Consider the following 70609-nt stretch of genomic DNA (forward strand, 5'->3'; position numbering starts at 1 on the left):
TCTTAAAATAGGGTGCTGTGCCTCCTGGGGGTGGCTGAGGGCTGAGTCCTGGGGAGGTGCTGCTCCTAAAAATACATTCTTTGCTCCCTCTGACCTTCCCACAGCAAAACCCCACGGTGGCATCGCCCTCCGTGTGCTCAGGTTGGTTCTGTCACCGATTGCAGAGCTCAGGTCCCTCCTCTCCGGCTCTAATTAATGGTAGGTGATAATTTGTCTCCGGTTGAGTTGGAATTGAACGCTAAATGGATGCTTGCCCCCATGAAGAGGCTGGGCTTCACGCTGATTATGACAGAACAGAGTATTACTTATATAAGTGCGATGATTTACGCTGCCTGGAGCTCTGGATTTTCTCAATATATGACAAATCTGAGGCATTTAAAAAAAAAACGAGACGCTTACTATATTTTACATTATTTTCTAGAACGCGGATCCCTGTGGGCTGCCTAGAAATCCATTAGCATGGAATGTAAAGATGCTTAGAGGCATTTACCCGGATTAGCTGCCTTTATGTAGTCAAGGATCTTTTATATGATTACCTTAAAAGCTAAAGAGCTGCTGCAAAACATTTATAACCCGGAGATTCTGAAGCGAGGAGGGCGCATCTGACAGAAAAATTAAGCTGTTCAAAAACAAACGCTTCGACTTCCAGACAAACAACATGGAAGGTGAAGGCAGCGAGCACGCTGAGTAGCAACCCCTTTGCAATCCATGGTCCCTGCTTGGGGACAGCCCCCGAGGAGCAGGACAGCAAGACCTGTGCTGGAGCAGATTCCTGTGGCAATGCCTCACACGGCACAAAATCGCACATATCTCTTGTTTTCAGCTGTAGGGAAATCTTTTCAAGTGTGGAAGGGGAAGGGAAGGCGCAGAAAAGCATCGGTGAGCTTTTTTGCTGCTCCTTCTTCCTTCAAGGGCAGCTTTGGCAGCCGCGCATGGAGGCCGGCATCCTCCTGCTCCTTTGTCCTTTAGAATAAAAAGTCATTTGTCAGCAAAAGAAGCAAAGTTTTGTTTTTCAGTCTGGATCTGGCTGTCCTCCCACTGAGACTTTCAACTCTTTATCTCAGGAATTGATGGTCTCGGGTTCTGATCCTCTTTCCTTGGTGTTTGTATTGATTTTTTTTTTTTCCGGGAGTGTTATTTTCACCGTGGTTTCAGAGCCATCCTTCTGTCTCCACTTACAGTCAGTAATAGCTCAGCTCGCAGAATTACCCATTTTCTGGGCCGTGTTGGTCCCAGCTCTTTGCAGGAGCGCCTGGGGTGGCCTGAAGCCCGGTCTGCTGTCCCCATGTTGTCAGTGGGGCTTATCCCTGTGCCTGGTAGGGCTGTGTCCCCTCAGTGCAGCCCATGAGGGCTCAGGGGACTCTCCCTGTTCCATGCCTGCGCCCAGTAATGAATAAATCCCAGTCTTGATTCAAAAAAGCTGCTCCGTTTCCTCACCCCCGCAACGGTTTTCAGTCATCTCGTCTTGCCAAAGAAAAATTCATGAGATCATTCCCCCACAACAACACGATGCTTCAAACCCGTAATTAAAATACCTCTGGCTGTTCTAATATTGAGCTTTTATAAGTGCTTGGAATAATATCTCAGAGAAATGGGAGAGCTTTGTACTCTATCAGCATTGACATACCCTTCTCCCAGTGAAATATCTCGAGCATCAAATCCTCCTTGTATGCGGAGGACACGCTTCCCTGTTGGCTTCCTCTATGGAGGGAGAGCCTATACCTCCGCAGGGCTCTCAGTGGTGAATGAAGCTGTCCCAAGGGTCCATATTGATTCGGTGGATGACATTAATACCTTCCAATGTACCAGCAGCAAAATCCGGGCCATGAATGCTAAGCGGGCGGCTGCTGCTCCCCAGAGATGGGTAAGCAAGATCCCATACATTACACCACGTGAGTCGTGTGTCATATTAGAGCAATCTAGTTTTTAAAGGGCATCTTTCAGGCACAAACTAGCTTTTTCTCACACTTGACTGATCACACAAATAACTGTGATTAAAGGTCAAGTGCCTGGGTTTTTCTATTTTACTCCTTAAAAATTTATATGCGAAAGAAAACCTAGAAGTTAACATAGCATGAAATTGTTATGCAGTTATGAGTCTTTAACGACAACTAAATATCACTTTCCTTCCTGGGTGGCTGGCAAAACCTCCAGTAATAATGGGACGTTTCTTCTGGTTTCCACTCGAGGAAGATTATAAATAAACTCTGTCCTTTGCTTCCCTGCCCTGTAAAGTGATGGAGGGGAGATTTATTTTAATCAGGTTGTTACTTGATTCCAGGGCTGAGAAAAGGCAGTCGATGTGTGCCTGGTGTGGGTGAGAGATGGGGCACCCAGTGGGGATGTCTGTACCAGTACAATTCTGCACCCCAGAGTCTGGGTTTCAGGGCTGACTGTGGGGTCGGTGCTTTGGAGTGAGAGGGGATTGCTGGCAGGCAATCAGAAACACATGTCTGTATTGCTGAACCTGAGTGTGAATATGGGCAGGAAAAACGTTCCCTCCATTTGTGCAGAATGGCCACAGCAGCACCTCCCAACAACCCCTGGTTTCCAGCAGGTTGGTTCTCTATTGCAATGCTTCCCAAACCTCTCAAAAAGCAAATGTGCCTTAGGTGTTTAAAATAAAACGCTCGAAAAGATGAGATTAAAGCAACGTTGCCCTCAGGGTCTTGAGCTGGTCCTCAGGTCGCTGAGGATTCCCAATCTTGCAGGGATTGCTTGAAGTTACTCACATAGGTGGTCTCATTGACTTCAGGAAGGGCATACTTGGAAGCCAGAGCACAAGGCAAATGAACTGCAATCACCATATCTAATTAATCTAATTATGCAGTGTGCAAATCTGAGTCTGATTGGCAGCAGGCTTCAATGGGATACAGTAAACTTATGCATGTATGAAGGAGGCACTGCAGAACTGAGATGTTTCAGTGCATTTGTTGTGGTTACAAACCGCTGCTCTTCCTGCAGCACTGTGCCCCCTTTCCTACGGGCATCATCGCTGTGTTCCTGCTCCAACAGACATCCCCACACCTCTCCCTTCATGCCCAACCCAGCCCCCAGTGCTGGCTGCCGTAGCTGCAGACTCAATGTTTTTATTCCAGGCTTACAATGTTTTACATTTGACAGCACATAATTACGGCGTGGGGAACAACCCACAGGAATAAGTGTTGCTACATAAGCAGACTTCAGCATTGGGTTGTACAGCCATCAGATGGGAGGCTGACGGGTGTTCAGCCTGTTGAGATTTTGCAGGGACCTGTAACACCTACAGTTAGCAGGAACTGAAGCACGCTGCCTTCCTCCTGGGCACAGGCAGCTGCACACCCATGGCTGTGCTTTCCTGGTGCTTCCTTTCGGCCAATGGAAATTTATGGCATCTACAGCACCTTGAAATGCAGCTGAGAATCCAATTCCAGCCTGGAGAGGCAGAGCCTGAGGCTCGAGGTGAACTTGGCACACCCAGGCATGGCTCTCAGGTGGTACATGAACGAGGTCTGCAGGTTTGTGCAGAGCACAGACTTTGCACACTCAGGAGCAACATGGGACTGTGGTGCTGGTGCAGGAGGTCAGAACAGAGGGATCTGGATCGCCTTGAACAGGTTGCCCAAAGAGGCTGTGGATGCCCCATCCCTGCAGGCATTCAAGGCCAGGCTGGATGTGGCTCTGGGCAGCCTGGTCTGGTGGTTGGCAACCCTGCACACATCAGGGGGTTGGAACTGGATGAGCTTTATGGTCCTTTTCAACCCAGGCCATTCTATGATTCTGTGATCTGCTGGACACCTCTCATTTCTCCAGCAGTTTGCAGGGGGCCAAGGCTGTGCAGCCACCCCAGCGTGACAGGACAGTGGCAGTGCTGGGACAGGGACGCCATTCTTTCCCAGTCTGTCCATCTAGGCTGCAGGAGGGTGCGTTGCTGCCTGCTGAGGCCCTCTGCTTTCACCTGCCCCCATGGCTGTATAGCTTTGGGGCCGCCCATTGTGTGGTGCAGAGTGAAGCCAACCCCTCAGCCCTCCTGCACTGCTGAGCAATGGGAACACAACAGCAGGAGGCAAACATCACTTAACGGGAAAGCCTGCTGCATTAGGGCTGCGACCAGAGGCACCTCAGCTTCCCCAATGGCCAAGCAGTCCGTCAGCTAACATCAGACAACGATCCCTGCCCTTCACTCTGAGGCCGGGAATCCCACTGCCCGCTCCAACCCCGCGAGCCTCTCGACGCACAGCCGTGCCATCAGTCGGCTTCAGAGTGAACGCGGCTCGCCCCGCCCCCTGACCCCCATTGGCTGTTGGGCGCTCTAAGCCCCGCCCCCTCGGCGGGGGTTGGCTGGAGGTGGGGGGAGCGGGGCGGAGCGCGGCGGTCGGAGCGCGGCGGCGGCGGCGCGGGGCGAGCGGAGTCGGCGGCGTCATGGAGACGGCGAGCGACGGCGGCGGTTTCCCCCGGGCGCTGCCGCTGCTGCTGCTGGTGCTGCCGGTGCTGCCGGTTTTGCCCCGCGCCGCCGCCGAGCAGGGTGAGCGCGTCCCCGGCACCGCCCGTCGGGTTGAGCGCTTCGCCTCCGGTGCGGTGCCGCTCTGTGGGTTTCCCTTCCCGGTGCAGCCCTCGGGGATCCGCCGTGAGCTCGTTAAAAGGAACGGGATGGGGAAGGAGGGAAGGCGTGGGGTACCGCTGTATCCGCAGGGAGGGAGGGAGGAGCGGGCTGGGATGGAAGGCACGGGCGGTGCGGGGCGCAGTGCGGGCACGGCACGGCTCGCCGGGTTGCTGTTTGCTGCCAGCGAGCGACTCTTGAAACTGAGAACGTGGGCAAATGCCCCGTCCTGCCGAAAGAAACGGGCTGTTCTGTGCGAAAAGAGTGACTTAGAAGCTGGGATGTATTATTTAAAGGAAATTCGGGCTGAGATCTTCGCGGGGTCCATCGGGCGCCAGCGGGTTCGTTAACCTGTGTTCCTCTCCGCAGTCGTCCTGATGGACTCGAAAGAATCCCAAGCGGAGCTGGGCTGGACCTCACACCCGGCCAACGGGGTAAGGGCAGCCCTGGGTGCTGCGTGGGGCTTTGCATGGGAATCCTTGGTTGTGTGGGGCTGAGAGAGCCGGCGTGGCCACGGGGATGGAGTGATAAAGGCGAACACCTCCCCAAAATGCACCCTGTGCTCCTATAGAGCAAATTGTCAGCAATCTGAGTGGCACAGGGGTGAGCTCCGGTCCGTTCCCTGCAGCAGGAGCTGCTGTTGGCAGAGTATGGCAGCGAAGTCAAAGTTTGTGTTCCTCACTGCTTCAGGTTTGTTTTCCAGAAGGCAAACAGAGTGTTTAGAGGTGAAAGTGAAGCATCCTGGAGTCGTCTACCTTCCCTGGCTGTCAATCTGCAGAAGAAACAGTGTTTTGGTGCATTTAGCAAGCTGGCATAAATATACCCTCAAAAAGAATTGCTTTGGGAAGTGTCAGGGCATCCTTAAAGCTTGAATCACCAGCTTGCTCAGAATCTGTGCTGGTGATTTTGGGGAAAACCATTGCACTTGCAGGCAAAGGACTCATCCTGTCCCAGCTCTAATTTCTCCGAGCAGAGGAGCTGCTGCTGGTTGTGATATTGTCACTGCACGATGGCTCTGTGTGTCCTGAACCATCTGTGCCTTCTGTGGGTGGCTCTAGGAGCTCCGGTGTGGGGTGGTTCCACGGCCCTGTGACCACAGAATGTGGTTTGGGTGGCTGAGGGATGCTCAGTGCCTGTGCTGTGCTGTTTGTAGGTGGAGAGGCAGCTGGGGAGGCACTTATAGTGGTGGCTGTGTTCTGCTCAGGCTTTGGCTCCAGCTGCCAAAGCCTCTCGGCCTCTATATTCTTTTCACAGTGGGAGGAAATCAGTGGTGTGGATGAGGAGTACAAACCCATCCGTACCTACCAGGTGTGCAACGTCATGGAGCCCAACCAGAACAACTGGCTGCAGACGGGTTGGATCGCCCGGCGCGACGGCCAGCGGATCTTCATCGAGCTGAAGTTCACCCTGAGGGACTGCAACAGCATCCCAGGTGTGACAGGCACCTGCAAGGAGACCTTCAACCTCTACTATGCCGAATCCGACGCCGATCTGGGCCACAGCATCCGCGAGAGCAAACACACCAAGATTGACACCATTGCTGCCGACGAAAGCTTCACGCAGGGGGACCTGGGCGAGAGGAAGATGAAGCTGAACACAGAACTGCGGGAGATCGGGCATCTGAGCAAGAGAGGCTTCCACCTGGGCTTCCAGGACGTGGGTGCTTGCGTGGCCCTGGTCTCCGTGCGGGTTTATTACAAGAAGTGCCTCAGCACCGTGCAGAACCTGGCGGTTTTTCCAGATACGGTGGCAGAGACGGCTTTTGCCACGTTGGTGGAGGTGAAGGGCACGTGTGTCGAGCACGCCTGGGTGGATGTGGATAATCCCCCCCGGATGCACTGCAGTGCTGAGGGAGAGTGGTTGGTGCCCGTCGGGAAGTGCCTCTGCAGCCCAGGCTTCGAGGAGAGGGACGGGAGGTGCAGAGGTAATGGGGCTGTTTGCATCTTTTTGGCTGTGGGAGCGCTGGGTGAACGTGCCAGAGCTCTGAATACCACCAGCATTTCCCCCCAGCTTTATTTGGAGCCCTAAAATTCCCCTCTGTCGTTAATATCCCCATCGCCGTGCTTTAGACGCAAGTTAATAATTTGGTGACTTTACAGCTCTCAAGGTTGCTTTTAATGACAGCTGTAAAAATGAATATAACCCTGACCTTCCCTGGGGTCTTCTTAATGAACCCAGTGCTGGGACCATTTTGGAGCAGGAGAGGTGGTGGCTGTGGGTATGGGGGATGCCTGGGAGCCTGCGGGAGGCGAATGTGGGCATCCATCTGCACATCTCTGATGTGTCCCTGGGGAGTGCCCTGGGCTCGTGTGAGTGGAGCAGCTTGAGCTGTCCTGGTGTGAATGGGTTTTGGTGTGAGAAAAGCTCTTGTTTTCACATGTTGGGTAGCATCGGTGCTCGTTCTGCAGCATGGAGCCTGCTGCCTTCAGAGCAGCACAGCCTGGGGTTGCTGGAAAGCGGGCAAAGAAGCACCGAGGCCAGGGGTTGCCAGGGCCCAAGTGCTTCAGCTCTGCAGTAGGAGAGTGAGGTTTTCCAGAGGGAGAAGATGTGCTTCGATGGCGCTGCTTGAGGCTTTATGGATGTGAACGGTTCAGACATTCCCCTGAACCCGGAGGGGTTTTTATGGTGCCCCAGCAGTGACTCTTCATGCACTGCCCTCCTCCAAAAGACCTTATTAAAACTATGGGGTTGAAATCTCATCATTGCTGACTGCTTCAGTGGCTGCGTGGCAGCTCGCCACGCTTTCCCCATCTGTTTGGAGTGGGAATTTACATAGCGAGTCCCAGAAGGCTTTTGCTAATGTTTCAGGTTTCTCTGTGTTGAGTTTAAATAATTCATATTCTCTAAGGAAAAATATCTGAAGTAATTTAATGGACGTAATTAAGTTTTTCCCCCCTCGCACAGAAAGCAGGTCATTAGTCACTCTCAGCGGAGCAGCATCTTATGTCTGGTCAAATATCAGAAAACAGTTTTAAGAGTTGAAAGTTTTCGTGTGTGTCTTATTTCCTTCTTCTTTTTTCTTTTTTTTTTTTTTTTTAAAGCTTTGAATAACTTTAGAAGATTTCTGATGAAAGCCTTTCCGGGCTGCAGAAATTGCTGTGCAAGGACAGGAGCCCTTGAATTGGAAGTGGATAAAGGGAAGGGCTGCCTGGGGATGCTGCGTGCCCAGCAGCGCAGCCAGGATGCTGGGCACCAGCCTGGTGCTGCCCCTCATAACCTGTCCCATGCTTGGCAGTGGGATGGCAGAAGTGATGCAGGGCAGAGCTTAGAGGTGAAGGAAAGGCAGGGAAATTAGCTTTATTTCCTGCTGAATGCGGCTTCGAGTTGAATCACAAAACCTCCTTGCTCTGGTGATTTAGGTGCTGAAATCACCCTGCTGCTGCGAGAGCATTTGTATCTTCACACTGAAATTAGGAGAGATGAGAAAAGACTAATAGGATTTACGGCGCTGCTAATTAGTGCTGTGATAAAGCCAAGCCTTTTTGCTGTCCGTCTTCCCACATAGCACCGTTCCTCTGAAGAAATCCCAGAGCACCCGACAGCTTTCCTGGGTTTGCACATTTCTGATGAATCATTTTGGTGATCATTGAAACGCAGCCATCTCTGGGGTGGAAGTGAGCAGCTTTAGCATCTGCTTAACATCTTCCTGCGAATGAGAGGAGAGCTTCTGTCACTGTAAATACATTTAAACTGCTTTTCTTGTCTAATATACACCTCCAGCCAGCTGCTGGCCTGTGCTTACCCTGATCTTAAAACCTATTTCCAGCAGATGCACGGTGGGCGGGTGGAAGGTGCTGCAGCACTGTGGGCCATCTCCTGTCCATCCCTATCTTGTTTTCAGTTGGCTTCTCAGCACTGATGTCTTTTTGCCCTTCGTTTTGCCAGGTGTGAGCTGCAGCCCCTCCACGCCATTCACTTTGCAACAGCTTCTGTGTAAATGAAGCTGCGATGTGAGGGATCTGCCTGACGTCTGCTGTGAAGTTGTCTTTTGTGCTTCATCTTTCCCATCCAATCCCTTGCAACGCCCGCAAGGAGAATTTCGACAAAGCCCAAGGTTAATATTTACCAGCCAGTTTTGTTGCAAATGAGACAACTTCAAGCAGACGTTGAATTAATATGACGGAGATCCGCTTCCAGAAATAGCTGTCAGCCACTCTTCTTTGACAGAACCGTAAATTTGTGCTGTGGTTCAGTCTCATCCATTTGTTTCCCTCTGCTTTTGACAGGAGTGGTGGGAGCTGGCGTGGAGCTGCTGGGACAGCAGTGCTGCTGTCACCTACATGGGGCTCGGTGGCAGTGACAATCAGGTCAGGCGGCTGTGTCCCTTCTGTGCGAGGATCATACATTGCTGATGCTAATTTTAGGGAGAGAACAGTTTCTAGTGCTTTGTCTGGGTTTTTAGAGTCTGTTCTCAAGTGAGTTTGATGGGGGTGGAAGGGATGGCTTTGCCCTCTGTGGTGCAGCAGGCAGGGTTGTCCTGGAGTGTCCATCCCTGGTGGTGTGCAGGGGGATGTGGGGGCTTTACAAGGTGAGAAGCTGTCTCTGTGGTCTTGAAATGCAGAGATGAGGCGAGGGGTCAGCAGCTGCTAGAAGAACACGGTCTTTGCTAATGGCAGCTACTGGTGGTGCAAAACCTAACTCACACTGGATGCTTTGCAGTTAGCAGCAAGTGAGCTCTGCTTGGATCCATCAGGATCTGCCCTTTGGGGTGTCCTGATGGATCCACCAGCAGAGCAGTGCCTCTGCCCCAATGCCAGGTCCTGTTTGAGCCAGTTTTGATGAGAATGGATCTTATTTTGCAAAAAAGCAAGGCTGCAGTAGTAGTCCTTGAATTTGATTTTCCAAAGGGGAGCACTGCAATAGAGGAAATATTCACTGTTCCATAAAAGCAGCCTTCCCCCTCTCATCCCACCAGACCTCCCCTCTGCTCCTTGTGCTGCTGAGTGCCGTGGGCTGAGGGTGGAGGAATGCCAGCTCTGCCTTCAGCCCCTTTTTGCTGTGCACACATCTCCTGGGACTGCCACAAAGAGCTTTTGTTGGCCAGCTGCTCGTGCTGGATGGCAGCACTCATGCTTCCTCTTCTTTGGGAGAAGGGAACGAAACCATCCAGTCCCCTTGCCCAATGCAGGATGGAGATGCTGAGAGAGGGGCTGCGTCGAAGGCAAAAATCAAAATTAGTGATCCTGAGAACCGGTGCAGCATCTTGTGATGGCAGTGCGCTGGAATATTGCCACTGCTCAGCTGTTTGCTGCCCTTCTCTGCAAGCTGTGGTGTCAGTGCATCCTTTTCCTGGCTGATTTATGTGTTCTGCCCCCCCCCAGATGTGATACAGCAGTCGTGTCTGACTGGGGGTGGTGGGAAGATCCTTTCCTCCGTGGCTCATGTCCCCATCAGAACGTCGTGTCTCTACAGTAGTTGAGAAATAAAAAAGTTTGAGTGGGAATTAAAGAAATTTAGAGTAAACAGTTGCAATGTTCTGTGGGTCGTTGCAAAGGTACCTCCTGAAGCCTAAGGTCTCCTTTTCCATTTAAGTACAAAGGAGATGGATCCAAATGCTCAGCGCTTGGGGCTCCTGATTTGTTTCATCTTTTATACATTAGCTTACAAACCTGTGTGCACTCCTGGAGTTTATTTTATCTCCTGAATGATGCCAGGGTATTATGCATAATAAATTTATTTGCTCTCCTGGGACTCTGCACTGAGCACCAGGCTTTCCTTTCATCCTCAGAGCATCCTGTGCTGCCTGTGGGATGCTCAGCTCTGGGCCTGGAGCTGGGCATGCCATAGTGGTGTGAAATGAGGACGACACATTGAGAGGGGCTGAGGGAGTAAATCCGTGCTGCAGTTGAAGGACTGATTGGTGAGGAAATTTAGATTTGGGCTTCCTCTCTGAATTATTGGCTTTCTCCTCCTGGGGGTTGCGCTCTTGCAGAGTGTGGCTGGAGCCCCTTTCTGACCTGAGCAAAGTGACTGTTTTTAAGGTGTGGGGAGCGTGGCACTGAATGAATTCTGAGTATCTGCCCATCAGCAGCCCCTGGGGAACCCGCAGTGCCTTTGGTAGATGCTGCTCTCCTTAAGTTCTGCAGACGGACCACCCATATGAAATATGCTTTCTCTTTGGTCTCTTTTTGGAGTAATGATCAAGCTCGGAGATATTTATTATTCTGGATTGCATGTTATATTGCTGTATTATAGTGTGTCTGAAATAATTATGGCTGTGGAAATTGTGGCAGAGCCAGACACAAATTACTCTATGACACTTAATTTTAGACCAAACTACTCAGAAAATTGCAAGCATCACAGTTGGCTTGCAGCATTCTTGTCAGGCCTAAGGTTATACAGACCTGGCTGCTGGATGGACACGGTGGTTGTTCTGCTGAAATACAAAGGGAAACCCACCTTGCCCCCAGCTCAGGGGGCATTGCAGGGACTCACGCACTCAACACAAGCAGGGTGAGCTGGAGGTGTGGGTTGGCCAGCCCTCAGCATGGGAGGAATTGGCTGGCTGTACTGGGGAACTGTAAGGGACAGCAGTAAACAGCAGTTGGCTCCATGGATGTGCCTGCATTAATGTGTCCTTGAGGAAAATTCCTGCGTGAACAGCAATGAGTTTCTGCTTGGTTCTGTGGCACTGAATTCAAGTGAATGCCTTCTTGGTGCTGAATGGATTTTGATATTTCAGGACTGCCTTACTAAATATACTTGGGTATTTAATTTTCCTCTAGACTAAATCACAGAATTTAATTTCGGCTATTAAGAGCTCATTGTTGGAGATGCACAAAGATCTACCCTCTGGACACAGGTTTTCATTTCAGTACTTCTCCAATTATTTAGCGAGGACTGAAATCATAGAGTAGCGTTGTCTTAAAGCTTTCAAGGATGCTGGAAACGACTGTGGGCTGTTTGAAAGTGTTACTGAAAAAATGGCTGTGAAAAAAGAAGTTTTCAGGAGAAAAACTGCCTTTGAGTTCTCCTCGAGCTGACACAGCCTGAGATGCCCATCCTGGTGGGCAGCACTGAGCCCAGAGGAGCAGAGACCCGATGCGGTGCCGCATTGATCTCTCCCTCCTGCTGACTTTGTCCCTCCTGCACGGGCACAGAGATTGCAGAAGGTCTCTTTCCCTTCATCACGGCAGGGCTCAGTAACGGTATCGCTCGCTGCCTGCAAAGTATTGATTACAGCTTTTGCAATAAGACAAGGCAAGATTGCAAACCCAGCGTGCACGGGAAGGCAGGAGCCTCTCTATTACCCGAGGACATTTGTTGACAAGGCTCTTTCACCAGCTCAATATACTCCTGGAACTTGACTCTGATGCTACGTTTTGCACAAGGTGCCCTGTCTGGTTTGGGGCTACCTGTCCTCATCTGTGTGTGCTCAGTGGCAGCTGTCCTTCCAGGGCACCAGCACGATTCTGATGGGAAGAAAAAGCAATTGCAGAGCTCTGGGGGATGATGCAGTGCTTGGAGAAGCTGGGTCTGAGCTAGGAGAAGCTCTGAAGTCTGTGTCTGGGGTTTAATTTAATTACATGCTATATGAAGAGAATATTTTTGTTTGTTTGCTTTAAGCCTGCTGCTTGATAATTTCATTAGCTGCACCCGCAGCCTTGTGTGTTGTGAAATGACAAGTGACAATGCTCTCTTCTCCACGCTTTTAGTGATGGGATGGAGTTCAGCACTGTGTCTTTTTGGGAATCTCTTCCAAGCTGAGCAGCCCTGCTCTGCTGGGGCCCCATTTCCTTCTTCTGGCAAAACATGAGGGTTTTAGGGTTCCCTTTTTGGAGATCTGCTGCCAGATGTCACAGCAGCCAGAGGCTCCCTGGGGCAGGCAGGGTGCAGGCAGGCATCATCCCACGTCTTGCACCCACCCTGCCCACACAGATAGATCATCTGATAAAGAAAACAGGAGAAATGATGTGCTTACATGAGCAGAAAACTCAGCTCTGTGGAGGCTGAGCTCAGGCTGCTGCCTGCTGTCCCTTCGCCCTCCTGAAGAAGGTTCTCTGCGCTCCTTCTTTAGAACTGGGAGGCTGGTGTGAGACCCTGAGGTCAGCCGTGGGTATGGGAACTGCTGACACCAAGTGCATTTCCACCAGCGTTTCATTGAAATGTTTAGGATGTAATAACCATTGGCTTGATAATGGCATTAGGATGGATGGAAGCTGGATGTGCACACCTGGTCCGAGGGGTCAGCATCACTGTAGCTGCTGTGAGAGACAGCAGTGTGGGCAGTTCTGTGTTTTATCCCACTGCTGATAACAGAAAGTGAGGCAGCAGGGACTGATGTGCAGGCAGGGCCGATGACCTGTGCTGGGAGCAGGGGGCTCGCGGTGCTCAGAAGGGCTCCTTCACACCTTGATATGCTTTAGGCACAGGGACGGATGTGCTTCTTCCTGGTGCTCCTGGAAACGATGTCTGCTTGGATCCTGGTGAAGGTCTGCAGGGAACAGGGGACGCAGAGGAGCCCAATGCTGTGATCCACACACAGCCCCTCCGGTTGGCAGTTGCAGCAGAGAAAATTAACGCGCATTAAAAGAGAGTGGACTTTGTCAAATACAATTTCATGACCAAAAAATAAAAAAAAAGAAGGGAAAAAAAAAAAAAAAAGGAAAGGAATTGATTTTGGAAGACAACCGAGTTGTAGTGTTAATTACAAATGACTGTATAGGCGTTTTGGGTGAATCTGCAGGCGTTATTGATTCCTGCTGGCAAGCGCACGGCTCTTCCGCTGTCTGCAGGAATTCAGCAGCATGAATAAGTTCAGCAGTGCTCGTGCATGCAACGTCCCCCCTGTTTTCCCTTTGTTCTCAGAGATCTGTGAGGTGTGTGAATCAGCAAGCTGGCGTGAGACAGTTGGGTAGGAAAACCAAAAGGTAGAACTCATCAAAAGCTTTCAGGTGGGGGGCAGAAACATGCTGCTGGACTGCAAAGGAACTTTCCTTGTGGTCTGGCACAGCTCAGTGTGATTGGAGAGGCGAAGCCACGGGCACACGTGTGCACATGTGTTTCCCAGTGGTGGAGGCAGGCAGGAGGTGTTTGATGGGCTCTGTCTGATTTCTGTATTGATGCTACCTGGAAGCTGTGTGGGTTAAGTAGCTTTAGTCCTAAATCCGCGATACAGTGCAATTTCCACCTCGTATTTAATCTTCCATCTGTGCTCATCCTCTCAATATTTTATGCTAAGCTTCGGTATTTGCTAAGGTCTCAGCCCCATCCTCTCTGCAAAATGATGAGCGCTGTTTAATTAGGCACCGATAAGCTGCAGGAAATGGATTTTTGGATTCCTCAGGCCCTGCTGAGTGGCCGGGGCAGTGTCAGCGAACATCTCCTAACCTGGATTTGTCTGTTCAAACCCACCTGTCCCATCTTCCCTGCTTGAGTGTGGACAACATTCCCATGCTTCAAAAAGAAAACAAAGGTTAAGTGAATTGTTTGAGGTAATCAGCTGTTGCAGCGATGGATGTCAACATCACCCAGGCTACCAGCCAGCTGGTAAATAGAGCTGGGGTGATTAATAACTTCATTTTACTGCTGCATGCAAAACCCTGGCCATGCTTCACTTGAAAAGAAATGCAATCAGCTGCAGAGCTGCAGTCAGTTGTCCTGCTTGGTGCACTTAGCGAGTCGCCTTTAATCACTGCTCATCAGTTAACAAGATAAAGCTGCTCGGATGCTGATGCCCCACAGCTGATAAATCAGGGTTTCAGCCAGGGATCCCTTGCTATTTTTTAAGGTGAAACATCTATGCCCAGCTTGCTGCTGCCTGTGGAATGCTGAGATCCGTGCTGGTGACAGAGAGGCTTCTGCAGTCCCTGGGGGTGTGGGGCAGAGCCTGGGCTGCAGCAGGAGGAGCAGTGGCAGCAGTGAGGTGCTGCAAGCTGGATCCTGCTGGGGAGGGGGAATTAAAGCTGTCCTGTGATGGCTTAATCAGAAACCAGGCCTTTTTTGTGCCTCTCTGCATCCTTAATTGCTCCAATCTACCTAGGGCTAAGACTGTGTGTGGGAGAGGATGCTGCTTTTTGCTCTCTGAAGTCACCTGTTCACGTCCAACAGTGGCAGCAGATGTGTCTGAGTGAGAAACCCATGGGGTTCTGCTGCTGGCAATGCAGTGTGGTGACAAGGAGGGAGTGTGCCCTCTTGGAGGAGCGAATGGGGGGCACGGGGAGCATCTCACGTGGGCACCAGTGATGGAAACACAGAGAGGCGATGAATTTGTCTGGCCCACCCAGCTGCTCCTCCTCCAGGATGAGGGATTATTGGATTCCATTATTTAATAATTCAGTTGTGGTACCGGAGAGGCAATTGTGTACCAAACAGAGAATTTCATTCTGTAAGTGGATGGCCTGATTGCTGGAGAGCTGCCACGTACCCTCTGCAAAAATGAGCACTGCAAAGTAACAGAATTGCCTGTAAACTAACTGGGGACCAAGGAAAATGCTTGTGGGATGAGGTGGAGAGAGGGGGAGTTTGTCTCAGAAACTGAGATGCATCTGTGATGCATCAGATGTTGTGGGGTGCTTCTGCACTCCTTCTGGAGCATCAGAATAGGACAACCAGGGGACAGAGTTAAAAACAACAACGTGTAGAAAGCCAGGAGGCTGCAGCACTCCTATTATTGGCTGTGATTTCAGTGAAGGATTAGGCCATGTCTAAATGTTGTTTTGTCAACTTCCTTCTCCTAGCTATTAGAGACGGGGAGGAACTGCCTGAAAGATGCTTCTAATTGAAAACGCTCAATTTCCTACCATGAGATGTCAAATTTATGTGACTGCTGGGCTTGCCTTTAGCTCCGGGGGATGACAGCAGTATATTCCTTGGTTTTACTGCTCGAGTCCCATCAAGTTTGTAAACAAGATTGATTTTTCTGTTCTGCCTGACAGAGGCTACGAGCAGGAACCCGGTGCCAGGGTTGGAGCTTTGATGCTGTAATGAGAAGCTGCTCCCTGCAGAGCAGGACATGCCGTGCTCTGGGCTGGGATGGCTGAGCAGGAGAGGAGCCCCTGGGAGCTTAGGATGTGCCTGCAAGCACTGCGTGCGAATGGCAGTCCTGCTGCCCTGTACTGTGGGCAGTACAAAAGGAAATGCGAGCTGAATGCATTGCCACACGTATTGGTGTAACAGTAGGCTTGCTTTGGCTTCTCAAATACAAAGGGGAGGCTGGAAGTTTTGGAGGTAGTTTGAACACCCACTGTTTTTGTGTGTGTGTTTGTGTGTGTGTTATCCAGTGCCTGAAGTAGGGGAAGGCATTTACTGTGTGTTGCACACTGCCTCTCTGCTGCTTCTCTGTTTGTGTGCCAAGCCTGTGCTTTGAAAGGTCAGCGTTATCTGGTCCTGGAGGTGTGCTGGGAACTGGGAGAGAAAAAGGCAAAGCTGCAGACTGTCCAGTCCCACTGGTTTTAAGGGCTTTTCTTTTCTGATTCTCCATTTTTACCGGTTTTCATCTTTAGTATAGAAAAGCAACATTGAGTCCTGCCCAGAGAGACTGTGGGTTCTCCACCCCAGGAGGTGTTCAGGATGGATGGGGCCATGGGCAGCCTGGTCCAGTATCAGATCTGGAGGTTGGTGGCTCCGCCTATGGCAGGGGGCTGGAACTTAATGATCCTTGGGGTCCCTTCCAACCCAAGCCATTCTATGATTGGCAAATGCTGATTTTCATTCCAGATACCAGGAGACCCCTTGCTTGGGAACAACTGGAATAGGCTTGGGGTGGCCAAACCTTCTGCTTTCTATCTGCTTGCACTGTGTGACAGAGACCTTGTGTGGAAAGGAGCAAAGCTTTCAGGTGACTCTTGAAAGGCTGCTTTTGTGACATAAGAGAAAGCAGAAATCTCCCTGTGCTGCTGCTCTGCCCGCAGCTGGCTGTCTGTGTGCTGGGACAAAGCAATCCCACCTACAGCAAGATGCAATCACAGCAAGATGGATTTATTTAACAGCAGTGAAATAATGTCCCCTGTAAACATTCACCCGTTTTCAGCATCCCATGCAAGTCTTCTCTGCCCCGGTGCTGTGCCTGGTGCTTTGTCCTCAGATCACAGCCAGAGCTGCCAGTTTTGTGTCATGAGAAAAAGTAATGAACCGAAGTGCACTGGAATAATCTTCATTAAAAGGAACAGTCTCAGCAGCCAGCTCCTTAAAAGTGATGAGAGAGGGGACTGTGCTTGGGGAGCTGTTTGTGTGGGGACTTCACAAGGCTGCATGCTCAGGGAGCTGATGGAGGGGCAGCAGGCAGCAGCCCCACATCAAGAAGATGAAGCCAAGCAGAATGTATTTGTTTGCAGGCTGCTGCTTTTTCAGATGTTGTTTTAGGGCTAAAGTGAAGCTATTGTGAACTGCTCTGTGGGGTTTTACAGCCTGTTTTTTTTGTTGTTGTTTCTTGTGAAGTAATGTGTCTTTCATGCAGAAGTAGCTCCTAGGTGTCCTGCTGGGGTTGGTAGGTTGTGCACTGTGCAGACTGTGGTCAGGATCAAGCAATTCCTCGACCAGCAGATGAACCACTTTCTTGTTTGAATATCAAAGACGCTTTCCAAAGGGTAAAGGCAGCGTGTGTGTATGGCCTGTAAAAGTAAATTGCTGCTGCTGCTGTTTGACTTCAGTACATACCCCAGTGGCTGCAGTGACTGCTGTCAATCTGCAGTGATGGCACCACGGCTGCCAGCACGTGGCCTCGTGCACAGCTTTGTAGCTCTGGTAGCCAATGAGTTCTCCAGCTTCTTGATCTGCCCTTTTTGGGTTGGTGCTAAGTCTTGCTGTGACTCCCACTTCCTTTTGCTCTGCTCACCTGGCACTGACCACTAAACTGTGTGTTTTCTGTATCCCATATTTTTCTGCAGCCACCTCCTCCTCCAAATCCCTCTATAGCTTCCAGCATCACTCTGGCTGATGTCCTGCCAATAGCCATCATTCTTTCAGTGCCTCCATAGCCCACAGTAAGGGTCCCACAGCCCTGGGGGGACCAGCACCAAGTGACAGCATCAAAATGTCCATTCTGGGTCAAACCAAATGGACATCTCCCTTGGTGCCAGGATCCCAGCAAGGAGCTTGGAGGGTGATGTCCTCTGGCCAGCAACAGGCAGAAGAAGCCCAGGGAGCAGGATGGTGCAGTCACCAGCTGTGGCCCTGTTCTGTTTGTGCTGTTCTTTCAATAACTCCCTTTTTCTCTTTCCAGCATGCCTTCCAGGATTTTACAAGCTCTCCCTCCGCCTCCCTCTCTGCTCTCCTTGCCCTGAGCACAGCTTCACACATGAGGAAGCCTCCACCTTCTGCTCCTGCCAGAAGAACTACTCCAGGTCCCCATCAGACCCTCTGTCTGCCTCCTGCACACGTATGTCTCACTGAAACTGCAGCTTTGTAGCACCAAGGAGGGCTGGGCCTGGGGAGGGCGATGGGCTCTCCTTGTTCCATGGGGGTGTGGGGTTCAATACATCCCACATGTGGTCAGGCATGCAGGCATTCACTGGTAAAAAAAAAAACGAGGGCGGTTAGTTGTTCAATGTAGTTTGCAGATTTTAATTAGTTGGCCTCTAGTTAATTGGATTGGACCTCAGCTCCTTCAGTGATGGATGGGGTAGAAGTGCCTGCTTGGCACTGAGAAGCTCAGGCATGGGTTGGATGGCAGGGAGAGGTGCTGTGGGTGCTCCTCACACCTTGTGTGAGCTGTGGCTGGATGCGAGTGGGAGGCTTCTCCAAAGAGAAGCCCACTGTGCAGTCCTATGTCCTGCATTCCCATCCTGTGAGCTGCCGTGGGGCAGCTGCCTGAACCCAGGCCTTGTTCCGTCACCACCTGCGTCCCCAAGCCCTACCAATGGGAGCCCTGAGCAACCTCAGGCACATGGCTACCCTTCTCCTCCTAGGCCCCCCATCTGCCCCAAGGGACCTGGTGTACAGCCTGCGGCGTTCCTCGCTGGTGCTGCGTTGGAGCGCTCCTGCCGACGCGGGCGGCCGCAGCGACCTGACCTACAGCCTGTGGTGCAGCCATTGCCCGGCGCCGAGGGGTGGCTGTGAGCAGTGTGGCAATGGTGTGGGCTTCGTGCCGCAGCAGACGGGACTGGTGGAGCGCACCGTTACGCTGGTCAACCTGCTGCCCCATGCCAACTACACCATCCGCGTGGTGGCCCTCAATGGCGTCTCGGCTGGCAGCCCGCTGGCAGGACAGCCCTACGCTGAGGTCAACGTCTCCACTGGGCTTGCAGGTACTGGTGGGGTGGGGATGTGACGTGTGCTGCGGGTTCCTGGCTTGTTTGTGGCACCTGCTGCTCTCCTTGATCCCAAAGGCACTCTGGGGAGTGGCTGGGGACAACCTGGGCTGGGAGTCACAACTCCTTCGAGCAGCTGTAGGTTGGGTTTGCAGCTCATGGGAAGCATATTCAAAGAGATGTGCCACTTATAAAAGGACTCTTTGAATATTGGTTATCCTTTGGAAGCCAAAATTATTTTATCTCTTCTCTGTGCTGGTCCACAGCAAGATTTTTGACTGTAATTATCTACTTTATTGTATAATAGAATCATAGAATACATTCACAGTATGGCTTGTGTTGGAAGGGACCTTAAAGCCTGTCTAGTTCCAAGCACTGCCCTGGGCTGGCTGACCCCTCAGGGTCCCATCTGTGGCCTTGGGCACTGTAGTGGAAATGCTAAGTCACAACCTGAAACAGTGATGGAGCACCTGGTGAGAAGGCAGGGCCAGCCCAGGGGAGCTCAGGTGCATGCAGTGCAGCTGAATGATTGAAGGGGTGGAGCCAGGATCTGCCCCTTCCCAGAACTCACTTAGGGATTGGCAGTGGAGGTGAGGGTATCTATTGCTGGAGATCCTTGCCTACCTGAGGCCTTCCAAAGATAAGCAGCTCTTTTCTTTCATTTCTGCACCCATGGCTGCTGCATTTGGCCTCATTCTTGTTTACCGTAGTCAAAGACTTTGCCACCCTGCTATTACCATCCCATTATAGCATTAGAGGCACCTGCAGGGATGGGGCACGACAGCTCTCAACCCTCTGAGCATCCTCACGGTCCCCTCTGGACCCATTCTAACATCTCTGCTCTAGGTTTGAGTTCCCTTAGCACGAGGGGAAGCTGCTGTTGTGGTCCTGGGGCTGTGCAGCACTGCCTTGTTGTGTCCTTGTCTGCTCCTCTGTGGCTACGTTATTAATTTGCATGAAAGCCCTTTGCCAAGCCACGGTTAATGGAGACAGATGATCCTCACATACCTCTTGGCAGGAATTGGCCAACAATTTCATCAGAAAGGATTAAACTTTGATCTTGTTATAAATAATTTTCCCACCACTTGATCAAATGGTTTTGCCTGTGTTGTTGCTCTCTCTCCTATCCCAATTTCTGTGAATCCGCTCAGTGGATGCTGTGCCACAGACCACCCTTAGCAGAGGTGTCACTCCACATTAGGGCCATGGCTGTTCAGGGAAGAATTTAGGGCTGGGAAGAGCCGTCCCAAAGCTCAGGTTAGTCCTGAGCCAGCAGTGCATATGCTGGGGACGATGGGAGCTTAATTATAGCTGATAATGAGAGGTCACTGCAGAGGTTCCCATGTGGGTGGTGGGGCAGAGCCTGAGGCAAAAGGTCCCTGTGCTCCAAAGGGAACACGGCAACAAGTCCATGGTGCCAGCCTGTGCCAAATCTGTAAGTCTGTTCGATGCAAGTTTTTATCTGGGTAAGTGGGAATCTCACCCCCTTACTCCACGCTGTGTATTCCTGAAGGAATTGAAGTATGCATAAAGAATACGGCATAATTAATCTTGTAATCTGCTCAAAATCAATGTCTCTTGTCGAGCTGTCAAGCCTCCGGATGCAGATGGTGGCACAGATTTAGCTCAGCAGCTGAGGTTTAGGAAACTGCTTGAAACCCTCGAGTGTTTTGCTTCTGAAGGTGTCCCTGCCCAGGCTGGAGCTGCTCCCCGTGTGCTGGGGACCCTTTGTTCAAATCCATCACTAAAGTGCTGAGCGGGGCCAGAGATAAGCAGAGAGCAAGGCCTCAGGGATGCCTGGAGCAGAGGCAGCTCCTTTCATGGCTGCGATATGATGGTCTTGGGGATGTCTTTGGCAGCATCAGGAAAGCTCTGGCTGGAGATATGCAGATTCAGAGGAAAAATTAAACAAAGAAACAAGACCCTATTTAGCTGTCAGATCCCAGCTCCTCTAAATATAGCTCTAAGTGCATCTTTCACGCTACCCTTCCCCTTCAGCATTCACAAGAGGGAATTAGCAGTTGCTCATTGTATTTGTGAGGAAAAAGAGAAGATGCTGTTTAGTCTGCAGGAGGCAAAATTAATACCGTGTTTTTTCTAATCTGGCCCCAGCATGGGACTAAACAAAAGTGTTTGAGGAGAGAACGGAGCTGTTTACCTGCAGGAGCAGATCAACATCAGCTATGTAAATGTACAGCGTGGGACAATGTCATTTGTATTCCTGGCAGGGATCAGCTCCTGTCTTAAAGGGCTTTTAAATCTGTTGCAGATTAATAATGCAGCCAGTGCCGGAATGCATTCTGCTCTCTGAGACTGGGAAGTGCTTTTTGCTGAATGAGGTGCTTTGAAGCAGCTGCTCTGTGTGCACATTGCTGCTGCTCCTTTGGCTTCCCCCCACTTTGCTGCCTGCAATGGTGGCATTGGAGCCTTGCAGCAGCTTGAGTATGGGCTGCTTTGGAAGCTCCCTGCTCCGTGAGACTCTCAGTGCTTTGCCCTGTGCTTAGGCTGTTCCAACTACCCAGGCACCTCAGATGCTGGATCTACAGCTTGTGCTGCCAGTTCACAGGAATTAACAGGTGCAAATTGCTGCTTCTGCTCTGCTGAGTGACCCTGCAGTCGGTTGGGCTTTGTCTTGGCTCTATCACAGCAGCTGATTGCACTAATCAGGGCCCTGGGGTGACTGATTGCATCGTGGGGTGGAGAAGAAAAGTGATTTGCAGCAGAGCAGAGCTGCTCTCTGTCAGCTGTAGCATCTCCCTGCGTCTCTGTGCACCTCGAGCTCTGCCCAGGTGGAGATCTCCCACTCCTGTGCTCTGACTCCATCTCTCCTCACTGTCTCTGACTCTGGGCATCACCTTCACCCGTGCTGCAGCTGTAGGTTTGGCAGCACTCATCTCCTGAGCCCGATCTGCCTGCTGTCTGCTGCTCGCAGGGAGCGATACTGAATTACTGTGTAATTAATGGGTACAGAATGGACACTTAAATTGAAGAATTCAAGCTCATTTCTTAATACTAATATCAGTCAATGGGCTGCAAACCCATCGTCCATCTGTCCTCAGAGCATCCACATCCCCTCTGGATGCCTGCTTAGAAACCTGGGGTGCTCAGGGCACAGCACCTTTGTGCCATCACTGCTGCCCCACCAGTTACTGGAGAGGAGCACACCCACATGCAATGGAGTGGAGTTTATAAAACCAGGCAGAGCGCTGAATAATTTAAAGTTTGCTTTTTCAGAATAGAGACAACATTAGGGAAGCTTAAAATATTGATGGGAAACATAGTTGTGTTATTTATTTATTGTTTTTCTTTTCCCACAGTGTGAAATGCTTTATAGTCTGTGTGATTTTCTTTAATCCCTTTTAAGCATGGTGAAGGCTGGTGCTCACTTTGCTGGCATGTTCCACGTGTGCTGCTCTCCAGTGAGGCTCTCGGTGGGCATGATTTCTCCTGATGGCTCTGTTAACAGTCAGGAGAAGCTTGTTCATGTTTTCTCAGTCTGTTTGCTGGGTTCAGAGATACAGGCAGACATCTGTGTGATATCTTATTGATGGGGATCATATAGCACAGCAAGGGGCACTTAGCTCCCTTTACAGGAGCAAAGCCCAGGCTGGCTTTGGGAGCGTGCACCGGCAGGGCTGCTGCCAAACTTCTTGTCTTGCTTTGTGCTCCTCCTTCTTTATGCATGAACAATTTGATATGCCCTTAAAGGTCGGCTCTGGGGCCAGTGTGTGTGGACACAGAGGGTTATTCCTTAAAATATCAACCCATGTTTAGGCAGTGGGGGGTAAGCAGTGTGCAAGGGCTGAGCCTGATGCCCTCGGAGCGCCCAGCTGTATTCTGCATCCTCGTGCTCTCAGAAGAAGCTGAGAGGACTTGGAATCAAGGAACAAATCATCATGAATAAAACATCAGCAGGACGTTCTTCTGCAGTGGAGATTAATGAGCTAAGTCATAAATACAAAATTTCACAGATACTTAAGTTTACTTTCCAGGGACTTGTTCCTCTCTGCAGGAGTCCTGGTGGAGCAGTCAGGGCTCAGCGCGTGTCCTGGTTTGATGGAGAAGCAGCATGGGCTGAGAGCAGCCAATTCCCTGCACAGCTTTCCCTGTGCTGCCGTGTGCAGGTGTTGGATTAATTGCTGCAGACCCTTTGCTGTGGTGTGATCCTTGGCCTGGGGAGGTTGGGCTTTCTGATCAATCCAGAATGAGGAGATCCAACAGAAGCATTTTTCACATTATGTTTTCCCTACTAGAACATTTCTTGTCTGTCTTAAAGAGCATCAGAGCCACTGCTGTCACAGCATCTCCCACCTCCTCCCTGCTGCTGCCCAGTGAGTGGTGGGCGCTGCCTTGGGCTGAGCATCATAGCAGTGCTGCTCCTGACTCAGGGGGAGCATTGCTTCCTTGGTGAGCTCCTGTGATGCAGCTGGAGCTGCTGGAGAACCTGCAGTATGTTTGCTAGTCTGGGCATTGGGATGAGCTGCAGCTATTCTGGGCAGGATATGGCATGGTGAAAGCAGGAGCTGCCTGCACAGGGAGGTGAGCTAACCAGGAGCAGAAATGCCAAGGAGGACGATGCAGCATGCAGTGTGTGCTGAGCAGAAATAACCAGGCAGCTTCTGGAGCACAGCTCAAGTGCTGGCAGCAGGCAGGGAGGGCAGCTCTGCCCGATTCCCAGTGTTGGGATGGGATGGGATTGTGAGTGGGGCAGTGCTGGGGGTCTCAAAGTGTCCTGCAGCTCCCACACACCGTTAGCAGCAGGCACAGAGCACCTGACACCCGCAGCACTGTGGCAGAGGGTGCAATCAGGGCTTTTTGCTTCTTTTAGGACAGAGCCTTGCTAGCTGACCAGATCACAAAGCAGTTGTATTTTGGATGATCACCAGCTTGGAGTTTGCCCTGTTTCAGTCCTGATTCAGAGAGAGGAAACCACAAACTGCACAAGATGAATGCTCTTCAGCCATTCAGATTATTAAAAGCTTTTACTTTGGCATCAGAGGACAAAAGCAGAAACAAAGTGACCACGAATGTGAGGACAGTGGTAAAACCCCCTCTAACTCATGCTCTCCTAGCTATTAATGTGGCTGTTGGTAACTGCAGTGCCCCAGACTTGCTGGCAGGGTCCCCAGGCGGGCAGGCTCTGCTGTGGGGTGGCTGCTGGGGGCTTAGAGGGATGCTCTGCATCAGCCATCACCCCCTGCTTTCCCCTCTGCCCTTCCAGTGCCAACTCCTGTCACTGACATCCGCACCGATAAAGTCGAGCAGAAGAGCATCTCCTTGTCGTGGCAGGAGCCAGGCTTCCCAACCAACAGCACCGAGTACGAGGTCAAGTACTACGAGAAGGTATGGCTCTGGGGATGGAACCAGCACCCGTGAGGCTCTGTTCCTCAGCACCCCGTGGCTCAGTGGTGGACAGTAAGGGATGTGAATGCATGCTGAGGGTTTTACTGGCACCTGGGACTGGCAGAAGCGCTTCCAGTGGGTGCTTGTAAAGGCTTTTCCTCTCCACCAGCCTTATGAAATCTGCTTATGTAAGTTTTTGGAAATTTGGGTTGTTTGGAGGGTTTATTTTAATTAGGGTGGTTTTTTGGTGTTTTTTTTTTTTTGTTCCCATCTGTTCAGCTAGATTTCTTCCAGTCCTAATGTTGACATCTCCCTGGGAAGAAGAGTAAAGCCAATAACTTGCATTCATTCATTCTTTGGATGGATTTTTTATCAAGAATAGAAATCTGAGCTTTGGGTGCTTGCCATCACCCAGCTAGACAGGAACTATAAACCATGTAGTGCTTCCTGAGCTGTGGAGAGGTGACACCTACGTTCATTGCCTGCTCTTTTGGGAAGTTTTGGACCAGTGGTCTTTGGTTTAGGATCAAGTGCCACACGCCCCAGACTTCAGTAAGCCGTGAGTGGCCTTGCACGCTGGAAGGCCCACCAGCAAACATTTCTATGACAGCCTCTTAATTCAAAAAATAGCTGTTACTTGACAGACACAGCGGGATGAGAATTTTAGAAGAGATACCAGTGGGCAGAGAGCAGAGACAAAGCTCTAAATCAAAATAAATGCATTTTATGACACAGTTCCGCAAATTACCTTATCTGCGTGTGCTCAGGCTCGTTACGAAACTGATTGCGTGTCAAGCAAACTGTGCAGGTGACACGTTGGCATTCTGTATTTAGAAACAAGCTACCTTGAAGCTGATTCATATTAATGTGATTTTCAGCATCTGATAGATTTGAAAGGAGGAATCTGTGGGGGAGGGCGGATGCTGAGAGTAATACGGTAATTCCTTTGCAAATGGGCTGCAGCAACAAGATACTCAGGGTACGTGCAACGAGGAGACATCCTGCTTGGGTGGAGAATTTAAACTGTATTTTAGCAATTACTCGCTGGAATGAGGCTCTTGATGCTGACAGGAAAATCAACTTGGTTCCTAATCTGCACTTTTAAAGCCATACTTTAGTGATGGAGATGCAAGGCGAGGAGTGCATCCAGCAGAAAATCCTTTTGGTGGTGCCATCCCCAGCCCTGAATGCACGCTGAGTCGTGGGTGCTGTGCCTGATGCCACCTCCCTTTGTCACACAGAGGAATCTGCATGTTGTTGGGCAGGTGGATAGAATCCCCAGGAGCCATGCTGGGGTCCTCCCCACCCCTCTGCCCTCTGCCTGTCCCCATAGCGCCTTGTCTGATTCTAGCTGCCATTTCATGTGACCTATCCGTGTAATTTCAATGGCCAGAAGATCAGGTAAGAGTTGCCTTTTTGGTGAAGGCTGCCTGTTTGCTGGGTTGTGCTGGTGAGAGCTGATGGGAGGGTGGGAGCACGGCTGTGACAGTGGGACTCTGTGGTGCAGCCGTTGGTCCCTTTTGACCCCAAGCAACTCTTTAATTCACAGGATCAAAGAGATCGAAGTTACTCAACTGTGAAAACCACCTCAACAGCCGTGACAGTCAATAACCTGAAGCCTGGCACCCTCTATATTTTCCAAATCCGGACATCTTCCTCGCAGGACTACGGCAACTACAGCCCCAGCATTGAAGTGGAGACATTGGCTGAGTGTGAGTCTTGCATGTGAAGGCTGAATCTCAGAGCAGGTTCTTCCCAGGACTTAGAACCATAGAATGGCTTGAGTTGGAAGGGACTTTTGAGGACCATGAAGCTCCGACCCCCTGCTGCATGCAGGGCCTCCAACATCCACATTTAATACCAGACCAGGCTGCCCAGGATCTCATCCAACCTGGCCTTGAACACCTCCAGGGACGGAGCAGCCACAGCTTCTCTGGGCAGCCTGTTCCAGGCTTATTTTTAATTGCATTGTCCTGTTTGCAAGACAATTGCAAACAAACACTAGAAGGGAGCATGGTGTCGTGGCAGTGGGGGCAATGATCTGTAGGGGCAGCTGCCTCAGGGGACAGGAGCAGTTCAGAGACAGCTCTGGCCCTGGGTGCCTGCCCAACACGTGGGGCATCTGCCTCCACGTGCTGCCCCCTGGCTCTCAGGCACTTCTCCATCCTGTGGCTGGATTGAGTCAGCCAGCATCGGTGTTATTTGCTGGGTTTTACTTTTCACAGTTTCCATTCATAACTATAGTCCAGAAGCATCTTATTTCACTGACTAAAAGTGGGCTTGGAGAGATGGTAGGGTTTCAGTTTAATAACCCACCCTGGCTGGAAATGAAAGCCCTGAGATGGCTGGCTCAGTACGACTCGCACAGATTGTGTTTAACAGGGCTTTAAATTGCATCCATTTACCACACAGAAGACATTTTTGGAATGAATTGAAGCCAATGAAAATTTCATATAGAATGTAGCTTTCTAATACCCCTGTTTGCAAAAGCAGGAAGGGGGAAGGATGAATGGAAAACAGTGGGATAGCCATCAATTTTAAACTGTTGTTCTCCCCCTCCCCCTTACTAAGCTGGATCCTTTGCTCAGTATTAAGTGGTGTCCTGACCCAGGGTGTGAATTGTTGGGACGATGGGGAGAAGCAGCCTGGCACTGCAGACGTGTCATCCCCAGCCTTACTGGAGGACACAGGCTGGCACAGAGAGGTGTGGGACATGGGACGTGCCCTAGGCGTGATGCTGATGGCTCTGCTTCCCTCCTGGCAGTGACAGTGGCCTCAAATGAGCAGAATCCTGTCCTTATCATCATAGTGGTGGCCATCGCAGGGCTGACGGTGCTGGTGTCCATGGTGGTCGGCATGATGGTCTGGAGGAGGTGAGTGGGTTCCTGTCCAAAGCTGTTCCTTGAGCAACAGGCTCATAGAATGGCTTAGGTTGGAAGCAACCTTAAAGTCATCCAGTTCCAACCCTCTTGCCTTGGGCTGGCTGCCCCCACCAGCTTAGGCTGCTCAGGGCTCCATCCATGGCCTTGGGCACCTCTAGGGATGGGGCACCTACAGCTCTCCGGGCAGCACTGGCTCTAAGCATGGGCACTGGGCTCTGTTGACTTTTGTGCCCCATGGGAGGCTGCCCCAGGCAATGACACGTATCCTAATTCTCATTGCAGGCAGTGTGGGTACAGCAAAGCCAGCCAGGATGGAGACGAGGAGCTTTACTTCCACTGTAAGTGCAGTCTGGTCAGCATGGTTGGTATGGCCAGTGGGGTCCCCATATTTACTGCAATTAATTGCTATTAATAACCTAACTCTCCACCACGCAGCCCTGACCCCTTTGATGTTAAGTGTTCCCACTCACATTACCCAGCGCAGGGCTGAGCACAGCGATGCTCTCTGTGGGCAGTGGGCTCAGCAGCTCCCACCCTCTAGCAGGGCAGTGGTGTGCCCAGGGGGCGGGGATGCTCTTGGCAATCCCTGGGTCACATGAATTATTCCATCAGCTTTTTTCATAAATGGCTGCTGGAGAACGCAGCGCTGTTTTCTGGGGCTCTTCCTGGTGACTGAGCAGCAGTCATTTTACAGATGAGGAAATTCCAACGTTGGAATGGATTTCTTCGATGCCTGCTCAGCACACACGGGCTCTTCTGCTCCCTGGAGCATTTCAGGTGCCCACGTGCTGTTGGGATGCACTGGGACTTCTCTCTCCTGATCTTTATGCTGCCCATGGGGGGTTTCTGTGCAGGGCAGAGCCAGGGGAGCACGGCGTCGCTCTTGTTAGCTCTGTGTATTTCCCTCCTTTGCTGCAGTTAAAATACCGACCAGGAGGACTTACATTGACCCGGACACTTGCGAAGATCCCATGCAGGCTGTGCACCTCTTTGCCAAAGAGCTGGATAATGCCAGTATTAAAATCGAGAGGATCATCGGGACAGGCAGGTTTCCCCCATGGCCTCTAACACTGTGTCGCTATGCATCATCCCCTGCTTGGCCACTGCCTGCCAATGCTGTCCTGGGCAGCTCCTCACCCTCCATCACCATCATCCCTTCCCACAGCTCTGGGCATGGGGTTGCTGTGTTGTCCTGCAGCTGGATTTCCCCTTCTGCTTTGTTTTGCTGTGGCACTACGTACAGCCAGCAGAGTGAGGCGTGCACCAGAGGCATCAGCAGTGATCTGCATCCGGGCAGGATGACAGCAGCACAGGAGCTATTTATAAATATGTGAACTTAATGATTTATTGATTTTCATCACCGTCGGTGCCTAAAACTTAAAAGCAAATTAAAATCCCCACGCTGGGCCCTAGAGCTTTAACTGCTAACGTGCACCAGAACACGGGAAACACGATTATTCTTTGTCATTTTTTTTTTCTTTTTTTCCCCTAAAGATAAATTCAGCTGCAGAGTAAGAAGACTTGGGGGTGGGGGTTGCCCTCCAGCTCTGAGGGCAGTGATGGAAGGAGCAGCAGAAGTCATCTGGGTGCTGCTGGGCCCGCAGTCCCACATCGCTTCCAGAAACAGATCGGTGTTTGAGAAGATCAAGAAAGAAATTAGTCGGGGAGATGTTTAAATAGAAAGAATTTAAGAGTGCATTAGTCTCGCTGCTGACCTAACAAGCACCTGGCTTTCAGATCGATAAAGCTTTTCGGATCTACTCTTTTTTTTTTGCTGTAAAGCCAATATTGGCCTTTTGCTATGAGTTGGGTAGCTCCTGTTTCTGAGCACGTGGCCGTGAGGAGCGGGGTGCTCAACCCCAGGTGCTGCTTGGATGCTCCAGGTCCTGCTGTGCTTTTTTGGCTGCACAAAGCAGAGCTATGCTTGGATGCAGAAGGGGCTGGAGCCAGAGAGTGTGAGCGTGGTGGCTGGGGTTGATCTTCTCATGGAGAAGTGTCCAATATGCCCTTGAGCAGAGCGTTGTGAGCATGGAGCTTGGAGACTGAGAAAGAAGAGGCATTGTGTTTGTGTTTTTTAGTCTCACATGCTGATGCAGAACTTGTGTGGGGTCAGGGAAGGCAGCACAGAGGATGGCAGGGGGAAAGCTGCATCCAGGCAGGGCTCTGTGCATGGCTAAGGTCTGGCAAATCCTCTGGTTAATGATGGGAAGGTCTGTCTTGTGGGCAAGGCTCTGTGCATGGCTGGGGTCTGGCAAATCCTCTGGTTAATGATGGGAAGGTCTGTCTTGTGGGCGCAGTGAGGCTCCTGGCTTGTGCTGGAGAGCTGCACTGTGTGTTCCCAAAACAAAGGAAGTAACTCCTACAGGGAAATCCTTCAGGACTGCTGCTCTCTGCTTTGCAGTGGGTGCTGTAAATTGTCCTTGGAGCACACTGTGACAGCATCACCCTTGCACAGCACTCCTTCCTTCACAGCCTGCAAATAGCAAAGGTTTGGTGCAAGCGATGTGCGAGCTACGGCAAGGGGCCCTCTGAGAACGTGGGGATGTCCCAGTGGGGATCCTGCTTACCCTCTTTGTGCCATACAGGAGAGTTTGGAGAGATCTGCCGGGGCTGCCTGAAGCTGCCCAGCAAGCGGGAGCTGCCGGTGGCCATCCAGACACTGCGGGCTGGCTGTTCTGCCAAGCAGCAGCGCTGCTTCCTGGCCAAGGCGTGCACCATGGGTCAGTTCGACCACACCAACGTCATCCGGCTGGAGGGAGTCATCACTAGAGGTAAAAGGGGCTGCGTGGGGCAGTGGCAGGCTTTGTGCTTCACGGAGGGACTGAGCAAAACCCACCTCTGTGCTGCGTTATCACCCTGTTTGTATCTGCTGGCGAGTGCTGGCTGTTGCAATGCGTTTGCAAGGGATTTCTGTGTAGGATGGCGTTTTCTTTTCAGTTGTTACGCATGTGTGTGTGTGTGTATATGTAAACTTTTTTTCAATATGTTCAACCTAAGGTGGCTTTACCATCTGTCCTCTCGTTTTCAGCCCCCAAATCCCAGTTTGCTCCTTCCTCACTTTGGAGAGTGAGGTTGCAGAGTGTGGATGCCCTGCCCTGCCTGCATGCTGTGCCTGTGGCTCCTCCAGCAGCCTGCAGGGTTCAGGGGCCATGCAGTCACCCTGCGTGCAGAGCCCTTCATGCAGGGCTGATCCAACATCTTTGCAGGAGGCACAATGTCAGCACTGCCTGATGAAGGCACAGTGTGCAAACCAGTCTGTAGTTTTACCATGCAAGGCATTTCTGCACCTTTCTTTCCTTTTTCCTGACAATGTTCCCATGTAGGAGTGTCTATGCATGGTGGCAGCCGTGCTGCTGACCCACAGTGCCCTGCACAGCATAATGCCAGTGGTCTCTGGAATTCCATCAGCATGGAAATGATGGAGCCAGGTACTTTGTACTCAAGAAATGCCTTGTGCTGCTGGAGAAGCACAGAAAGGAGTGCTGGAACCTTTCACAGCAGCACTGTGGTGTCAGGGGGCGACGGCAGCCTGATTGCCCTCTGACAAAGTGCAAGGATGCTGATGTTGGTGATGCACTGCAGATTTTGGGCAGTGTGCTCAAGCTGATGCTTTGGAGATGCCGTGGTGCTGTGAGCGCAATGCTGTTGTTCTCTGAAAATCAATTGTTAGCTATTTTAGCATTCTGATGATTAATAAAGTGCTTACAGCTAGATTAATAAATCCGAGGAGTAGGACTGGCTTAGCAGTACAACAGTGTGCTTTCAATAAAAGCAAATTAGAGGGAGGTGGTGTCGGTGAAACAGATGAGGCCAACTGCTCCCAGCCCTCATGGGAGTGTGCACTGAGCTGCTCTGTGTTAAGTGGGTATTGGTGTAAATCCAAAGGCATGTGAGCACGTGTGGTGACTTGAAGCAGTCCTTCAGGACACGAGGAAGTATCTCTGCCCTGAGTCTGGCTGCTTTTGTGTAATTCTGTAAGTAATGTGTTTATTTGAAATGATTTCTTTGTGTCCAGAGACACAGACTCCCCAGGAGCATCTTGTCCTGCTCTTGGATAAGTCCGTGTTATGTGAGTCTGTGCCCATATCACGACCTCTGAAGAAAGTGCTTGACTTTGTAACAGGCTTTCCAGTACAGCTGGAGAAATGAGGACAAGCTCTTTACTTGATTTCCTCTTGCCAATTGTATTTCCATCCCTTTTAGCCAGATCTTCCCTTTGTTGAGCTTCATTAATGCTGGCAGAACTCATTCTGTGGCCACACTGTTGGGGTGCAGGAAGCCCAGCACTGTGCTGGGGTTCTGTGCATCTCTTGGTTTTGATCATTCAGAACAAGAAAATCACATCTTTGCTGGGAAGCACCTTCCAACATGAGCTCCTCCCTCAGCACTGCTTCACGAGTCTTAGTGCATGTACTCAGCAGTGCCAAAGTGCTGCTGCTTTCCATCAGCAAGCCTCCCTCACCCATCCCTCTTGGTCACATATGTCGCCTCACTGGTGGAGTTTGTGACCAAAAATCCCACGTGGAAAATCTGTCAAACAACCTGTATTTGCAGGTGGGGAGGTTTGAGGGCAGGGAGTTGGGCTCTGTGCTTCCATTCCCCCTTCAGTAGCATTCATGCAGTGCTCCTTGTCTGTCCATGCAGGGAGCACCATGATGATAGTGATGGAGTACATGGGGAACGGAGTGCTGGATTCTTTCCTCAGGGTGAGTGCTGTGTGCTGGCTGCTGGGCTCCATCACCTGCTCAGGCTTCAGCAGGCATCGCTCAGCTCCAGCTTTTCCTCCTCCTCTTTTCTTTCTTTCCTTCTTTTTGGTTTTATTTGCAGAAACACGAGGGCCAGCTCACGGCCAGCCAGCTCCTCAGCATGTTGCTGGGGATCGCTGCTGGCATGAAATACCTGGCAGAGATGGGTTACATCCACAAAAGCCTGGCTGCCCACAAAGTCCTGGTGAACAGCAGCCTGGCTTGCAAAATCACCGGATTCAGACGGCCGCAGGAAGATAAGATGGAGACCATCTTCTCCACCATGGTAAGGTGCCTTTTGGAATGGGATTTGGACATGGAATGTGTTGGGCTGGAGATCTGCCCGTCTGCATGGCGAGCAGCCTTGGGCTTCATTAGCTCTAGTTTGTCATTCATAATGAGGTTCATAGTTTTCAGTTAAGAACGTAAGTCCTGCTTGTTTTGTGCTCGCACCTCATCAGCTCACCCTGTCGCAGCTGAACCTGTTAGTGCATTGCATTAACTGGGCACAGAGGTTTTAAAAAGCCCTGATTGTGTGCACTTAGCTGAGCCCTTATTGTTTACAGGGAGCGTGCAGGCAGTGCCAAGGAGGTGTGCTGGCTGCAGGTACCTGGAGCTGTGCCCTGGTGCTGGGCACTGCTGTGCCAGGGAGAGAAAGGTCTGGGTGTGGGGTTCAGCCCATGATCTGTCAGGAGCTGCACTTTGCTGCCATCTCTAAGCTGGCAGATAGCAGCAAAAATCTCTGAGAATATTTTTTCAGCCTTTATCATAGGCTCCAAGGAGACCCTGGGGAAAGCATCCCCATCCTAGAGAGAGTGTGGTGAAATGGGACCGAGCTCTGAGCAACCCACAGTTTGGGAGAAACCTTTCCATGGCACGAGGAGCCCAGCTGGTAGCTTAGGGGTTGAGGTCTCTCTGCTGTTAATTACAATTAGCTGCAGTGTCTGTCACCTGCTTCCCCTGGTGCATCCAGAGGGTTCTGCAGAGGTGGAGGACAGGGCTGCTAATTACAGGAGAGCAGCCAGGGTGGAGGAGCTGTGTGTTTGTGCAGCTCTGAGATGGCTTTCGTTAAATATTAATGTATAAAATGCCATCAGCTTTTCCCAGAGCCATTCTCCCTGCCATTAATATTTCAGGACTCGCCTTCCCATGCAGCATACCATTGCATGACCATTTTAAAATAAATGGAGGCACGAGTTGTCAGAGCTGCACGTGGTATGCAGGGGGAGAGGATGCATGAGATGGCCACGGGCATCACTGTGTCACTCTCTGTCCTATGTGACAACCCCCATTTCTGCCCTTTTTCTGCCTGGCAGCGTGGGAAGAGCCTGGTGCTGTGGTCAGCCCCTGAAGCCATCCAGTACCACCACTTCAGCCCAGCCAGTGATGTGTGGAGTTTCGGCATCGTCATGTGGGAGGTGATGTCCTATGGAGAGAGACCCTACTGGGACATGTCCCACCACGATGTGAGTGCCCCAGCTGCGTGCCTGATATCGTTGTATGGCTCACCATATTTGGTGCAATCTGTATTCACCATCCCCCTCACCTCTCTGCCTTTCCATGCAGGTGATGAAGGCAGTGGAGGATGGCTTCCGCCTGCCTGCTCCAGCACACTGCCAGCCACCGTTGCACCAGCTGATGCTGGACTGCTGGCAGAAGGAGCGCAGCCAGCGCCCCAAATTCTCCCACATCCACGACGTCCTCAGCAAGATGCTGCAGAGCCCAGAGCTGCCTCCATGCACCAGGTGCCTGCCTGTCCCCGTGGGGCTGGGATCCTGCCATAAGTCCCCACTTTGCCCCTCACCTCCCTTCTGCCCTCAGGTCCCGCAGCACCGTGCCCCTCACCGAGCGCTCCTTCGTGGCTTTCCCAACGTTCAGCTCTGTGGGAGAGTGGCTGGAAGCCATAGGGATGGGCAGGTACCGGGATAACTTCACTGCTGCAGGCTGCTGCTACCTGGAGTCCGTGGCCAGGATGACAGCGCAGTAAGTGAGAGCGTTAGGCTGCAGCCTGGTGTTGCTGGGTTCAGTTTAAGCAGAAATTTGTAAGGTTTCTAAATTACAGCCTCTTGTGGCGAATGGAGGAGGCAGATCTTCCCAAATGTGTCTGCTGAAAGCTCGCTGGCCTGGCTTTGGTTGCTTGTGCTGTGCAGTTCAGCTGCTGCATTTTGGAGCTGTGGTTTGGAATTTTAACCCATAATTTCTAGCAGCAGTAGCGTGTTACCTGGCTCACACACAGAATGGGGTCAGAGATTTGCTGACAGACGGTACTGTGGGCAGCATGGGGCCTCCATGTCCAGGAGCTGTGTTGGGAACTGTTGTGTGCTGTGGGCTTGTGTCAACCCCAAGCTCCTTGCCAAGGTCGGTGTTGTTCAGCTGGGACAGTGCACTGGGGACTTTCTTACTGCCCAATGGCCTGAAATTCATACTGCTAATTGATGGAGAGCAGCCAGCATGGGAGGCTGAGATTAGGATTGTTCCCCTGATCATGGGGTGTATTTTGCAGAGACGTCCTGAGCCTGGGGATCACTCAGGCAGAGCACCAGAAGACCATCCTGAGTGGCATCCAGACCCTGCGGGCCCAGGTGATCCAGATGCATGGCAGGGGCGTGCAGGTGTGACGTGGAGCACAGACCAATGGAGCAGAAGGAGGTGCTGGCCCATGTTGGACCAAATTCGGAAGCCTTGCAGTTTTGGGTGGGATGTGGGATCTGGTGGGCTGCTGCCAGATGTGTCGTTCCAAGTGGTAAGAGGGCAGGGCATGCCATCCCCTGTGCTGGGGAAGCTGTGTTCCCAGGCACCAGGTACAGTGTACTTGGGTGGCTATGGTTCTCCCCACTGCTGCTCTGTAAGATGAGTCAAACTGTAATGACACCATTTCACATGGTAACTAGATTAACAGGGTGGATGAACATTTCTGTGCTGTCTTCATCCAGAGCTGACAGCATTTTCCTATCTAGCATCCTACTGGTGAAATCCATGGGTATTTTTATACAGGCTGACATCTTCTACCAACCCCACCAGGAGCTTTTATTGCTTTTATTTTTAGAGGCTCACACCCAGCTTCAGGAAGGTGACTTTGCCCATCTGGCACGCTGGAAGGAAGCTCTGTCCCAGCCATGTCCCTTCCGCTCAGAGTCACCTTGCTGAATTCTGACACCACTGTCAGTGAACAAGAGACAAATGTTCGCTGCCAAAGTGCAGTGCTGAATGTTTTCATTCAGAGGAGGGAATGGAAGGCTTTGATGAAGATAGCCACAGCCAAGAGAGGGCAAGTAGAGAAGCCTTGGGTTGCCCCACTGATGCTTTCAGCCTTTTGTGCAGGTCCTGGTCCATCATTTCCCTGCGTGAGCCCACCAAGTGGGATGGAGTTACAGAGCAGCAGCAGTGAGCAGGAGCCTGCTGCCCTTGGAGGGCTGATGCTAAAGCAGCCGCTGCTCCTTTAGCCCCTTTTCCCTGCTTCTTGCCCTGCGAAGTCTTGCAGGCATCCTGTATCCTCGCTGGCAGTGGGGGAGCGTGATGGCACCAGGAGATCCAGGAAGGCAATGGGAGCGAGGTGTGGCAAGCTGCTCCTTGCAGGTAGGAGACATCTTTAGGAGTCTGAAAAAGTGGAGGGGTCTGGTTACCCCCAGCACTAACACAGACCCCGTGAGGTCTGCCAGCAGCTGCATTTGCTCTGCAATCCCAACACTGCACCATAGCTTAAGGGACTGGTATAGAAATAACCACTGGGAAAGAGGGGGGGGGGTACAGCTGGATGTGGTACAGCTGGATGTGGTACCCATCCTGCAGGTAGAAACAGAGCATTGCTGCGTGGCTGAGGGATGGAGCCAGGGGTGCTGCTGGGCGCCAGGTGGGCACACAGCACTTTGTTTTCTAGCAGCCCTGCACAGCGTGCCTCGAGCGCTGGCGTTTCTGCTACAGGCCCAATCTGTGACAGAAGGCATAAATAGCATCTGCTTAACAATTCTTTGAAGTTAGTTAATTAAATGGGTCTTTGTCGCCTCGTACAGAGCTTTGTAGGCCTTTTATTATCATCTGTATGTATTGCGAGTGAATTATTAATGATGAAAGACAAAGATTTACAAAAGGAATGAGTGCTGTGGAAGGTGTTCAGTGCAGTTGAAAATCTGTATGCGTAGGATTCAGATCTTCTGCAGCTAACCTGTGCCGAGGGGATGCATCTAAAAGGCAGTGAGCTGCAGGGCACTGACACAGCTTGCTTGCAGGGCTGGCATGGCACCCACCTGCCCAGAATGAGGTCACATCTGTCCTGGCCCCACAGCCTTCACAGTTGCTTTAAGGATCCAGCAAAGCCCCGTTCCTGATGGGTTCCTTCAAACCAGCACAGTGCTGTGCCCTCAGAGCCCTCTGGCTTGGCTTCTTAGACCAGGGCTGTGAGTGCTCAGGACTACATTTAACTTTGTTCAGCTATTTCAATGTGATTGCATTGGAGATCAGAGCTCTTTGGCTGAACTCCAACAAGCGGAGTCAAGAAGGTGCTGGCTAAGTATATTTTTTTCTGCCTCATCTTGCCATTTGAAGGCAGAGCTGCAGTGAGCTGCCACCAGCTCTCGGTGCTCTCCTCCTGCAGTTTGGACATCATTCCCTAATGCCATGAGGTCATTTTTTGTTTGTTTACAGAATTAATTTGCCTTTAGGTTTTGCAGTTATTGGGTCCGTTGCCAGCATCCAGACATATCACACCCAAAAGAGTAATAATTATGAACTGAAACCTTCATTTGGTAGAAATGCCAGATCCCAAGGATCAAGTGCAATTTGTATGCTCGTTATGTTTACATTTTATCTATAGAGAAAGTATATTAAGAGTTCTCTGGGCAGGGAGCTGAACCAACGTGATTTCTGATCCCACTCCTGTCCCTCCTGCATGGAGGCGGCTGTAGGATGGGCTGGGTGCAGGGTGATGTGGTGCTATGGTGGGCACCCTGGTCTGGAAAACTGCTGGCCTTGAGCATGCAGAAGGCCTTCTCTGGGTCTGCAGTGTGCAGGAAGGTTGGGATCATCCTAGTGGTCTTTTTGACCCTGGATGATTGCATGATTCTATGAAGGTGCTGAGGGCTCTGAGCATCACAAGTGCAATAGTGAGGAAGTGAAGCTAGCAAAAAGGAATGGAACCATGGCAATAAGAACAGCAATCAGCAACTGGGGAAATCACTGGGGAGGTGCCCCAATCTCTCTAACACCCATCTGACCCACTGGGGGAGGCTGAGGAGCTGCTGAAGAGGCTGAGGAGGCTGAAGCCTTTGCCCACAGCTGTGCATGGAGTCCAGTCCATGAGTGCTCATCTCTGATGGCAGCACCTTGGAGCAGCTGGGAGGTGCTGGGTGCTCCTGCACAAGTGTTCCCATGACTGTGAGGGGACAGTGCAGATCCCTGTGTGCCTGGTGAGTGAGGTCAGGTGTAGGGATGTGTGCAGAGCTGCACAGAAGTGCCTGAGAGCAATGAATTCTTGGCAAAAAGTGGATGAGAGAGTGGAGTTTCCTTTCTGACAGATTAAATGTTATTCCTTGGGAATGCTCCCGGGTTTTATTTGTCATTTAAGAACCTACAACCAAAGGCAATGCTGACAAAAGCAACAGACCTGGCAAGCTCCAGTGCAGGGAATGATTGCATTCCCTACAGAGGCAGAGGGGGATGTTGGGGTGAGGAAGGGGCAGTCCTTGTCCTCATCCTTCCCCATCAGTGAGTTCACAAAGCCTCTTGATCCACATGGCTGAGCACTTGCATGCTGGCTTTGTGCTGGAGTACTTCAATTAAAAATGAGACCATTTTTCAGTCACTTCTTGAGCGTTTCCCCTGCAGAATGAGGCTCCTGTACTGCATTCTCTATCTGTTCCCAAAAGAAATTCCGTGATTAATTACTTTCCTGACTTCCTGTGGTTGAGGGATGTGGTGTTTCACAGCTGTTTCTCCTTGACAGCATCATTCTGTGACCAGGGCAGGAGCAAGGAGTGCTTGCCATCCTGGTCCATGCTTCATGGCTCACAAGTGGCATCAGCACACACCTGTAGCTGAGCTCTCTCGGCCCTGAAGATAATCAGTTGAGCAGATTAAGTTATAAATTCTTGCTACGATTTCAAAATTAACTCATGCCCTCTAAACCTCCTCTTTGGGGAAGTATTCAATGCCTTATAATTAAATTAATTAGCAATGCTGTTGTGCAGCTGCTCAACCAAGGGAAACACCTCAAGAGGAGATGCTCTCAGCCCATCCATGCAATGTGGGCAGAGCTCCCCAAACGCATCGTGCTGGTGCTCAGGAGGGCACAGGGCAGAGCTCAGCCCACCTGCACCATTGGCACCAGGTGACTGGGTTGGAGAAGGGTGAGGAAGCAGCACTAGGTGACCTGGCTGAGCTGATGGGCGTTTTGGGTTGGTATCTTTAGGGTTCTGCTGAAGTCATGCAGGAGTTCACCAAGGTCGGTGTCTCCAGACCCCCATCCCACCCTGAGCAGCATCAGCACCACATGCCTCTGGGATCTTGTTCCCTTCCTTGTTCCCAGCACGCTCTGTTCTCACGCTGCCTCCTCTTGCTGTGCTGTTCCCTGTGTTCCTAAGGAGGATGTCTCCACTAGATGTTCCTCTTGGCCAGGGAGAAGAGGCACAGCACAGCCTCTCCTTGGGAGTTCTCTGCACATCGTGGAGAAATTCCTCTCTGCAAATCCTCCCCTCCTGCAATGAGCCCTGCATTCCCCCTGGGCAGAAGGGCAGCTCCCAGCAGTGCTCCTCTCTGGGGCGGTTTCCTGCAGCCAGGAGTCGAGGCAGAGTCAGTCCAGATCACGTTGGTTCACCTCCAGCTGCTTTTTGATAGTCATTAACCACGTGTTATATACTGTAAATACATACTTGAGAAGTCAATATATATTTTTATAAGCTTGAAACAAATGTAATATAAGATCATAAGGGAACACTGTGTACATTCAATGTTTGAGCTATAGTCAGACATCTCCAGGGAATCACTGTTGGTTTGGAATAATAATAAAAATAATAGAAGGTAATAAAGATCTATTGACATTTTTGTTAATTTTGTATTTATTGAACTACGTTTGAAGATTGCAATAATGAGATGCCTCAATACCGAAGTAAAAACAACACTAATTCTGTCCTGGCTTGTCTGTGTGGGTTATTTCAGGTATCTTGATGGAAAATACAGTGCCAGCAGGGGTGCCAGGTGCCAGGTCATACAGAGCTTAAGCAGTAGCCAGGTGTAAAATGATGCCCTGTTTTATTAAACAGCAAGTGAGCTCCTGCTCCTATTGCTGAGGGTGCAGTGGTGCTTTCTTGCTTTTGATATTTCCATAAAGGGAAAAATAATGTTTAATGAGTGCAGCTGGTGCATTTTGAGGAGGGAGAGGCTATAGGGCTGGCAGGGATCCCCACAGCCCAGGGAGCTCACATGGAGCAAAGGGAAGCGCCGCCAAGTTCCTGCACTTAAGGCATGAAATAAATTGTTTAATTGGGAAAAGGCAAGCAGTGTAAGGCCAGCACGTTAAATGCAAACACTGCACAAATAGTAATATTAAGAAATAATTCAGTGTGTCTAATTCAGCAGTTCCCATTCCTTCTCTTTTTCTTAGGCTGTTTAATGCCAAGGAGTGCATACAAAGCCTCGTTGCAGCGCGCTGACAGCAGTGACAGCTGCTCCAAAAAGGGAACTGAATGGGTGCTTAAACTGGGTGAAGTCTATTTGCCTTCTGTCGATCAATTAATTCAGCCAATCTTCACTAGGAGCCCGGCCAGGGCTATATTGGCACTATAAAGAACTAATTAGAGCTCTGAAGCGGGCCTGTGAATAGCGGATCACAGCGCAACCATCAGAGGTGCTTTTTGCTCAGGCTTTACCTGCTGTGCTGCCTCCTGGGGCTGTGTGTGTGATGTTTTCCCCTTTTTTGGGTGACTTTCCTTGTAGGGATGGGGTTTGGATACCATCATGCTGCTGGGGTGGGGATGGGATGCTTCCAGCGTGGGGTGGGGGTGTGCAGCAGGGCCAGGGGACTCCATCACCCCCTGGGTCGCTCCCAATGCCAGGTCCATGTGTTATCTATGAGAGAGGCAGATTTTTGGTCTTATTGGGTCACACATTTGCACTGCGTGGTGTCAGCATGTCATGCTCTGAGCTGGAAGCTCTGTCTGCATGACTTATTGCTCCCTGCTTTACGCCTGCCCTGCTGCAGTGATGGATTGCATGGGCTGACATTGAAGCTTCTGCTCCTTTCTTCCCCCCCATCCTCTGCTGGTGGAGCTGAGTGGGCTGAATATTTTCCACACAACAGACACAAGCAAACGTCTCATGATCTAATCCCAGTCCTCGGAGGTTTGAGGGGGAGTTTCCAGCCTGGGCTGCAGCTGTGTGTGTGTCTGTGTATCCAGCAGTGCGTGTATCAGCCTCTGACACACGCAGTGCCTTTGAGGAAGCTCTGGAAAACATCTGGAAAATCATGTCCCCGCTCTCCAAGGACAGCAGCATCTGTCACCTTGCTGTTCGCCTTGTGTCCTGCCTCCCTTTGGACCACCGTTGCCTTCTGCTCCCCTCTGAGGTCTGTTTGTTGGGCGGATGGCAAAGCAGCCTTAGAAAGGGGCTGGGGCGTGCAGGGGAGAGCCATGCCTAGGGAACATTTGAAAAAACCTGGCTCTGGGGGGAGAGTTTCATTTAAATAAGAACGACTGCTAATTATCAGGAAGAACCGGTGCCATCTATCATCATAATCAGTGATCTGCCACTTGAAGTGTCTCAGGAACGGATGCACCATCCCTCCTTGCATTAATCTCCCTCTGTTCCTCCGCCTTTTCCCTCTCTGGTGCCGTGGCACATCTGGGTCTGCTGTGTGCCTGGGCCCTGCAAACAGAGGAGCAGCTCTGGGCATTGTCTGCATGTGGGGTGCACATCCCCCAGCTCTGGGGTTTGCCTTTAGCAGGAGCTCACCTCTTCCCTGCAGCACATCCAGCTCCTGTGCTCTATTCTGCTAATTGCAAGCGTAGAAAATGCATTGTTAATGTATTAACCTCACAGTCGGTGGAGTCGTGTTAAGCAAGTCAAAGAGAGAGCTGTTAGGGTTCTGTTCCGCTGTTCAGCACTTTGTGTAGCATCAGCCCCGGCCTTTTCTTCCCTATTTCCCAGCAGAACCTGCTTACACTACACTGACTGAAGCCAGGGGATGCAGGCGCAGTGCTTGAGCCACCCAGCACAGAGCAGAGCCTGCAAGGACCCGCAGCTCCTCTCCCTCATGCTGGGGTTGGGACAGGGACACAGCAAAGGGACAGAGAGACAGAGAAGGGATGTGACCCATGGGGACAGTGCCACCCGGCTGAGCCACAGCAGGAGCTGGCCATGCATCCCAGTGCTGTGCCATCAGCCTGTCAGTGCTGGCGCTGAACCATCTGCCCAGCTGCGCGAGACGTCTGGAAGGCACAGGAGCCATTTAATTACACAATTATAAATGTGTTTGGCCTTTTTATCTCGCTGAGGTTGACAAGCACCTTCAGCATCAGACAAAGCGAAGCCGTTATCGCTCGGCGCAGGGCCTGCGGTCCCACGGCTGATGGGCACAAACAAAAGCAGCAGAACAGGGTCAGGGGGTGCAGCTGCATCTCTGGGCTCTGCTGCATGGCTGCACCCTGGGGATCAGCGCTGGCCCTTTGCCTGCCTTGCTCTTTGCTGCATTCCAGCTATCTGCCAGGCAATGAGCCCTGACAACAGGAGCCCATGGGGTGCCAGTCGTGCCCCCAGCGTGGCCTTTCAGCTCAGTGCAGTGTTTGGAAGCACAACACGTGTGAGGTGGGGGCTGCACGGGGACACGCATCCTCCTCCAACTGCTTGCTGCAAGCTGGGGACACACATCAGGTGGCAAAGGGAGAAAGAAGAGGCACAAAATGTGGGTGCCATCACTGCCATCACTGTGGGTGATGCATCCCCTGGGACTGCAGTATCTTTCAGCAGCTCCCTATGCCAGCAGCAGGGCCACAGCACCGCTGGCTCTCAGCACCTCACACACTGTGAAGAGGCCGTTGTGCTGCTGCAGCGGGCAGCCCTGGCACTGCTCAGACACAGATGTCCTCTGGGGGCGAGGGACCAACTGAGACCATGAGGGTCACCAGTGCTGGCACCTCCTGGGACAGCCCAGGGAGTTCCTGTTTCAAACTGATCTGCAAAAGCACTGAGCCATCCTGGAGGGCCCCCGTGGGTGCATGCATGTGTGTATGACACCAAATCAAATGTTCATTAGATGAGGGGAACTGCACAAAGAAGTGCAGGGAATTGGCGACAGCTGAGCAAAGGCATTCATTAGCAATGCTTCCACCTGAGGCTTGCCGGTGCTGCTAAGCACGGATGGTCATTAAGTGACACTTTGCAAATGATCAGTTTTACATTTTCCCCCAGACACAGAGCTCTGCAAGGAGAGGCCCCCCCTGTGCTTCGGGCTGCGTGGCTCTGCTCCCCCCAGCCCTGGCAGCAGGGAGTGAGCTGCTGTCAATGCACAGCAGGATGGAGCACAGCTCACTGCTTTATGTGCAGGCATAAACATCTCCATTAACTTGCACAGTATTTAAATTCCATAATGGAGCTGAAATAAAGCAGCAGCATCTTATCCCCTCTAGAGCCCTAGATCATCTGTTACAAAGACCTGCTTCGGAGAAGCCTTGCGCATTTGGGTAAGGATTTAGAACTGCGCAATTCAGGTTATTTTGTGAGCATGTTCTCTGTAATGAGGTCTGTTCTGGTTGATGCTCTCCCTAGGGGAATGCTGTGTCTGTGGGCTGGGTGCTCGGGGCAGTGCTGGGGCATCGCTGGGGCTTTTGCATTTGGTGATGCAAGAAGCAAAGCTCAGCACAGTCTTATAAGGGCCAGATGAGCAACAGAGGAAGGGCACCATGAAACCAACCCAATGCTGTGATGCATGAGCATCTCCCCAGGGTACTGCTGGCCTGCAACAAAGCAAAAGTGTGCAGCCAGGAGCTGGGGCAGAGCCCTGGGAACACACACTGAGACACAGCAGCCACAGGAATGGCATTCAGCTGTGGGGGTTTATGCTGTTACATATTTTTAAGTGAATTCTATTAACCAACAGGAGAGGAAGAGATGAACAGGGCAATGAAAATGCTTTTTGTGAGTTGTAGGTGCTCTGGGGTGATGGCAGTTGGCGTGCTGGATAAATAGCAGTTTGTGACTGTAAATATGAGCTCCCTGGGTGAGTGGTATGGAAATGGGCAATGCTGCGTGTCTGTGGGGAGGAGCAGACCCAGGGACTCGCACTGCTTCTGCTGTGGCTGCTTCTGGGCAAAGTCGAATGAAGTGAAGATGTAACGCAGCTTTGCAGGAGAACCAGAATTATTACAGCGGTTCTTGTGAGAAACGGCGTCAGGGTTATTTCCTCTCCATCATTTCATAACCAGGGATCCTGACGCAATCATTCTGGCTTTGCTCTCTTTGGGCACGCACATCTCCTTGCACGTTGCTCCCCAGTGCTGTGCAGGGAGGTTCTTTATGGTCCTCCCGTTGGTGCATCAGTTCATCCCTGCAGGGAACGTGTGTGTCAGGGAGCACGGCACCGCAGCCAGAGGTGGTGTGGCACAGTGAATCAAGCTCCCAAAAATACGACTTGGGCCTCGAAATAAACTCGTGGCTGTCAATTAAAACTCTTGCCAAGGGATCGTGATTTAATGCGAGTTACAGAAGTGGGCGTTTTTAATTACTATTTATAACAGGGGTAGGAGTCTGGAGAGGAAGGTGTCTCTATCTAAGTGCGTGATAGCAGTACAACAGGAAAACCCACATCCTTGACACAGCTCCAATATAGCAGAGAGAGAGAGAGAGAGCGAAACACAACCTGTGTTGAATAATAAGGGAAAGGAACGTTTCCTCCCTTCCCATTTATTGAAACATGAGGGCTGGTAGCAGCAGCACTCCCTGTGCCTCTGCAGGCACTGAGCATCGTCCCCTGCAGCCTCAGAGCAGCAGGGAACAGGCAGGGCTGGGGTTAGGGTGCAGGCAGGGTGCCGGATGGTGGGATTAGGAGGTGGCAGCAGATGGCCCTTCTGCAGTCCGCTCCTGCATAAAGCCTGGAATCCTGTTGTAGAACTGCTGCACAGCCTGGCAGTTTCTGCTCCTGCTTTCTGCCCATTTTCTTTTGCCCAAAGCGCGACCCAGGTGATGAGAAAAGGAGAAAGGTGGAAACTGAAATAATGCGGAGCAGGACTGTCAGTACATGGACAACAGCCCACAAGTCAACGAAGCAGCAGGACTGCAGCCAGGTCACGCTCAGCAAACTGAGGAGCTTGGGGAGAGTTTCTTTTATTTCATTTTATTAGAAGTATTTTACTTGAGAGGCGTGAATTATTGAGCTGCTTACATTGGCCTGACTGCAATGGGAAGGTGAACTGTCACAGCCCTCACTCAGAGCCCTGGTTGGTGGAGAGGTGCAGAATCACAGCGTGTGTGGGGCACTGCTGGGCCCTGCTGGCAGCAGACACCATGGGAGAGTCTGCAGCTGATGCACAGTGGCTTCACACTGTCATGGAGACAGACAGTGAGATGGATGGGCTCACATCAAAATGTTGTCAGGGCTCCCCTGTCGTTGAGGAGCTGAGGCTGAAAGGAAATCGGTCAGAGACAGTCTGGAAGCCTAAAATACAAAGCGCAACAAGAAGTCGATGTTACTGATGGTGGAACTGAAATGCAGGTTGGTGCATGGATGTCTGCGCTGGGAGATGGCTGTGTGCTCCTCTCTGGTTTAGTCCTTAAAGAGGGATCCTGCAGGCAGAGCTGGGAAACAAATGGAGGTTTTGATGGAAGGGTTCAGGTGGGGAGAGAGGGGAGGAGGAGAGCAGGGCGGTGGGGAGCTCTGCCCACAGCCCCTCCTCAACTGGTGCACTGCCCCCAGCCCGACCTCAGCCAGGGCCGGCATCACCGGAGGGGAATGGGGCAGAGCAGCAGTGCCTCGGGCTCCGTTATTGATTTGAGGAATGCTTCAAACAGATCATTTATTTTCATTAGACTTCTGCCGACGTCCTCATATCAGTGTCCCCTACGTAGGTCGACATCTGTCCTCAGGAATGCTTTAATTGCATTTTCTTCGCTTTACGCAGCTCTTAGCTAATGCATTCTGGCTTCATTAGATTAGACACCTATTGTCCCAAGGATGTTGTCATGTTTTCAAATGGCTTCAATCAGCACCTCCCAGGCACTGGCTATTTCAGGAGATAATAAAACCGAAACCTCATTCAACCTGGGTGAGTAATGGAGGTGCGTTTCCCACCCCCATCCCGCCTGGCTTTAAATTCGACGGGCTGACATCCCCCTGGATACTGACAGAACGCAATTAAGTCTCTTGTCTTGCAGGCATCGTCTGCGTGGTTACACACTGCTCGGGAGGAAGAGCTCTGCAACATTAACTCGGTTTCTAATGATCTTGTCATAGTGAACACCGCAGCGAGATTAAATGAAAGACCGGGAAGAGTCAAGAACAAAACTCAGCCTTTCAGATGGACAGAGCCACAGGTCGGTGCTGCTCACTGGGGCAGGAGCTCCTACCAAAGGGTCTGCAGGACAACCCTGGCTGCAGGAACCCGGTGGGGAACCTCCATGGGCAACTGCAGGGCTGGCACAGAGCAACGCTGAGACTGCCAGAGCTGCTCAGCTGTTAGTGAAGGAGCGACACGTTGCCTGCTGGAACCTCTCACAACTCATTATGTACCATAAAAAGTTGCCATTTATGTATTTATGGAGATGGAAGTGAATTACAGGTGTGGTGTGCATTTTGCACAGCAGCCCCCAGTGGGGATTGGGCACAAATCTCACCAAGAGGGGCATGGCAGAAATTCAGCCAAGCATCAGGGAGTGCCTAAGGCGAAGTCGCAAGGCTCTTTGTACAGCAATAGCAGCTCTTCCTGTTGTCTGCTGTGCATCAACTAAATCCCATCATATCTTACTGTCATTTCGGCAATGAACTGCCCATGTGATGCTCCTGTTTTGTATGCTGGCTTCTCTGAACCCTTCTGGTGATGTACACATACATGCATGTCTACACTGGAGCTACCCCAGCTGGGCAGCACGCAGGGTTGGAGCACTGCATCCAGCAGCAAGGCTGGGCTCCATTCCTCAGCACCTCTAGCATAGCCCTTCCTTTGCAGCAGCCTCCTTCCCAAAAGGAAACAATGCTCACAACACCTCACATCTGCTTTGCTCAGCCACAAAACATTCCAAGACTCGGGGTGGGAACAGTGGGATGCTGAGGTCAGTGTAGGGCAGGCTGGTGGTGAGCACAGTCCCTGCAAGCAGTGCCAGGACCTTCTGCCCCACTCAGCCCCATCCTCTTATAGTGGGCTGCACCATTCCCACAGCCATCCCCGTCACCCCACAGGCACTGTTTTCACTTCACACCTACCAAGGGACTCTAAATATATCCTAGACAATTTCCTCTCCTCATTTTTAATAATCTCTCTCAGCCTTAAATTAGTTTTCGAAAATACGTATTGAGGATGATGGGCTTTTTATCACAGCTGATAGACAATATTCATCACACCCGTGTCCTCATCCTCACAACACGCATACATTCATTACAGCAGCCCCACATCCATTTTACCAGTGTTTAATTCACTGCATCTCTATCACTGCGTGCACACATTCCCCACAGCATCCTCACGTGCCATTTGTCATCTACCCCGAGGAGATGGAGAGCTCTGAGCCCTCAGCTCAGGGCAGGGACCACAGCAGGGGCTGTGCCAGCAGAGCCCATGGGTTCAGATCCTCCTGCACAGCTGTGCAGGAAGCCTTGCTGGAAGCAGAGGACGATGCATCAGAGCAGATGAGGAGCAACGATCATCTTTTTAGGCCCGAGCTGAGAAAAGGAAGCTACGTAACCTGGAGAATGGTGACAAAGTGGAAAATCACCAAAGCTGGAGAAGCTGAGCATTAAAATGAGCATTGCAGGGAGAGTGAAGCTCTCAACATCTGTCACGTCCCAGGAGCATGGAGTTGTCTGCTGGGCTAAAATAAATCCAGGCAGGCTGGCTGGGAGAGCCCAAGGACACGAAGACACAGTGCCCCAGCTCCTGGTGTCAGCTCCATTGCCATGCCATTAGGCAGCACACCAAGGAGCTGGAGCAGGATTTACGCTCTCAGCCTACGTGCCGGGAGGTTTATTACACCGTAAAATGGCTGGGCTCTAAACAAACAAAGCTGAACACTTCTGCACGGCTCTGTGGTTTTCAAAGCTGTTTTACGATTCTCCTTTAACATGACTGATTTCCTTTTACTGCACGGGCTGATTAAAACCATCATGAGCCGCTTCTCTGCTTGTTGGGGCACGGAGGTCTCCCTTGGAGGGGCAGGGATGGATGGCAGGGCTGGGTCCATCCCTGCTGTTTGCATTCAGATCTCTCCCCTTCTGTGTGTGGCCATGTCCCAAGCCCCAGTGGCTCTTCACTGCACATCTCATTGCTGCTGAGCTGCAGAGCTGAGCCCTCGGGCACTGCTTTAAGGAAGGGAGCACTGCCACAGCCCACGGTCACGCAGGAGTTGGAGCAGAATGGATTATAGCCGCTCCACCAGGAAAGGAAACACCTCACAGCTCTGCTGAAAGCTCTGCCGTGGTCAGAGGAGCGTTGCTACTGAATACCCACAGAGAAATAGTCATATGTAATCTCTGGAGCTGAAAGGAAATTATGACTGTAGCAAATAATTTCAGTCTCCAAAGAGGGAGAGAATATTGTGTGAGGAGGTTTTGGGAAGCAGGAAAAGCAGTGGTTCTGTATTTGAAATAGTGTTTCTACTTCTAACTGAAGAAAATTGCTGGGTTTTTTTTAGGACCATAATAGATACAAAGAGGAAGAACATCCTGACTGCAGCATCAAGGCTCAGCCAGAAAAAGGGGTGAGAAGGTAAAGCCAGGTCATTAGCAAATGGAGCTGGAGGAGAGAAGCTGAGACCTTCCTTGCAGCCTTGCACCAATCAGTTAATGAAACCCTCAGCTGTGGTCACAGCACTGCCTGCACTGATGGCAGTGCTTGTCCTGCCCGTGCTGCCCTGCTGCTGCAGCCAGCGGTGCCCTGCCTGGGGCTCCAGCATTCAGCACAGAGAAACTTCCTGCAGCAAAGCTCTGGTAAGGCAGGGAGCATTGTGGAGAGCAGATGGCAAGTGCCAGATGGGTGAGGACGAAGGAGGGAGATGTTATTATGTGGAGTGAGCTGCAGGCTCCAATGAGCCCGGCTCCAAAGAATCGGCAATTAACGTAGGCTATTAGCAATGCACTTTGTCTCTGAAGTTTCCTCCCTTTGCCATTGGGCCTCCTTGTTTCTAGGTGAGCTGGATATTTGATGAGAAAGTGAACCTGTAATTCATTCTCAGCAAGACGCCTGCTTCCTCAAACATGCAAGAAACCGCCAGGGGTGTTATTTGCCAAAAATAATGGGATTGCTATCAGTTGGCATTGTCCCAAGGGGAAAAGGAAATTGGTTCTATCTTGCAAGGGCTTTTATTTATAGCAAACAAGCAGAGCCTTGTTGCTGCTTTGTACTGGGCTGGTGTGGGACTGGGAGGTGTCCTTCTAGGGGCATGAGGTGACCTCAATGGGAAGCATCCTCCGTCCTGCCTTCTCCTGCCCTGCTCTTGCTGCTTCTGAGCAGGGCTGCAAACACATGGGGCATTCCCAGCACTGGCAGGCGTTGTATTCCCGTTAATCACACCATTTCCTAATCACACCATTTAACAGCTGTGGTTACCACATACCAGAATCCCCCTTGCTGCTTTTCAGCATTAATTCCACCCTACGAGAGGTTTGCTGCCTGACCGACACGTGGGTTCATCGGTGCGAGCAGACCCTGTGACTGCCAGCACTGCCCTGCATGGGCTGAGCTGCCTCTGCCCCTGGGATTGAACTAATCCACATGCTGGGAAAGGAAATTCATATATTCCAAAGCAATTTATGGTTCGGCTCTTCTAATGATAAAACGCTGAACTGGAAGAACCCAGCTGCAGCCAAATGTCTGCATGCATCTACGGGAAAATCCTTCTGCAGCCCCATTCTTCTTTGTGGCTGCTCCTTGCTACTTCATCTCCCCTTTATATATTTTTTGGCTTTACCATATGCTGGCCATGATGGTGGGGGTGTGCTCCTGTTATCCTGCAGGTTTTTGTTCTCTGAAGGCTTCTTGCATCCCTGCCATCAAAGGGCTCTTTACCACTAGTGAGGGATCTGCAAGGCTGGAGGAACCCCGCTCCTGACAGCCCCAACTCCCATCCCATCAGGTGCTTCTAATGCATTTCATGGCACTGACACTCTCTGATGGCCTTTTCCATCAGCAGAGCTGCAGGAGCTAATGCATTTGAACGTGCCCAAGGCAATCCCCTATAAGAAACTAATGTGGGCCTTTAATTTTAACAAGCATTTCAAATGCAGTGCTTGAATAGCATCGCTTACAGCACTATTTTTCTGCTGACACATGCTACATCCCTGTTTCTTTCTCTCTGAGACAAGTTAAATCACTAAATTCCTCTTAAAAACGCCCTCATTTCCCTAGGAAACACAGATCTTCCTTAGGAAGAACAGCTTTCCGTGGGTTTTCTCCCACATCTTAAGCCCTGGTCCCAGAAAGAAGCACAATCCCATACCACGTGCAGGTGATGTTCTGTTGCAGTACAACGCACAGAAATCCCTTCTGCTGTCCAGTCCCCTTGGGATGCACAGCACTCAGATGCTTCCCTGAGCAGCTCTGCTCCCCGTGGGCACACATTGCTACTGGGAGGGTTTCTCTGTATGCTCTGCAAAGTGCAAAGCTATTCCTTTCCAGCCCCGTGCTGCCTGGTGGGATAACAGCATCTCTTTCCTTGTCTGCATGAGCTGCTCGGAGCTGGCAGGACTCAGAGCTGGCAGTGCTGGGCAAGCGGTTTCTTCATCCAGTGAGTTCCTATGGAGATGCATCTCCTGTCATCCTCGTGTGTGATAATTGAACAACAGAAAGGGAAAGGGAAAGCAGGAACGTTTGTGAGTGCACACGGGCTGAGCGCTCAGCGCTGCCCCAGCCAAGCTCTCCTCCAGGGCCACGCGCTCCAGACAGAAGGCATTTTCAATTGCACTTTCCATCTGGCATTGATTACCGTCCAATTTCTCGTGCCTTCATTTGCAGTCAGCAGAGGCAGGCTGACTGACATTGAGGGAGAACGACTCCTCAGATCCCATCAATCAAGTGCCATCAGGATTCGGCTTCCCAGGCTCCCGGGCCACAAGGTCACCCTCAGTGGGAAATAAGCTTTCTGTCTGAAGCAGAGCCCTTCCCCATGCCTTTCTCCCACCGTCCCCTCACTGCAGTGCGTGGCAGCAGAGGGAGGCTGAGCTGCACACCGGCAGTCATCACTCACTGTCCCCTCACATCCCACTGCTGGGTTCTCACATGGAACATTTTCTGGGGAACTGGGAAGAAAACTCACGATGTTTTGTCAGGAAATTGTGCAGTAGCACACAGGGACATCCACCAGCTCTTCCTACACATGTAGAGGAAAGCAAAAAGCAGGACAGCTAAATCAAGTCCTGCCCAGTGCTCAGCAGCTTCTCCTCTCCTGCTCCAGCCCTCCTCCCATTCTGTTTCCCATAAGCCATGTGCCTGCTCAGAAAGCCCCAGCACTCAGGAAACACGAACCCTACTCTTGTTCCAGCTCCAGCTTTCACTGCACAGATGAGCCAAAGCCACCTGACAGTAAGAAGAGGCAAAAAGGGATGGTGCAAACCAGCTCTTCCCTGGTCGTTTGCACACTGAGGATGATGGAACAGAACGAGGTACGCCTCCAGCTTTAATGTTTGCTGCAGCAACAGGAAGAACTGCTCACTCACTGCTCGCAGAGGGTATCATTAGCTGATGTTCATCACACTGAAACTCTCTTAGCGTTCTTGGTGAAGGTGAACTGAGGCCCCTTGCAGAAGGGGACAGCCCTGCAGTGGCTGAATGCCACAGGAGCTGGGTGCAGAGGGTAGGCAGAGACAACAGAGGAATGGTGGGCAGGAGAGACACAAACCCCTGGATGCTATTTACAGGAGTGATGCAGGACAAGGACAGATTGTCCTTTTCCATCATCCTTGTGCCCAGACACCATTGCATCCCCTCATCCCCTCATCCCCCCCCACCAGTGCTGGGGCACAGCTGTGTTCAGAACACTGAGCCCACAGGCAGAGCAGGGCTACAACAGCAGCTGAGTTCTTATTAACGTTTCCACTTGCTACTTCATAGCAAAGGAATTGAGTTCAAATTGTGTACGAAAAGCACCGGCTTCGCAGCTCAGTGCAGCCCTGAACTGGGCAAAATCAGCAGGCTTTGTACTTTATAAGGAAGATTGACCCATAACTAGTAAATATTGATTTTTCCCTGGAAAGCTGCTCTCAGCCAGTTGCTGTGAGGCAGTGCGACATGAGCAATACAGCAGACGACGATGCCATGAGAGCATCTTCTCCATCCATGCAGATGGGCACAGCTCTGCCCTGGCTGCTCTCCTGGTCCCAGCCAGGCTTACAGACGGCAACCAACTTTGAAGACATGACTTTCCTATTAAGTGTCTCATCCTTATTAATGGAAATTAGATTAATTACACGGTTGCAGGCAGTAAATCTTTCCCTGGAGAGACGGGGAGGGTGCCTGGGATTTTGGTCTCTCTGTGTGATGTTCAAATTAGTGATTCTGCCTAATACCATTTTTCAGTGTAATAATGCTTCTGGGCGAGGGATGGGTGAAGCTGCATGGCTTACAGGCACTGACTTTCTGGGATAAAGAGAATTTCATCCCCACCCTCATCAGAGCCAGGAATAAAATTGCACTGAAGTCCGCACCCCATAAGCTATGTTTCCCACCACTGTATTTTAAGAGGACATTTATGCTTTCCCCCAGCTCAGATGTGACAGCAGAGCAGTGGCACCCTGCAATTCCACAGTGAGGTCCAGCCACATCAGTTTTTTGTATAATCTTACAGTAAATGAGATTCACTGGACAATGTGGATCTGATTTGCAGCACAGCTGTGAAAGAGGTCCTGCCTTTAAGAAAGCTACCATCTATGAATAAATTGGATATACTTATTTGGAACTCTTGACAGCTAAAACTTGCTGTTGTGAGATTATAAAAGCAGAAACCCAGCCTGTCTCATGATTGCCTCTCTTCCTACACAGAAGGAAATACTAGATTTATGTTCCAAGAAAGGGCTTGCAATATAGCATCACGAGCGTGTCTTGCTGCAGGGGGCTCAGCACACCCAGCTTGAGCACCCAGCTCTCTCCCTGCCCCACAAGGACAGTTTTCCAGCTGGAGAGAAGCTATGCTCACAATTCCCTTTCCAGAGAACTTGTCTACTTGGGCTGTTGGCCTCTCCCTTTCTCCTTTGAAGTGTTTTGACACTTCAGAGCCAGGCAGGGCGAAGCCCTTGTTGTTCTGCCAGCCGGCTGCAGGCATCATGGCCCAGAGAGATGGGCTGTGACCAGCTGCCATCCTCCTTGTGTGGGAGTGTAACAGCGATGGGACAGAGTGCAGCACACCTCAGGACCTCGCACAGAGCAATGCAGCTTTCCAGAAGTGCATCTGTACCATCAGGCCGCTGACTTCTGTAATCCCAGGTGGAGAGAAGCACCTGCCAGGCCACTTTTGGTCACCCACAGCAGGAACACGGCTTTGCCATCAGGTAAGAGCGAAGAAGGCATCTCTCCTGAACAAGCTCCTGCAAAGGGGCCAGGTATATGAGCAACCACTCTGCCCCTGAACACATACACACATAGGAGATGAGCAGGCATTACAGCAAGGCTCTTCTCTGCAGACACCTCCAGCATTCATCCAGAACCCTGCGGTAAAATCAATTAGAGAAAAAGAAAGCTGCAACTAAATCCATGGCAAACAACATTGTTTGATTTGTTTTCAGGAGTCCCTGTAGCCCATGACACATGACACAGGATCAGATAAAAAGCTGCAAGGTCCCACTGGGAATGTCACATTGCAGCAGATGCTGTCCGGAGCGGAGGGGACACTGCTCATCACTGCACAGCACAGCTTCCATGCAGCCAGATGCCAGCCCAGGAAAGCCACCATCAGTTAAGTCTTCTAATTAATATATTTTACCTAACTGAGTGCCCAACTGCTAAATTATACCAGTCAGGTTAATTTAATGTTAAATCTGTCCCAGTTAAGGGGAAAAAAAGAAAAAGAACAGAGAAAAAGAAGCAAAGTTACAGAAGCTTATATTGCGAAACACTTACAAGCCTGCTAATTTGAGTAATTGTTTTCACCTCCCACCCTCCACCACCCACATCTTAACATTAAATGCCAAACTTAAGACTCAGCAGTCAGCCCCCTTATCAAGGGGGAACATCTGGATTAATGCTTCATCTTTGGACTACCCCCACTTTGCACTGTAAAGCAATCCAACACAAGATCTGGGCTGAATTTAATATTTGAGCATTTCAGTAGTCCCAATGAGCTGCTGGAAGCTGACCCTGGACACCAGCTGGGCGCTTCCAGGAGGGCTCTGCCTAAAGTGAAGAGAGCCTTGGCTGGAAGCAGGCAGAGAGCAAACACAATGAGCAGACAAGCGGTGCCGGCTGGAGCCTGCTGCAGCAGGGTTGCAGCAGAGGGCCTGGGATCCAGGAAGAACTGTCAGTACAGCCCACGGACTAGACATCTTAATGGAAAAGAGCTTTGTGCCTCATTAAAAACTGCTGTGAACTCTGCTGGAAGTTAGATCAGAGCTGGTGTAACATCCCCGCTGCAAGCAGCACAGGTCAACTGCATGGAAAAGCACGCTGGGATGGGAGAGGAAAGCAAACCCATCCCCTCACTGCATGGACACCCTGATAAGGGGACAATTTATGCTGTTGGTGAAACAATTAATGTTTGTTTTGAAAATACCTTTTCTTCGTTATTGCCTGGCTCCCAAGGCTGTCACCCGCGTGCCGAGGTTCTCAAATGACTCACGAATTCCACCAATGGATGAAATTTCAGTTTGCAGGATATTTTTGCTGCCATTGAATGTGAAATTCGGAGATGCGGCCTGTTCAATGAAACTCACCGCAATTGGAAGGGGGTCCAGTTATTCACTTCACCTTTGAGTCTGCGGTTCTCCCAGTCTCCAATTTAGAAAAGAGAAATGAATTACAGCTCTTCTGTTCTTTTAGCAGTGCTAAGAAATGCTTTCCCTTCGTGTGCTTTCAGACGACCACAGAAAACATGGGGTTTTGGTGGAGGCGTACAGGTCAGCTGGAGGAGCTGCACGTGCTGTCCTGCACCTTCAAATCAAACACTCCTCCACGAAAAAAATTGCCTGGAGACAACTCTAATTTGTTCTAAACTATTATCTCTTCCATCGGCAAGCAGGGAATTGTTATCTATTTATTTCTTACAATGTCATTGAATCAGTGACCACCTGCAAGGTGTCCATGATGATAAACGCTTGCTTTGTGTATGGAGCTATTTCTGACAATGCTTGATAGTGCACATCTATCAAATTGCCTGGAAGAGCCACCTATTAGGATCATTATCTAACACAGTCCCATTGAACAGGGAGTTCAACGTCAGCACATCCCGGGGAAGGTACGTCGCTGGTACCCATTCTGCTCATTATTTCCCTAGATTAATAGTTTCACATTTTCATTATGAATTTGGGCTCAACTTTGGAGTTCTCATGCCCAGAGCTGCAGTGCAAGCAGAGGCTCATGGGCAGACTCTCACACAAAGCTTGCTGCTGCACCCACTTGGTGCACACAGGAACTCATGGCTGGAGGACTGCCTGAGCTCAGCCAGCCAGGGAAAACAAATGTTATTTCCCCTGCAGGACTGCAGTAATTCACTACTTCAGCCTGGTGAAACAGGCACACCCTGCTACTTGCTTGCTCCCCGCAGGGTCTGTGCTGCTGGAAGTACCACAAACTCATCTTTCTTCAGCTTGCTTTGTCACTGAGGGGACTTATTTTTGAAAGAACTCTGGTTCATGCCAATGGCCTCGATCTAAAGAACATCAGCATTCAGCAGTCTTTTAGCAAACCATGGCCATTACTCCCCAAAGCACTCTTCCTACAAGAAAGTCACAGCTGGAAAATAGCTCAGGAAGCAATTAAGCCTCATTACTGTTCAGAACAAACCCTGCACTGATCCGAAGGAGTACTACCACTCTTATTAGGAAAAACATCAATGCATGGATTTACTTAGTAACTCTACCATATCTCGGTGTTAAATAGGAGAATGAAATGGCTGACAAGCATATAAATTCTTGGCCGTAAGGATTATAATTGGAACTTTTAAATGACAACAGTATTAACAGAAGAATTCTCTTGGCAAGCTAAGCACTTTAGATCCAACCCCAGTAGATGTTTAAAGCAGAATCTAGGGCTGCATATTTGTACCCAAGCGCTTCATGGCTTTATTTACAGTTGTTTGGGTTTTCTGTAAACGATTGCTCGCAGAATTCAGCAAACATAGCAAACCAGGAGTCCTAGCAGATCAGTAGTTCACAATATTGCCACCTGCAGTTAAGACCTGGAAGCTGCCACGACCTGAACAGCCCTGGCGCTCTACAGAGAGCTCTGCTTTTCCAGGCTGTTGCAAAGTAAGGCTGCGGTGGTTGCAGGAAAAGCAAATGAAAGACTTCTCTCTTCTGCCTCGCTTCAGAAAAAAATAGATGAGTGTTCCTGTTTGAGTTTTGATACAAATCTGACTGCCTAGGAATGGGCTAAAGGTGAGTTTTCCTGAATTTGGAATGAAAAAATATGTCTCTATTTCCAATAAGCATTTAGAAAGTTACAAGAAATACATATTAATGACTGAGGAATTTTTATTCTGTTTAAACAGCATTTGCTGGATTTGTTTCTTTGTCAAGGAGCTGTAGTGAATCAATTTTATTTTAATGAGTAGAAAGGGGGGAACAAAGGTTTGTCTAGTCCAAGTTTTCTTCCAATTTCAGGAGAACAGCTTCTCCTAAAAATTCTGAAAAGTGTATAAGGAAAGTTCTCTGTCATTCCAGACATCAGTGAATAATCTCCAAGTTACCGGAGCCAATTCAGCCAGAGGGCTCCCTGATAGACTATCAAATCACCTGAGATCTTCAGTTCTTTAAACCCAATAAAATGCATGCGTTCACTTTAAAACCTCAAAAGCATAAAGACTGCAATTCACAGCAGCACCATGAACTCCAAGCAGCTTTCCATTTGAATCCCAGGCACCAATAACTTGTTTTTAGCTATGTCAGGTACTGCACTGAGAGTCGTCACCTCTTAAGTCCCTCAGCGGAGGAATTGGTACAACAGATCTGATCTGTTGCTTTTGTTTCCTAGACAGAAGCAAACTCCAGGCACCTGTGTCCACTGCTAGTGCCTTCTGCAAGATATCAGAATTGCCTTTCTACCCAGCTTGCTAGTCTGCAAGCCCAATTGGTCTCTGCCTTTGAGTAAATAACATAGCTGCCTTTTAATTATTATCCAGGGGAAAAAAATGTATGTATATTCTAATGAAAGGAAGATAAATGGAGACCACGATGGATGGACCAATGGATGAACAACGGTCTGACAGACGCTGAGCGTGGCTTCATTCATTTCCAGCGCCCTCAAAGCTCTGCTACGAAAGTGTAAGGTGAACGATTTTACTGCAATTGCTTGATGCACTTTCAGTCAAACTCGTTTATTTCAGGTTCAGAGAAAGAACAGTCTGCCTTCTGATGGCTGATATGTAAAGCCAGCAGCAGGTGCTCCTCTACGTAAGAAATTAACACAGAAGTTTAACAGAACGCAAACAACTTTGGGTGCGACAACAGAGAGCTCTCCTTGAACACAGAGATGATCGTTTCGAGCTGAAGCGGTAAAGATGCTTTTGCTTCACCTGCTTAAAAGAAAGCAAACAAGCAAAAGCCCAGCAGCTCGGAGGAATCGCCTCTACGCTGCCTCGCTGCCTTAAAGCACCGACAGCCGCCCGCCCGCTGTCCAATCAGAACTCAGCGAGACTCAGCGCAGCCAATCCCAACCGAGAGCGGTGCGGCCAATCGGAGCTTGGCGCGTTTATGATGACGCACAACGCAGCGACTGCTTCCGGGTCGGCGGTCGCCATGGCGGCGATGGCTGCGATGGTGGCGGCGCTGCGGGAGTGGGCGGCGGCAGCGGCGCGGCGGGACGCGGCCTGGCGGGCAGCTGTGGCCGCCTGTGCGCCGCTGTTGGCGTCGCTGGCCGGGCTGGCGGCGCAGATGCGGGCGGCGCAGCGGTTAGCGTGGGGCGGAACGCCGCTGGGCGCCTTCAGCGAGCTGAGGGAGAGGCTGTGGCGGAAACAGCGCGGAGCGGTCGAGGCGCTGCTGGAGGAGCTCAGCGAGCGGCGGTGAGGGGGAGGCGGCGGGACCGGGCGGGGTGCGGGGTGCGGGGCGCCGCTGAGCTCTGAGCCGTGCAGGGAGGAGCTGCGCGCCGTGAGGGACGCGGTGGGGGCCGGCGCTGCTGCTGTGCTGCGGCTGTACGAGGAGCGGGCGGCGGAGCTGAGCTTAACCGAGGTGCTGCGGCGCGGGCCGCGCTGCCCGTCTTTGGCCGACGCTCTGGAGGAACTGCAGGATGTGGAGCGTTACTACCGGCACCTGTATCCTTTCGTAGCAATGCTGGGCTGCTGGGTGTCCCTTTCTCTGTGTTGTCCTTAAGCTGTCTGGAGATACCTGGAGATCAGACTGTTCCTCCTGATCATCAGCTGTGACAGCCTGGCAGACATGGAAGCCCTCCCACAGGCCTGGGAGAGGATTTTGGAGCGTTATGGGGAAGACACTGTGCAAGGTAGTTCTTCACATGTTGGATCTAAAGGATGTTTCTTTGAGCCCTGTGCTGGTATCTCTTCCCTGAAGGTACAAGGCCAGCATATAGCCTACATCCTGTGTTGCTTGTACTGCTTCTCTCAGTAGCAGTGGCTGAGCATGCTCTCTGTCCTTGCTCTTTGCAATCAACCAGCTCACAGGTCTTGTACACAATTTGGTGGTAAATGCCAGCATTCCAGGATCTTCTGGGAGCAGTTTTCTTTCTTGCTATGTTATAAGGGACTTGGTAATCTGTTTCATTTGGTCTACAAACTTACTTTATATAAGCTTATATAAAGTAAGATTTTAGAAATAATTTTCTGCTGATACAGAATACAGGTAAAATGTATTATTTAATAGCTGTGTTTGTGTTTTTTTTTTTTCTTTCCCAACTCAGATTCTTTTCTTAAGATCTCTCTCTTTTTGGACAACCAGTGACAGCTGCGCTGCTGGTAAGGCTTCAGATGGAGAGCATGCAGGACTGATGTTGACCAGCTTGTGTGATCGTGTGGTATATCCTGAGATAACCACTAAGAGGAAGATTACTTGAGGCAGTGTTTAGAAGGTGGATGAGGTGACCTCTGTAGGAAGTGCTTGGAGTGTTCCATTTTCAAGCTGAGGTGGATTGTGTTTGAGGAAGAGCTTGAGGTCAACAGGTCATGACAATAGAAAGAAATTGTCTTCAGCTATGGAAGTTGTCTTCCCTTTTTTCCCCCCCCCCACTGATGTTTTGTATGCTGAAAAAATGTTTTGTGACTAACTTGTAAACAAGCAGTGAAATGCACTGCAAATAAAGGTAATGTGAGACACAGCAGGTTGATGGGAAAGTGTTTTAGATAACATCCTCTAAATAAAAGATGTCGTATCAGGAACTATAAGTAGTTTGTACATTGTCCTTCTGAGCAATATATTTGCTTTCATCCCTCCTGGAACAAGGACCAAATTTGGCTTGTGTCTGTGGTTAGGAAGGTAACCATAACCAGCATGAACACTTGAGTTCGGATGTGGGCAGTTTGAAGTGTGTTATATCTTTCTGAGGAAGAGATGTCTATGTAAGTAAAAATCACTTGCTGAAAAGAAATATCTCTACAAGGGCATGTTTAATACTCAGTTCTAAAACTTCCTGCTCTATGCCAGCAGCTGCTGTCTGTTTTAGGTTCACCTTTTGTTGGCAGTGAAAATGATGCTCTGTAACGTTCCGAGAAAGTGATGGGATTCGTGTCTCTAGCATAAGCTACAGCTGTAGTTTGCTGTCTCTGTCTTTCTCTCCCCCTTTTTTGGGGGGAGGATAAGGGCACAAAATAAGTTTCAAGCCCGAGGAATCCATTCGACCACCTGAGGGCACTGCTCGACCTGCAGAGGGCTCTGCGCGGCGGCCTTTGAAGACTGCTGATTGCGCAGGGCTGCTGCTGCCGGTGCTTCCCCATCAGCTGACAGCTCTTTGGAGAGGAATGGTACTTAATATGCAGTTTTAATTGCAAAGAAAAATCACGTCACCCACTTGGCTTTGGTATGGCTTCAGGGTGTCATGACTGATGAAATCAGCGTTTGTCAAACTAAGGGTGTTAAGCACATGGAAAGCCAGGCAGTTTCTGCTCTGAGCACATACAGGGCAGGTGTTCCAGGCATCTGCTGGCCGTGGGGGCTGGGAGGCAATTCCTCTTTGTGTCTGCAAGCCCAATATTGCTTCAGGGCCCTGGAATGCTTGCTGGTGCTGATCCTGTCCTCCAGCCTGCCCTGAAAGGGGCTGTTGTGGCTTCTGCTCTGTGCATCCCTTGTAGATCTTGTGCAAGAGTGCAGTTTAACTGCCGAGTCAAATTTCTGCTGCTGGGGAGCTTTTCACTTGGCCATCTCATTCCCAGGAAAGTGAGAAATGGGCTCCTCCTCCAACTGTTTCAGCTTAAGATAAAGCAGATGATGCAGTGAAGATACTGGTTTGGCAGATTAGCCAAGAATGAAGTTTATTTAGCTAATGGTTGTGTAGCAGTCTCGATGCAGATGCTTCTGCGTGCAAAGTATTTCCCATCCTCGAGCAGCTCTGTTTCACCATGACCTGTCGCTGACTCCTTCTGTCAGAGTGCTTCTGGTGCAGTTGGTTGCATCACAGTATTGGTTCAGAATAAGGCATCTATTTTCCTGTGCGCAGCACAGTGCAAAAGTTCATCAGATTTCCAAAACTTTGCTCCCAGCTCACAGACTCCTCTCTCAGCTCCCGATATTCACCTTCTACCTTTGGGTTATTTAAATTCAAACATCCCCAGTATTTAGGATCTGGCCAGTGAAATACCCTAGGTGAACTTTATTAGCCATCACCTGCTCTGGGTGTTCACCTTCCCTGGGGGCATAACTGAGTTCTGATTTGAAGGAAAGGATGAGTGTCTGCTGGGGATGACAGGCTGCAGTAGATTTACTTCCTAGCTCTTCTGTGACAGCTGACTGCTGGTGTCTGGAGAGACTGTCGCTCTAAATCCATCTGACAAACACGGTTTTATGTTGGGATACAGCAAAGAACAAAGATAATAGCAAGCTCTCTTATCCATCTACCTGTCCCTTTTCTGATAGCTAAGAGCCTGTGGCAGAAGTGAAGATGTATTGCTTGTGTTCGGAGCGTGCTGCCAAGCCGTTTGCTTTGCAAATTTACAGTAAGCATTTTGATGGGAGGGAAGAGACTTCAGTTTTCATGTCTGTTGACATTCCTTCAGTGTGAGCTGCTGCATTTTTCTGCTTGCTTCTGCTTACTGCCTGACTCTGCATGCAGCTGGCTGGTGTGCGCTGTAATTGTCACCACTCTCGCTAGTCTGTCTTTGGTTTGCTGTCTGAGGGTGCTCTGAGCTTATGACTGCTTCCCACGAACATCTTGAGTCTCTCAGTGACACAGGAATGGGCCAAAATGATCTGACCTCTCAACAAATGTGTGCCTGAGTTTTTGTTACTGTCACTTCTAAGCACAGTGACGTACTCTGAGCTCAGTCCCTTTGCCACAGCTTGAGCTCAATCCTGAGCTGTTATATTTCAGTGTAGAGAGGATACAAGAAACCTCTCTGCTATAAAATGTCAATATAAAGCCAGAGGGGAGGGCAGACAACCTGATAGGGAACAGCTGTATGATCTTATGCTCATCACATACGGCACAAAGCAAGTAAAGACAGATGACTGTAAGGTGTTTCTTGGGGTGCCATCTTCCCTTGGGCCTTGAGGTTTCATCTTATCATTAGAAAATAATCAATCATGTTGTTTGTGGATGCAAAATTATCTTTACTTGTGCACACAAAAGGCTGTACAGCCTGTTAATACTCTTCTGGCAGCCCATCTTCGAGCTGCATAAGGAACAAATGGATTTAAAGTTTGGAAGGCCCTCAGAACAGTTCAGTGGTGGCCTTTCTGCTTCTCCTGGAAGCCTTGCTCTCTATTATCTGTCTTTTGGGTTCGTGACAGTGCTGTGGGAGTGCTGAGAGGGGAAGCCATGATCCAACTCCCAACTCTTACTGAAGTGGGGTGAAGGAAGTGCTTGTTGAAGTTCTGGTGCAATTAATTACCAAGAATGGTTTATGGCTGATAGGCCGTGTCATCAGTTGTATTTGTCTGCAGTCTTCTGGAAGGGCACAAATGAACCTCTGCATCAGAGGGCTCTAATTGGATACAACTGTGGGTTTTGTTCAGTTTCAAGGTCTGTATGTTGCAGCTCAGGAAGGCTGCCAAGATCCCCAGTTGTTAACAAGAATGTCATTCCTTGTAGATGGGAGATTCCCTTCAGCCTGTGTTTGCTGGAGGATCTGCAGGTTCAAAGCATCCCACCATGAAGACAGTCAGGGTGGGCATTTAGCCTCCAGGGGCTGAACTTCAGAGCACTCAGGTGAGAAGGCTGTTCCTCCTCTTTCCATCCCTGGCAGCCTGCAATGCTGAGCCAGATACCTGCAGCCAAGCAGAACGGATGCTGTTGTTTCAGTGCTGCCCCAGCATGCAGCTCCAAGAAGCAAGGACACCAGGTAGGTGTTTGTGGACAGAGACTCCAGCCCAGTGAGGTCAGGAGGTAACAGCAGCACCAAAGGCATTGCTTGCCCTAAGACTAACTGATACAACACACCTAGCCATAAAAATAACTCTGAGTGCCTTTATTTTTGGAACAGAGCTCTTAAAGAGTTCTTGCATGAAGACCTGTCTCTTAGGAATGCAATAAAACAAAGTTAGCAGCTGGAGCTACCTTGTTAAAGTGAAGTTTTCAGGAAACACAGAGCTCATGCTTTGATTTTTCAGCTTTACCTCCTACTAACTTAATTTGAAAATAGTTATTCTTCACTTATGGGGAAGGCACAAAATAAGATCAGTTACTAAATTTAAATACCCACAAACATTTATAGGGAGCATCTGACTTTTATCTGGTCGGTTTGTTTTTTTCATTAGGGTGAAAGTTAGCTTCTCTACAAAGTTCTGCTTTGGAAATGAGGCTGTCTATGGGTGATTTTATTTTAGACACATTTATATCACCCCGTTCTCTCACTCTATAATAGAGTATAGGTGTGCTTTCTGACCCTCCTGCCATCGTATTGAAAACATGCATGTTCTTATGCATTGTGTCCCTCCCAACTCTCCAAACAGTGGTAGCATCTCATGCACGTGGATAAATACCACTGTCCCAACATCTTTGTCCAGTGTCCATCCATGGATTTGGAGTGTCAGATTCAGGACTGCAGCCTTCCACAGGAAACAACAAAAGCTTTCCTTCAGCGTAAGTTCATGGGTTATCAGGCAGATTTCAGAATCAAATTTCCATAACAAGGGGGGAAAAAAAATAAGGTAAAGAATTTGGCACCCGATTTTAAGTCTGATTTTAGTTGGATGCAGAAATATGTGACAAAAAGCCTTGTGAGTCATTTAATAAACCGAGCGTGAGTTTCACAAGCCCCTGCGGTTTCCATGCTAATTCTTTGAGACTTTCATCTTGGCCTGGAGCAGCACTCCTTTGTGATTTTGCAGGGCCCCAGAGCCTGCTCGAGTGCTTATCCACTCAGAAATAAAACAAACATTCTCCCATCTACATTAATTGAATGTGCAGCTCTCATTCCTAGCACTCGGCTGTCTACGCTTTAATGTTTCCCGAGTGCTCTTGACTTTATCACAGCATTTGCCCTGTTGAGCTGCTGGTGAGCTCCAAGGGGAACAAAATCTGCTAATCCTATAGACGTGAGTTGAAAGGGAACGCATCTGGCTACAAAGCAAGGAAGTGCTTTCCTGTGGTGAGGAAGTGCTCAGCTCAGGGCCCATTGTCTGGCCTTGCAAAGATGGGCACAAAAATCTCTTTGGTCGGTTCTTTGCCTCTGTGCTCCATCCCCTGATGCTGCACCCTGCCCTCTCTGCTTAGCAGACTCTCTGCAGCAGTCAGCAAAGTGCAGACTGCTCTCATCTCTCCCACCTTATCTGCCATTCCTGTGTAGGTTTTATTTCAATCCTCCCTTCCTGCTTTTCCCCTCAACCCTTTCTCTCCTCCTCCCTTTTTCTGTGGAAACAAATGTACAGTAGGTGTCTCCTGAACTTGCCTGAACTCCTTGTCCCAAGCACCTTCCTGACTAATCCTTTCCAGATGTCCAGGAACTTTTATGTTTAGCAGTTCTGCTCGAGTTCCTCATTCATTCTCAGATGGAGCAAACATTATATTTCCTGAAATTATTTGGAAAATAAGGCTGATCTTAGCCTTCTGTGAAACAACCTCAAAATATGGCATTATGAGCACTGCTGCAGCGCCCTGCACCCAAACTGGAGCACGGTGAGCATTCATAAATAGTGCTGTGAGCTTCATTTTCCGCATACAACTCTGCTCCATGGCTTTCTATGAAGTTCTGAAAGCACTCAGTACTGCATTTACACCCAACCGAGGGGCAGGACTGTCAGCTTGCAACCTCCCAGTAGCAGCAGCATTAGGAGGTCTGTCAGATATCGTTGGACAGCAGCAAGACAACAGTGGAAACTGTGTTTCCTGGCTTATCCTCTCATCTCCCAAATAAGTTTGGTTTTGGGGGGTGGCTGTTCCTTCAGACTGGGATAGGCCTGATGTCTCCCCTTTGCTCGCATCTCCTACTTTCAAGCAGCATGCAGCCTCACTGCCTGCACTGTTCAGTGTGAGCTTCTGAGGGGAAAGGCCAAACTGTTGTCCCAGGGCACGATGAGGTCTGTGAGGCTGGAAGTAATGAATGGGTCGGTTTGCAATCCTGGGGAGCAGCTCTTCAGCACAGCCCCTGGCTTGCCTTGGAGACGCATCCTGCACTTCCCTGTGGTCATTCCTTAGTTCTCCTCCTTTTCCCAATCTGCTTTTCATCTGTTCTTCATGCTTGCTGTTCAGCAAGGGCTGCCTTGTGTTTGGGATATTAAAGCCTTTGGGCTCTTTGGTGGCCTTGGGAAAGTGCTTTTTCCTTCCATTTGTCTGTATTTTGGGGTTCACCTCAGCATGTTATGAATTGACTGCAGAATACTGGTGCTAGGAGAGAGGATTTCCATTAACTGGGAGACTTGCTATGATGGTGTTGGTGCCACTGGTGGTCCAGCAATGGGTAAGAGCTGATAGGATGAACCTGTTTTGTTCTGTGCTCCCTGTCAGCCCCACATTCACCATCACCACACAACCAGAGTTTACAGAACAGTACATAGATCTTTAATCTCACAGCACTGTGGGGTTTCGTGCTCCTCCTCCTGCTGCACTACTGCTCCTTCCTCACCAGGAGCTGACACAGGATGGCTCCCAGTCCTTTTTCCTGCAGTCCAGACAGTCTCTGGGCCACCTGGGGAAGGAGAATGAAGAATATCAAGCCGGTAAGTCTCCTAACCATTCTGCTATGTGAGGAATGAATCCAAGAGCCTTTGCAGACGATTAATCTTTTCAATCCTAAGAAAGCAAATGATCTCCTCCCGCTCCCATAAATTCAACCTCTCTCTCCCTCTCCCCCTCTCCAGTGTTTGAACTGCTCGCCAAGAGCTTTATTAAAAACTACAAGATGCAGTTTTGTTTCTAACCGAATCCCAAACAACTGCGTTAGGTGGAGAAGAAACATTTGGTGCAGTCAGCTTTAGAGCATTTTTGTGTATAGTCCATAGCCACTTGTCAGCCAGAGACCAAAGTCAGCTTTGCACCAAGCTTAATAGGACCTTTTCTCTTCTCTCCTGAGGTTAGGAGATGAATTCAAGCTGGTCAGACCTTATGGTCTCATTTCAAATAGTACCTGGCAGCAATTGCTGGGAGTAACCCACGTGGCAGTCATGGCACAGTGCAAAGGATGCAGTCTGCATCGTGCTCCGATAACGCCCCATTCTTTCCTGACTCTTTGCTCCAAAAGCAAGGCTGCTCCACAAAGCACAGCCAGCTCCAGGAACAAACTGTGCTGTGCAGCAGCGAGGTCCCAGCCGTCTTCCTGTTGATTCCTCTTTCTTGACTTCTAAGGGGGAGATTGCTGAAGATACCCCAAGCCCCGCTGAAGCCTTCCTGGTGTCTGCAGGAGCTGTGAAGCAGAAGGTGGCTGTCCTGCTGGCGCTGTACCCCAGGAGCTGCACCCAGAGGTGGCTCAGGGCAGTTTGGGGTCCCAGGGTGAGGTGCACTTCGAGCCGCCAGCTGCCGTGCGTCACCGCCATTCCTTGGCACCATGCACAGCGTGTCACAGCCTTCTCCATTTCGTTTCTTAATGTTCCCTGGGTCTGAAATCCATCAACCAGTGCTGAGAAAAAACATACGAAGAGGAAGCCAAAGCAGAAGTAAGCAAAGCTGTTCTGTTGGCTGAATTCCCCCGGCTCGTTGTGTCCCACTATTTGGATTGAGTCACAGCAGGCACTTCTGCTTTGTGCACCTGAATGTGGGGAGAAGGCAGAGATGAGAACAGTGCTCTTCCTTGCTGTCACTGGCAGAGAGCACTGCATTCCTGTTTTGGGATCCGTCGCAGTGCAGGAGGGATTGGAATCCTGGAATAAATCCGATGATTTTTTTCTTCTTTTGGGTGCCTGAGAGATAACATGCAATTGTTGGTTTCCTTTCCTTATGTGCTACCCGTCTTCCTCACCTCATGGAGACATTGAAATGACAAAGAAATTTAAGCAGAGATGAAAACAAAACAGAAGTTTGGGGACCGGCCCATCAGGACTTGTTCAGGCCTCATTGATTTGCATGGTCTGAAGATAAAGATGGTCATTAGATCAACTGGTTCGACTGTCCCTCTGCTGTACCAAAAGAGGCTCCATTTACCACATCTGGCCTTTTTTTTTTTTGTTTGTTTGTTTTTTACAACAAGTTGTACCTGGCTCTTCTGTGATGTTTCATGATTGAGGAACATTGAGATTTTTGGTAATTTGGGGGGTATTTAAAATCTGCTTCTGCATAGCGGTGATTCTCGGAGGTCCTGGGAGTGGGGACAGAAGGGTTTCATTGAGGAAAAGGAGTGCAGGTGCGAGGGGTGAAGGATGCATATGGCTGTGTGTCTGCAGGTATGGCGCACAGTGATCAAGGGAAAGTCCAGGAATCTGCTGAGAAAGAGGAAGGTGGTTGAAAGAGGATTCCTGGGTTGTCCAGGCCAGGACACAGAACTCTCCTTCCTCAAGAGATCACCGTGTTGTTATGCAAAGGAAAGGGGATATCTCCTGCTGTGGCTTTGCTGGGAGAATTCTGCTTCATGGCACGATTTTGATACCTCTCCACCAAAACGCTGGGAAAAAGGGTCAAAGCAGGTTGTGCAAGTGGAAAAGAGGCGGATGAGGCTGTGGAGCGGGGAACACGCTCTTGAGGCTTGTACAAGGAGTGCTTTTAAACTTAATAAATCTATCTATGAGTCAAATGTCAGAAGCAGGGAAGGAGAGAAGGAAAGGATGGAAAAACTGTGCACCAAGGATGAGGAATCTGGAGCAGCTCTAAAACCACGGAACCTCCAGGCTGCCCTGCCTGGAGCTAGAGGCTGGGAAACCATTGAAGATGGAGATGGAGCAGTTGTGCTGAGGGGGATTCCCAACCTGCTGCCATGCACCCATCGTTCTGCATCAAGCTCAGCCTTGCAGAGCCCCCCAGCTCTGCTCCAGATGGGCACAGGGGGTCCTGCCTCCCCCACTGCAGGTGTGGGGATCCAACAGTAAGCACAAAGCCCTGAGGTGCCCGAGGAATAATCCAGACCAGCTTTTGCTGGACACTGCTCCCCCAACTCTAAAAGGCTTTTTGGTCGAGTTTAATAAGATTAGGCTGTAAGCTCTGGAGATGTCAGCTCGCTGGCAGGTTTGCGTTCAGTAGTTTCTCGAGCGCCAGAGAATGTTATTGCTCATTTCATTGGCTTGCCTTGATTTCACTGGATCAGCCTGTTGCTTTGCTTCCCAATTAGCCGCATCTGCACAACAGTATTGGGCTGGAGAGCAGAAAGCCTGGTGAGGGGTGCAAAATATTTCTGCCACTTGGAAGGGATTTCCCTGCATCAACCCCTCCGGGAAGGTTCAGGCTCTGCACCCAACCTGACAGCTGTCACTGTCTGAAGCCCTGTGGGGGTCCAGGCCCCTCCGTATCGCTGCAGCACACAGCTGTGACATTGCACAGCTTGGTCTGTTTCTGGGGAGTGTGTGTTCTCCAAAGCTCCAGTTTAGGTCTGTGCTGACATTATTGAAGCTACTGGTAATAAAACATGTCAATACAGGGGTCAGGGCCACATCTGATCCTGTAAAAGGAAAACAAAACAAAAGGAACCAACCAAAAATGGAAAGCAAACACGTATTGACAAGCAGGCCGGCTCTCCAGGGACACGGGGTGGCAGCTCCCCAACCTGCTGCAGTCACTGCATGGACAGGTGGAGCAGAGGAGCAGCCGTGTCCCGATGCCACATCACCATGCAAGTGCAGAATGCTCCCAGCACAGCAAACTACAAATGAATGCTGTTGATGCCTTTGCCATCCCGTCAGGGATTAGTACATGCTGGAGCAATTTGCATGGGGATGAAACTTGGAAGAGAGGGCAATGCTGAGGGAATACGGTATTATTTATTATTGCCAGTTGCAAGGAAACAGCAGCAGCTCTAAGCTTGTATAACTTGGAACATGACTATTATTAGAACGGAAAGTTAGCAAGCAATTAGCTAATTGCAATTCACATTGTCTGTTGACAATTATAAGGAGAACAGTTATAAACCCCAACAGATGGAACTCAAATGGGTCAGTCTTTTTTTTTTTTTTTACCATCCCCAAGGGGCATTTGCTATGAACTTGTAAACTATAGGTTCCAGTCATGCCTTTGTGAACAAGCCAGTCCTATGAGTAAACACGTCGGAGCGGTCACTTCAAACAGCCTTCCTTGCTGAGGAAATGCAATGCAGCACCTTCACCTGCTGGCAGCAGCTGTGCCCAGTGCCCAGGGCTGCTGTGGGGATGGGAGCCCAGCGCTGGAGGCTCAGCACAGCGGGGTCAGCCCTACAGCCACCAATCTGTTACTGAATCTGTGGTCTGGTTACAGCTGGCCTGAACCCAAGCTGGACATCAACCGGGCTGGAAAATTCAGCTAATGGCTCTGTGGTTTCATTCATTTGCTCTGCCGTGGTGACACTTGTCTGTGTATCCCTAGAAAAAAAGGAAACAAATCAATCCAGCCAAAATACACGTCTCTTCTCATCCATTTATTTACGGCTCTGTACAACTTCAGGTAATACCTTCTCTTCTTTCTCCAGCAGATCCGCCGCGTATCCTGAACCTCATTTCTCAACCTTTGAGGGCTGTTTGAGGGATCTTCAGTCTCCGGTGAGACTGTGTCGGAAAAGCCATCTCTGCACAGACAGGCAGGGATTAAGTCAGGTCCTGCTTCCCCTTTTAAGCCGCAGGAGATACCAGCAGGCAGTTCCCATGGGACAGAGATTATCTCATTGCTTTTGCTGGAAATATCTGAGGGATGCGGCGCAGGGAGATGATGAATGGCTGTGAAACATGAAGCGTGGATCCGAGGCATAGCTCTGCACACACTTTACATTTGTTTAAGCCATTGAAGGACGCGGATATGCTGACTACCTGATAAAGGTCTTTAATCCTACAGTTGGACTTTTTGTGGGGTTGCAGGGAGCTTTGCTCCTTATCTCGGAATGTTACTGATGCTGTGGACTCCAGCAAAGGTGAATATCCCAATTTCAGGTCAAGTTGATGCTGATAGGGGTGCAGCTGTGGGATCTGAAATGGATTAAGGCCAGCTATATGAATTTCATAAATAGTAATACTAAACCAGTGCACACCTTAGGCTGATATTAAACAGGGGATGAGTTGGTATTCATCCTTAATAGCGAATGCATTATAATGAAATGGAAACATCAGGTTTTACTTACAAAGCCCAGGTTTCCCATAGGAGGAGGTTTATGGAGTGACCATTTATTAAAGACAAATGCTATCATTCAAAACATATCTCATGTAGAGAGGAGGACAGGCTGATTCAGAGGAGCGGTAATGAGAGCTGGAGCTTTGCATTTACAAGGCATTGATGGAAGCAGGCTGAGCATCAAGGCAAAGTGCACTGTCCCCCTGCACCCCAGCAGCACTGCAAGGTGCTGAGCCCCGAGAAGCTGAATGGCAGCACATATTGAGCAGCAGGCAGCAAAGCCGGTTCTCTTGAGTCATATGTGCTTAAAATAAGTCCATCTTGGAGAGGAGCCATCACCCCAGGGGGGCTCTGGGGGCTGAGCAGGGCAGGGGTGCTAAGCTCTGCTCTCTGCACTGGAAATCCCCAGAAATACGAGCTGGCTGCTGCTGAGTGGCTCCAGGTCTGAGTGATGCTGTCTGAAGGAGAAGGTAAGAGAGTGCCAGGGGTTGTGCTCTGTCCTGTCATTGCCACGTGGATGAGTAACTGCATCCTCAGGTTTTGCTTATTTGATCTTTGTGGTTTTGTCATTTATTGGGAATTTCCAGCTCACGCTTGCCCTGCGAACACATAGTTCACAGTTCTGGTGCAACGTGAAGCAATTTGGTTTATTCAAGTGGAAGGAGAACGTGCAGAGCATCCTCAGGCCAGGGTCTAGGAGGGCAGTGCTGATGGTAGCAGAGGCACAGTGCCTCTTCTGCACACCCAGAGGTTTCTCTGACCCAAGGAGCATACACAAAAAGGAAGGGAGATCCCCCATGTGTTAACTTGCTCCTGCTGAGAAGCGCCAGTGTCATGAATGGAACCATTGGAAGGCCACAGCCCTTCCAAACCTGCGTGGCTTCCCTTTCATTTCATGAGTAAGTGATTTGGAATTGCAGGGCAAATGTTAAACATTAACAACTGCTGGTAAAGTCACATCTGCAGATCGTTTTGCTGTTCACCTGGAAAGAAACAGTGCTCATCCAATTAATCGAAGAAGTATACGGCGGTTTTCTGGATAGGTCCTGGCACTGTGACAGCATGGTGCTGTTTGTTCTTTGGTTTTGAATCAGAAATCCAGGATGAGGACATCATTTGGAGGAAGTGGCAGGTAAAATTACTTGCTTTCTAGAAGCATAGATTTGGTTTGTTGCGTGTAGGAAGACTTTCTGGCTCAATGTAGTATGACATTTGCAACCATTTAATTTGAATAAATTCCATTTTTATGTTCCATCCGGCTTTTAATATGTCAGCCAAACCATTCGTAAGGGACAGAATGTAAATCCTGCCTGCTCTCCCTTCTGTGCTATCATCAGGGATCGATCATGCTAACACTGCTTGTTCCTTGTGCTTCCCAGAGCTCCCAGAGGTCAGCAGCTCCATTTGGAAGGCCTGTGAGAAGCTTCAGGTTCCTTAAGGATGAAGAGGCTGGGAGCTCTGCCTCCATTCATCATGCTGTGCATAGGATGGGTAACCACGGACCAGGGGTGTAAAGTGCAGGATGAGCATGGCCTGTGGCTGCAAAGGGAGAAACTTGGCCTGAAGTGGCTGCTATAGGGACGATGGGCAAGAGCAAAGAAGTCCTGAGCAGGGCCTGACTTCTGAAGAAGGAAACAACCAACAAAATGTGTACCCCCTGCCAGCCCTGGGGAGGTGGCTGTGCCAGCAGCAAGGTGCTGCCGTGCATCTGTCTCGTTGGCAGATCTGTACCATCAGCAGGTGAGGTGCAGGCCAGCAACAGTGAGAGGCTGGCTTTGCTGCCATGCCACAAACCAAC

The 70609-nt window shown here is 50.3% G+C and overlaps 2 protein-coding genes across 2 annotated transcripts; both read left to right on the plus strand.

Annotated features, from left to right (window-relative positions):
• Positions 1 to 4401: 4401 nt before the first annotated feature.
• On the plus strand, positions 4402 to 34356 carry EPHA10 (EPH receptor A10; the record flags this gene model as incomplete). The annotated part of the gene is made up of 17 exons (XM_079545987.1): positions 4402 to 4504; positions 4949 to 5013; positions 5834 to 6503; positions 17742 to 17897; positions 18427 to 18765; positions 23990 to 24111; positions 25661 to 25823; positions 26876 to 26984; positions 27276 to 27331; positions 27912 to 28037; positions 29579 to 29764; positions 31638 to 31699; positions 31821 to 32024; positions 33055 to 33204; positions 33305 to 33483; positions 33560 to 33721; positions 34242 to 34356. The coding sequence occupies 17 exons, from the start codon at positions 4402 to 4404 to the stop codon at positions 34354 to 34356; spliced, it is 2967 nt and encodes a 988-aa protein (XP_079402113.1).
• A 22454-nt stretch (positions 34357 to 56810) lies between these two features.
• On the plus strand, positions 56811 to 64519 carry AIRIM (AFG2 interacting ribosome maturation factor; the record flags this gene model as incomplete). Its single annotated transcript, XM_079546154.1, has 5 exons — positions 56811 to 57064; positions 57134 to 57313; positions 57383 to 57569; positions 64229 to 64319; positions 64461 to 64519. 5 exons carry the CDS (start codon positions 56811 to 56813, stop codon positions 64517 to 64519), a joined length of 771 nt encoding a protein of 256 aa, XP_079402280.1.
• Between the last annotated feature and the right edge of the window lie 6090 nt (positions 64520 to 70609).

Source organism: Tetrao urogallus (assembly GCF_951394365.1).
Source record: "Tetrao urogallus genome assembly, chromosome: 23".
In the NCBI taxonomy this organism is placed as follows: Eukaryota; Metazoa; Chordata; class Aves; order Galliformes; family Phasianidae; genus Tetrao; species Tetrao urogallus.